Raw genomic sequence first — 60,948 nt, 5'->3', positions numbered from 1 at the left:
TTCTTCTGCAAACTCAGGAAGGTTAACTGGATGCTCAGTGAACACCTCAATTCTCCTCCCATTAGCAATCGCTGCTTCATACATAGCCACCACATCCATGTCACGTCTAAGCAACCTCAACCCACCATCCAACTCCATCCCAGGTTGAAGCCAGTAAAGCTCGCACACATCAGTGTACCCTATATCCTTTACTAAGTCATTCACGAAGAACCTATTTAGGGTATCGACATTCACTCGTTCAATCTCTGTTTTCTCACCCCCAACGTAAGCCAGTCTGCCATCATCACCCTTTTCAAATTTTTCTCTGTGACTAATGACTAACGTAATGTGGACAGTTGCCATCTGCAAACAGACAAACCCTAATTAACAACCAAATCATAGCAACTACAAGCACACCCTAATGAAAACTCAGTTTCCACAACCATGCATCGAAAACAAGAAAACCATGACATAGAGATCAACGGTTACTTCTTACCTATGGATGACACCACGCAATTCCACCCGCTGAAACGAGCCACACCAACAAGCACCCTCTCTTCAATACGGAGATTATCGTCGGCCTTGGAGGTTTTCTATGAGTGGTGAAGATGAACAGTTTCTTCCTAGGTCTCTACCCTTTGTTCTCTGAAACGCGCGAAGATGGAAAACCTTTGCTAACTGTTCATTTCTAATTTCCCTTTCTTTTTCAAAAAAAAAATTCATAATTCAAATATTTTTTTAACTAATTGTAATTATAACATCCACGTGTGCAGCCCCCAAACCATGTCACGCCGTGAAATGCCACATAGGGAGTGTTACTGACGAAATCAACACCGGAATACGGATTGGTTAGTTTCGTCCCACGGAACTCATGATTGATGGATATATTTGGTAGTTTCTGTCTTTTGTGGGTAGATTTGTCAGCGTTTTTAACTTTCGTGGATACAAATGGTAGTTTACTCTTACCTTTTTTTAACAACTTGGAAACTTGTAATAAACATCTTTTTAGATTCATTTTAAAGTAAATATTATATAATTGTGACTTAGACCTTTTTATGTATAATCTTATGTAAATAGTTCTATTTTATATATTACGATAAATTGCAATTGTGATTGATATATTTCCTACATTTTGTTTTAAAAAGGTAAATATAAGTTAAACTAATTTTTTTTCATTCAAACACTTCCAAACTATCCTATAATATTATGTTATCAATAGACAAAGAGATAATTGATTAATTCCAACTTAACTTAGTCTTTTAAATTTTAAAATTTATGGTTTATAGATTATAATATCAAGTAGATAAACTTAAAAGTAGGGGTGTACATGGCTCGATCCGATCCGAAGATTCGATCCGGCCCCGAACACTTTAGAGACTAATTTAGTGTGATTTTATCGGGTCTAGGATCGGGTAAGGGTCTCAAAAATAGATCCGATCATTATTTCGGGTCGGGTCCGGGCCATAACTCGGGTCGCCCGAATTCGACCCAGTGATCCGGTCATCATACACAATTAATATTTTGTGTTATTAGTGATGAATGATGGCTATTCTTATGTGGAATTTAAATATTGTAAACCTTAATATTTTGTGTTATTAGTCATTATAAGATTATAAGTTAATGTTTTATGTTTAAAATGTATAAAACTTTAGACTAATGCATAAATTGTGTTATTTGTATTGATTTAAATATTTGGTGTTATTAGACAATATTAGTATTGATTATGGTTATGCTTTAATTTTAAAGAATGGTTGGTTCTTGTTATATTTTTTTAAGTGAATTTTACTATGTGAATTGTGAAATAATGGTTGGCGATTAGGTAATTTTTACATGCTAAAGACTCGGTTTTCATCTGATTTTCATCCGATTTTTACCCGATTTTTACCCGGCACGAAGGTGCATAGGTTTCATCGGGTCTAGAATCAGATTAGGGTCTAAAAATTAGGTCCGATCTATATTTTAGGTCGGATCTGGATTAAGCCAAACCCGATGTGACCCATCCCATGTACACCCCTACTTAAAAGTGTTATTTAAGTATTCCTTTTATTGTCAAAATCACATACATTTTTTAATTAATAAATATTTTATTTGAATATTAAATAACTAATATAGATTTAAGAGTATAACTAATTTTATTTGAATATTCCTTTTAGTTAAGATTATTATTATTTTATCACATTATGATCTTAACTTTAAAATCACATAAAATAAAGAATAAAGGTATTATTATTATTATTATTATTATTATTATTATTGTTATTAATGGTAGTATTCAAATTTAAAGTCAAATCCATTAAAAAAACACGGACATTTTTATTTATTTAACTTATTTTATTCCAGAGTACATTTTTTATATAAGCCAAGTAACCAACCACATTTAATTTAATTTATTGACCTTGTTCTTTTATGGAGTATTTTTGTTAAGTCTTAAAGTGTGTTGGAAACGTGCCTTGTAAACGTAAAACACTGCACTTCTGAGAATAATCCAAACATTGAAGCTTCTCTAAATCTCATTTATTCATTTTTTTTAAACCTCTGAGACAATGGACGAGGATGAGTTCTGCTTATGATCGTACAATTCGGAGAAAACTAAAAGGATGTCCCAAGCTGACGTCTCTTACAGGTATCTCTCTGTTCCTTTTTTATTTTCTTTTTTCTCTAATTCCGAGTCTTTTCTCAGATTTTAATTCTTTTATTCATATGCTATTTGGTAATTATGGGTTTAAAAATTTGTAATTTTTGTTCTGTTCTCTGTTTTGATTGATGTTGGCTATATTGTTTGTGATACCCTTTGGGTAGATTTTGTATTTGATGTCATCTTTTTATGATTTTTGTGATGTGAGGTGTTTAGAATTTAGATGTTGCCGGCACCCAATTCTTAAAGGTGTCAGCTTGTTGAGAAGCCATGTGCTGGAACATGAATCATGTGACTTGGAAAATAGAAATATAATCACTAATTGCAGATTTTGATATTCCCTTTAGTGCATGTAGATATAATTCTTTATGCCTTTTTGGATGTTGAGTTTATCTTTTTTTTCTCCCAATTATTCCCTCAAAGAGACGGCTTTTACTATGAAAGCATTTAGCATGTTTGGTGTTTTGGATTTGAATTTAATCAGTGAGTGTATATCTTAATTCTTAATTATGCCTTGATTTGATTGTTGATGAAAGTGGTTGTTGGGAATGTTCATGTTGTTAGCATGCATCTAGTCTTGTGTTTTGTATTTGGATTTGATGCTTTTTCTATGAGTGTGTGAGTTGGTTGGTGCTTTATATTGTGTTCTTATCTTTCTTGTTTTTATTTTTATCTTTTTTGTTTTCTTTTGCAATTTGTATGATATACATTTTGAAATTCTGGTGTTCATTGCAGTTGTGGCTCTTGTGGATACCCTTTGAATTTGTCATCATCGAACCGAATCACATCTAACATTGCATCTCAGTATCAAAAGTCTGTTAAGAAAGGATCAATCTCTTTTTCTTCAGTTGATCTTAGCCGATTTACACAGGTTGATGAAATAAATTGTTTTCCTGTCCCTTGGTTTGGTCATCGTTCGAAGACTAAATTGCTCTGCCGCAAGTGTGGGGTTCATATTGGTTATGGTTATGATAGAGAAACACCTGTTCTTTGTGGATTTGAATCTCCTATTTCATCTAGCTCTAGAAAATTTGCCATAAAGATTCGTTCATTACAACCCTCTTCAGAAGAATCTTGAACAGGTCGACATGGGAGATCTTTCTAGAAATAATGCAACCTCAATCATGCACCTTCCAGATGATTGCCTCACTGTTATCTTCCATGGTTTAGATAGTCCCACGGATCGTGAATCATTTGGCTTGACTTGTCGTCGATGGCTAGGCATTCATGATTCCAGTCGCCGGTCATTGCAATTTTCGTGTTCATTCACTTTGTTAACTCCTTCCTCTTTGTCCAAAAAGGTTCTTGACATTCACACACTCCATCTTCATAAGCTGCTAAGGCGCTTTCAGCATTTAGAATCTTTATGCTTATCTGGCTGCAGAGAGCTAAATGATGCAGGATTGACTCGTTTGCTCAACTACGGCTCGGATTTGCAGAAACTTAATTTAGATTTTTGCTTGAAAGTCACTGACTATGGACTGTCCTTGGTTGCTTCTGGTTGTCCCCTATTAACATCGATTAGTCTTTATCGATGCCCGGGTATTACCGACTTGGGATTGGAGACTTTAGCCAATGCTTGCTTCCTTATGGAATATGCAAACCTCTCCTACTGCATACAAATATCTGACAATGGTTTAAAGGCTCTTACGCAGGCTTGTCGCCGCCTTAAAGGGGTTAACATATCACATTGTGAGGGCATAACTGGTGTTGGCTTTAAGGGATGTTCAAACACTCTTGCATACATAGAGGCTGAATCTTGTATGCTTAAGCCGGATGGGGTAACCGGAATTGTTAGTGGTGGCGGATTAGAGTATCTCAATGTTTCTTGTTTGAGTTGGTCTCCACTTGGAGATCCCTTGGCCGGAATAGGATCTTCCTCGAGCATTAAAATCCTAAACTTTCGAATGTGCAGGACTGTTTCCGATGCCTCAATCGCAGCGATTGCCAAGGGATGTCCACTACTTGAAGAGTGGAACTTAGCCTTGTGCCATGAGGTTAGCATATCTGGATGGCAAGCAGTGGGGTTATACTGTAAGAACTTGAAGACATTACATGTTAACCGCTGTCGCAATCTTTGCAACGGTAGCCTAGAGGCGTTGCGAGACGGTTGTAAGAGTCTGTCCACTCTATACTTGAGCGGTTGTATTCGCCTTTCGCCTGTCGCAGTAGAGTTGTTTAAGTCTCAGAGAGCTGAGGTTTGTGTGAAGGAGGAAGAGGTTTTGTCTTTAAACCCACCTTTCTTGGAATTCAGATGATACTTGTTGATAGATTTATTTGTCACTGAAGATGTTAAATTTGTTGTGTTTAGAAGAGAACTATCTTTCTCTACAACTGAGCTTTATAAATCAGTTGTTTGGAAATTTGGATATTTAAAAACAGGTAATGCTAGGGAGACAAAAAAAAAAAAAAAACGGTCAGAACTTGTCTTATTTAGCATTTATTAATTATCGCAACAATTAATGAATGCTAAATAAGGCAAGTTATGACTGTTTTTGGCTGATTTTCTTTGGTTACCAAACATTTCCGTTAAAAACTTGTGGTTGCTTTATGTGAACTGCATTATTTGGATATTATTGATATATATTCATCATAGATTTTATTTTTTTGTTGCTTTAGATATGATCATCATCTATGAATCATTTATATTTCATTAAATTGTTGTGCGTGCGTATTAGACACATATCAGATATGTCACCCATCTTATAATTATTTGATGTACTTATCTTTTGTATTTAGCTGTTTTAATAAAAACTAAAAATATTTATCCAAACATGTTTAGACATACTTAAATATAATTACATATTTAAGAATATGTATTATTAATTATAAAAATAAAAAATTATTTAAAATAATATATAATAAAAAATTAAAAATATTGAGAAAATTAATTTGTACATTAATATTAATATAATATTTTTATATTATATATATATGGTTCAGTGTCCTCAACAAATTTTTAGGATTGGTGTTTAATACTTGCAAAAGAAGAAATGGGTAGGGTTATGCTTTTTGGTTTTGTTGAGTTAAAAAAATAATTAATTTAATAATGATGACAAATATTGATTTATGCTTTTTGGTTTTGTTAAATTAAAAAAATAATTAATTTAATAATGATGACAAATATTAATTTATTGGGTTAAACATTCAATTGGATTTAATAGTCTTATTTAGTGATGCAGTTCCAAAGGAATTATTGTTGCAACCCAATTCTGTTTTGGTTGAAGCCCAAAACGTGGAATCTCATGGGTGCTGAATGTGAATTGATCCAAACCAAGAATCAAATCTAAGTTAAAGCTCACAAGTATACTTTGGTTAAACACACAAGAGAGAGAGTGAGCTTCGGTTTGAGTTCATACACTATAGAAAAAAGAAAGAGAAAGGTTTATCAAGAAAGCAATGTCTAATCACACTAATCAAAGCATGTTAAGCTAAGGCAGAAGTTAAAGGTAAATAATTTTCATTTATATATAAGTTAATTTCTTCACTTCTTCTTCTACTCTTTGCAACGCCATTTCTAAAAAGATGAAGAAATTGGTAGTTGATTATCTTTGCGATAAATCAAAGGCTCAAATTGTTATTTGAAACCAAAGTACATTTTCAAGGATTTAGATTTGAGATTATTACTGAGCAAGATCAATTCTGCTGCTCTATCATCTTCGGTCAAACAAATGAATCAGATTTAAAAACCCTAATTTAGGAGTTGATTGAAGAAAAAGGAGTGATGTCTTATGAAAGTTCAAGGTCCAAAGAGTTGACTTGAGATAAACCCTAACCGTAGCTCTAACTAAAGTACAAAAGGGAAAATTGAATACCATGAGAGGCAATGAGAGTGAACCAAAATATGAGTATGTTTGTGAACTTCTAAGAGAAGAGCTCAACGTTTTGTGGACAGTGTTTCTACATCAAAGAAACATTATGCCTAGATGAAGAGTTTCATCTAAGAAAGTTTAATCCGGTTTAATTTTTAGCACAAAGGATGTGAATCATCGTCTCCTTCATTGTTTTCGTTTGGTATTTCAGTTTCAATGTATATATTTTCTAGTTTTCTTTGAGAGGTAAAAGACAATGAAAGAGAGGCATTGTTTAAAAACCAGTGCAAGAGAAAAGGGTGAGTGATACACTTGAGAGAAAAGTCATAAGTAATTTTAGAATTCTTTTCGTTGTATTTTCTGTCTTGTATCTTGTATCTGGAGGTAATCCTTGTTAAGTTGGATAAACACTAAAAATGTGGTAAGTCTAGGTATTAGTATAGTCATGTCAAGTTAAGTTGATGCTTGTGTGCCCATATAGGATTACTTTGAGTTTTAGGGAATTGGTGTATGTAATACTTGAATTAATAGTTAAAATTCTACCAAAGTTGTGGTGGAGACTGGATATAAGTTGGATTGCACATAACAACTGAACCAGAATATATGCTAGTGTTATTTTTTTCCTCTTTGATCTAGTTCTATTTTCTGGTTTTTATGAGACAAAATAAAATTATCTCGTGAATAATTCACCATGTTGACTTAATGAAGCCAGAGTTGATTATTTGTTTTAAGGCCCAATTAATTAAAGTTAAAGAAGGTTATACATTCAACCTTTTTCTCTAATTCTTTTAGAACCTTCAGGTTTGCTTCTTTTTCATTTTTAATCAGATATAAGAATCCCCCTCATGTAGTTTATATAAGATGGTTTATAATTTAATTTTGGAATTACACATTACTAAGTATAGATACGAAGGAGATGCAAATATATCATGTGTAGAGTTTAGAGTTTAGACATTATACTTATGAAGTACGGACACATTTTAGATAAGATATTCATCGACACTCATTCGATGTCTGCCATATTTAATTGTGTCTTAATAAAAAATAAAAAATAAAAAAATTCTTCTCCAAATACACTTGAACACCTAAATATTATCATGTATCAGCGTGTCCAGTCTTATTCTTAATATATATTCTTGAAATAAGTTAGAAATAATATATATTCTTATTTATTAAAATAAAAAATATTTTAAATACTTTTAATAATTAAAAAAGACATTAAAAATAATTTAAAAAATATTTTATATTTGAATATCAATAAAATAACAAAATGTTATTATAATGTGTCTAAAAATTTTTTATATTTTATATATATGTCGTGTTTCTGTGTCTTATAAAATTTTAAAATTTGTGTATCCATGCATCATAACATTACACAATATGCATTAGTATTAGTATTAGTATAAAGAATAACATGAAAATACTAAAACAAACAAAAGATATAAGTAAAAATTAAAGGGAAAAGGGAGCAAAGGATACCAATATCATGGTAAAGTCCAATTATTTGTACTAGTGTACCAAATGTGTGTAAAAAATGAAAAAAAAAATAGTTGAGATGAAAAATTACTTATAATAACTTAACTAAAAAGTAAAAACTAAAAGTCCAAGTTGAGGTTTTGAAAACAAAAATCCAACATTTTTATTAGACTCTTTAAGCTTTTACAAGTACTTTGTTGTGGTCCATTAAAATGTATTTAGTTGCCATCCGTGTCTAATAGGGACATAAACAAGATTTGTTTAGTGAAATACAAATTTTGAAAGGACATATTTATATTCGATACACAAAATACACGTATTTAGTATATTGTTAAAAAGTTGGATAATATATATTTTATTATAATTTTGTCATTTAAAACTTTTAAAATTTTATTTTTATATATTAACACCAATAATTTCCATCTTATTAAGGTGTAAAATTAATTTTTAATGACAAATATATTTATATTTTTTTTTATTAATGTCTTATGTGCTTTTGTTATTTTAAGGTATAACTCCTAAATCCTAATATTTTAAAGTTATTTGTGAAATAGACGGTTTAAAAGTTTTTTTATTGGTAAATAAAAAAATACTTGGTAATAATATTTTGAAATAGAATTTGACAAAGCATACACAAGAGGTTATGAATTTAAATTGAAGAGTCTTTATTCTTTTAATTTAAAGGAATAAGAATAGTGTTGGATATTCATTCGAATTGAAGTCAACCATTAAATGAATTTCAACATCTAATAAATTTAGATATTAACCTAACCAATTAATTTGGTTTTGCCTTTTTTTTTTTTTCCCTCTTCTGTTTAGTCAAAAAAAAAAAAAAATACTATACTAGCAAGCATGATTTGAGTATTTGGAATAAGCATGTTTTTGTTTCTCTTTTTAAATTTCGCCTGAGGCATAAATAGTAAGAGGAGCAGAAAACCTGGCCCAAAATAGCTAGGGCCCATTTGTTACCCTAAGGAATAACCCGAACAAATTATGATCCGACCCACAGAGAAGCAAATGCCCATAAAAGCCTAAAACCTTGGCTAACCCTAGTTCCATCCCTTCACTCTTTTCCATTACACCTCGTGGGAAGAGATCGAGCTACAAGCGCAGCTCAACAACAATGGTGCGTAAATATTCAACCTTTTCCGTATATTCTATCCTGTTCCTCATACGTTCTAGGTTTTGCGTTTCATTGTGCCGTTTTCTGATCTGAACTTTAATCTGCATGGTTTGTTTAGCAAATGATTTCGATTCCTCTGTTTCCTGAGAATTTGAGCTGTTTCTGTGTGTTGTATAGCGTTGAAAATCATGATTTTATTTATCTGTACTTGATGAGAAATTTCTGGAGTTTTGAGGTTGAGTTTGCCCAAAAAATATGTTAGGGTTTATGCTTTGGATGTGCTTATCACTACTAAAGGAATTCACACTATCATGATATAAAAGTTGAATCTGTTAAACTCACACAAAGTAGCTTTTTTTTAGTCATTTCTAATGTGTATATAGGATTTGCTCTCTCTGTATTTTAATACAACAGAAAATACAAGTCTTCTGTTTTAATTTTTATTTGTTATGTGTTGTAATGGGTGAGTTTTGGAGTAAACAAACCCTACAATTTTATTTTATTACAATCTCTGTAACTATTATTTTTTTATTGCATAATGTAGGTATATGTTAAGGCCCAGAAATCTAAGGCCTACTTCAAGAGGTATCAAGTAAAGTTTAAGAGAAGAAGAGGTATGGTGCTTTTATTTTAATCTTTGTTTCTTTTGTGTTTGTTATTGTTCCTACATGGCTTTAAAATTGTTGGTGACATTATTAAACTGAAAAATGTGCAGAGGGAAAGACCGATTACAGGGCCAGGATTCGGTTGATTAACCAGGACAAGAACAAATACAACACTCCAAAGTATCGCTTTGTTGTGCGATTCGTATCCTAATGATGTGTGGAGATTTACATTTCAATTGCTTGCAACTATGAGAAAAGCATTTAGATTTTGCACCGATTCTCCCTGTTTGCTTGTTTCTTGCTTTTATTGTCTTAAAATTGACTATAGTTTTAGTTATTACAAGTCCATAGCTATTTTGATCAAATCATTTATCTGTTTTTAAGTCAGTTTAGCTGTTATTTCCTTGGGTAGTCCTTAACCTCATTATTAGACAAACAAGGATATTGTTGCACAAATAACATCGGCTAGCATTGCTGGTGATATTGTTCTTGCAGCAGCTTATTCTCATGAATTACCCCGCTATGGTCTTGAAGTAGGCCTTACTAACTATGCTGCAGGTACTTCTATCGATATCCTTTCTCCCCTCCTTCCTCAACGATCATTTGTGTGTGAATTTTCATAGTCGATTGTGTTGTCTGCATTTCTCTCTGTACAGTTTTTTATCCTTGTGACTGAATCTCTTAAGATGTGGCCAGCTTATTGCACTGGACTTCTCCTTGCTCGTCGAGTCCTTAAGATGCTTGAAATGGACGAGGAGTATCAAGGAAATGTCGAGGCTACTGGTGAGGATTTCTCTGTTGAGCCTGCTGATACCAGGAGGCCATTCCGTGCTCTTCTTGATGTTGGTCTTATCAGGACCACAACTGGAAACCGTGTGTTCGGTGCCCTTAAGGTATGTGCTATTATATTGCAATGGTAGCTTCTGTAATCTATTTTTTGCTGTTTGATTGACTAATTGAGATGGTTTACAGGGAGCTTTGGATGGGGGTTTGGATATCCCTCACAGTGAAAAGAGGTTTGCTGGTTTTGACAAAGAGAAGAAGGAGCTTGATCCCGAAGTTCACCGCAAGTATATCTTTGGTGGACATGTTGCTTCTTACATGAGGGTGTGGAAAAAAAAAATCTTACTTAGGCGCTACTTATTGTAAAATTCTAGACAATATTTTTGTTTTTTCATAAATTTGGACGACAATTTAACTTGTTCCATATATTATGCAGACTTTGCAGGAAGATGAACCTGAGAAATACCAGTCACATTTCAGTGAATATATCAAGCGAGGAATAGAGGCTGATGGAATTGAGACTCTGTACAAAAAGGTTCATGCTGCCATTCGTGCTGATCCTACCATCAAGAAGTCAGGGAAACCTGCTCCTAAGGAGCACAAGAGGTATACATCTGATTTATATTCATGAATTCAACTATATTTGACAACTATAATGTAACACATTTCCTGAGGTATTCTTTTTCTTTTTCCTCTTTTACTTTCAGGTACAACCTCAAGAAGCTTACCTATGAGGAGAGGAAGAATAAGTTGATTGCACGCTTGCAGGCTCTCAACTCTGCTGCAGGTGGGGATGAAGATGATGATGAGGATGACGATTGAAACCTTTTCAAGGATGCATCACGAGTGCTACTTGTTTAGAACTTCTCAGAACTCATTTAGATCATTACTTTCTTTAAAATTTTTTATGCTTGTACTTTCGACATTTTAGCCACCAATTTTGGATACTTTTTGGAGACTTGGTCAAATTTTGTGTTAGCCTGGATTAATGTGTTTTACTTGTTGGTATGGTTCGAAAGATAAGTCTTTTACCATAAAATTGCACTTTTATATTATCCTAACTTTCTACAACGTGCCTATTATGAATTTTCTTTTCATGGAGATAACTGGAAGATTGGAAATAAAACAATACTGTCGGCATTTTATATTGTTTCTTTGGTCATTGGTCCAAGTTTTTATTTTCTCCGGTAAAATAGACATCTAAGAACTAAGATTATACAATGCTTTGCGGCATGGTACTTTGTTGAGTTGTTGCATGTCATGAAATTTGTACCAGTTGTTGCATGTCATGAAATTTGTGTCCAACAGTATTTTAATAAAAAAGAAAATGTTTCTCCAAATGAAACAGTATATATTATTTGTTAAAATATTTTATGCCTTTTATATAATTGAAAAAAATGTTAATATAAAAAAATCAATTTATATTTAATATATATGCATGTCTCTCAAAAAATTGGAATTATTGTCTGCGTCCTAGCATGTACATCATAGATATAATCTCCAATGTACAAATATATTAGCTAATGCTTATTAGCGTAAGAGAGTTTATGCTTGTATATAATTTAAAACTAAAACTTAATACTTAACTACTTATAAGACAAATAAAACCATTTGCAACTTGGTTCATAGCATCCAAAACAATGATATCCAGTGTCCACTATGGATGTAAACGTCATAATTTCATGTGTCCGATGTAGGAAAAAGTTTACAATTCATCCAAATATATTATAATTGTAACCTATGCTCAAACAGAAGATTGAAACACTTATTGGCCATATCAATGGCTCAATCAATTTGCAGAGTTAATGTCTCTCAAGATGAATGATCAGGTTTTTTCAAAGTCTCATGGACTGCTGAAAAGTCAAGGTCTCCCAATCCCATGCTTCTGGCTTTCTTGAAAGCCTACAAGACAAATAGGAAGATATACAATTTAAGAAACAAAAAGAGAAGAAACAGGAAGAATCCTTTTCTGTTGTAGTTTGATAATCATCAATTTATATCAGTCACATGCACATAAAGAGCTTAAGATCAGAAACAATAGTAGTCATTTGATCCTTAAACTACACATCAAGTTTGTTCTTCCTTAAACTTATACAACCTTTCTTGACGAATTTTGTATTAGCAATTCATCCTGAGATTTTCATGCAAACAAAAAAGGAATTAGTATTACCTCATTTGCCGCAGCTGCTATAGGCATCGGTACAGCATTTTCGTCTCCGAGGGCGAGGGCTAATCTCATGTCCTTCTGCTGATGTTTTAGTGGAAAAGCTGGGGAGTAATTGTTTTTGAGCATTGAGGGTCCTTTCATTTTAAACATGGGGTTAGCAATGGCACCTAGATCCTGATAGCATCAAAAAGCACAACGATTATGCTTTCAACGACAATAAAAGAGAACAACAAATAGTGTCCCATTCATTGGTCACAAGAAATTACCAGCACGTCAAGAAGAGTCGAAGGGTTCAATCCACTTCTTCCGGCTAGTGTGAGTCCCTCGGAGAAAGCATTCATCATACTGCAACATGCATAACATAAAGAACAAGTATAATAATGCAATTTCGACTTTTTTTGTCTTCAGCTTCCAAAAAAATGTTCTAAGCCGTCTTGGTCGACCCCCTTTCCCCATCTAAATTAGAAAGCATAGAATTTGACAAACAAAAAGATTACCTGCCCATTATCATGTTAACAACAAGTTTCATTTTTGCGCCATTTCCAACCTCACCAAGATGGAAAGATTTCTTTCCTAATACATCAAATGCTGGCACTACTTCATCGTACAATGCCTATGTATCAAAATAGTCAACTTCTAAAGATTAATATACATGAGGTTCCATTGGCTACTTAATAGTTTTTCAATTTCCTGAAAAGTTAGTCCGCAGCAATGAATACACATAAGACTACTTGAGCACATGGATATACCAAAGAATTCCAATTTCTTAAGTATACATCTGATTCCAATGTACAGCAGAAGACCATGATAGCAAAGATAAAATCAGAAATTATGTCTGAATAATTCAATTCCTTCAAGCAGTTAGAAGTTTAGCACAAAAACATGCAGTGATGCAAGCATGGTGATTGAATATCTATTCACAATTTCAGAGTTAAGAATACCTTGTCCCCCGCGGCAAGTATTACTAGTTGCCCATCTTCGGCAGGCTTCTTGCTACCTGAAACAGGAGCTTCAAGGAAGGAACCACCTTTCGATTTGATTGCCTGCAGAAATCAAATTTGTGTGTACTCAAATTAGATGATATCAGAAAGAATACACAACATGTTTATCAAAAAATTATACTAAAACAAAATGAAGAAAATTTATGAACTTGGAATGAAGGGAAATAGACTTTTTCATTAGCAGGATAAACATCAAAAGGCTATGCTAACCTCAGATATCTTCGAAGATGTATCTGCATCAACCGTTGACATGTCAACATAACCTTTTCCATTACCAATTTGCTCAAGAACACCATCTTTATCAAATACAACCTAAAAAATTATCACAAAATGCAAGTTAAGTAAAAGCAACATAAGTTGCATGGAAAATTTTAAATTATATAATATACTATAAAAGAAACTATATATAAATGCGCACCGATAGAGCAGCTGAAGGATCAGACAACATTGCAATTGTATACTTGCATTTCTTGATCACAGCTGCAGGGGTTTCTCCAATTGAAGCACCATGTTCCACAAGTTCATCACACTACAAATTAGATTATTAGAGGTTGCAAAAGCATGGAAAACTTTAGGCCACTAGCAGAATATTCAAAATCAAAGTTCATAGTACTTTTATGGTGAGAACTTAATGCTTAATAATATACAAAGAATAGGACATATAAACACCCATACTACAAATTACATAAACTTTCTCTAATTTGTTCCACTTTTCTTCCCCCCACCCCCCAAACACAATTTTGTTATCTTCACTAATTTGATATCATGTAAACAACGTGTGAAAAATTCAGACTGGTTGCTAAACTGCTCTCCAAAATTCTTGGAATTATGTATCAGCAAATATAACTTTCTGCATAATTTCTTCCTTTTAAGTATGATTATTGCACATGAAATGAAACTATAAATTAAAAAGAAAAAAAAAAGAAAACTGAAAAACCAATAGCGAATGCAAAATAAATAAATCAAAATCCAGAACCATTAATAACCAATATTATGTAGGAAGAAATTATAATAAAAAAAATCAGATTTTTATTTTTTTTCAAAGTGCAAGCCAATTGAGATTTGGAGCTGGAAAAATAAAATTTTGGTAACACCCCATATGATGAATCAGATTGAAAATGGAAGGTTCGAGAGTGAAGTTGCAGGAACAGTAGGAATTGCATTGAATATGAGAAGGGAAGTTAGAGAAAGTTAAGACCTTTGAGAGAGTCCTATTCCAAACAGTGACCTTGAATCCATGGCGTAGAAGGTTCATGGACATGGCCTTGCCCATTATCCCTAGACCCAAGAACCCTACCTCCATTTCTGATTTCTCTCTCTCGTTTCAAATCAGCTAGTGAAGGTTGATCTCTCAGTCTCAGTAGTACACCTTGTACTCTGAAGAAGGAAAGGCCCTTCCTTTATAATAAGTATTTACTATTTAAAATTGTGCATGTTTAATACTTTAATTGGTTAAAAAAAGAGGAATTAATTATTGAAAAAATTATTTTTTATACTAAAATGATTAAAAAATTATAATTTAATTGATATTTAAAAAGGAGGACCTAATTATTTTTATATATAAAGTTAATAATATCCTTAATTCGTTAATTCTCTACTCATATTTTACAAAATAATAGCAATAAGAATTTGAGTTTCATAGTCAATTTGAACAAATAAAAAGTAAAATGACTTAACTCACCTAAGAATATAGTTATCAATTTATAGAAAATTTTGGTCTTTTTCATTAAATATTAACTAATTTAATCATTTTTTAGTAATTTTAGTATAAAAACTCTTTTACCAAGTAATTTGTATGTCTAAGTGACTATACTTTCCTAGAAACAAACAATTTTTTAAATAAAATATAAGACAACAAGTAACATTAGCAATCCTAACTAACTTGGGTTGGTCGAGTGGTCAACTCACTCGTCCGCTTAAGTAAGTGTCGGGAGTTCGAATCTCGCCTTGACCATGCCAATCGGATTAGGGAATACTATTTGGGTAAAAAAAAAAAAAAAACTAACACTAGCAATCCTAATCTTAATAACATATATTTAAGATAAGAATTGTGTTTAGTGGTATATAATTAAACATTAAAGACAAAATTTTAGAAGAACCGGTTGTTAAAAGAACCTAAGAACAACATTAAGAATATAATATAATAGATTTTGTTAAGAATTTATGTCCCTAAAAAGCTAGGACTTGGAAGTGAACATTTTGTTAAAGTCTTTTATACTAAATTAGTTAAAACATAAACAAAATTGCTATCTGAATAACAATACATTTTAAAGAGAGAAAAAAAAGGAGCTTATTTTTCCTTGAACTTGGCAAAAATTATTAATATATCACCGTCCTAAACCCATCATTCTGAATTACTCAAAGGCGATGATAACAATATGGGAAGTAAAATTATTACAAAATCTCCTCTCAATAATATGTTGAGAAGGAACACACAGAGATAGTGGCACCATTATTTGTTATTTTATTCATACTAAAAGGTTTAACACAAATATATATTTTTTGTTTTGTTAATTAAAAAATAATTCAAATACATAATATTTTAATAATAATTGTATTTTCTACAAATATAAAAAAAAAATCTTTGATGTATGAATAATATTATTGAAAATTTATGTGTTAGTATTATCATATGTTTGGCCAATTGTTACGGAAATTGTGATTGGTGGGAGTGTACAAGTAAAGTCCAAGGATGAGTGATGGGTGGATGTATTCCATTCCTGTGTTTTCTATTTTTCTCTCATTCGGTGAAATCAGATTCCAACATACTTTCACTCTGCAAACTCTGTTTCATGTGGATTCTGGTGGACTCAAATTATTTCGCTTAGTTACACTGCTGTCCAAAATGCTGGGAGGTCTTATTCCCTATGATTTTAGACAATAAAAAAAAAAAAGAAAAAAAAAGCATGGTATATTAATATTGCGGAGTCTTTTTCTTATTATTTTGGTAAACAATTTTTCTTTCTTCTTTTCTATTATGGTAATAATTTCTCTCTTTTAATTTAGGTTTCCGTGTTGATTTTTTTTTAAGAGTAAACACTTCATTTAATTTTAAAAAATTTTATATCGCATACTTTAATTTTTTTTTTTTAGAAGTTAGACGAATTGATTGTTGATGTGTTGGAAGAAATTAATTTATTTTATAATAATATTTTAAAGTTTAATTGTCTCATAATAAATTTATTAAAAATTTATTTATCTAGTATATTTTATTAAAATCAACAGAAAGATGACAAAAATAATTATTGAATATTTTAAAATAATAAAAATTTATTAAATACTAAAGTGTTTGATTTGAAATTCGTTGATTATTAATTTGATTTTTTTTTCATTTTTTCATAAGTACTAAGAGTTATGATAAATATTTTACATGTATATAACTGAATAAAAAAAATATTATATGTGTATATTGATACATATTGATTTATATTTTTTTTAATTAAATAAATAATTATTAGAATAATTAAACCTGTCATAAATTTAATAGAATAATCACACTTACAATAGACATATAATCAAACCTACAATAACATAATATTTTTATGAAACACCAAATATATATATATATATATATATATATATATATATATATATATATATATATACTTTTCCATTCTTAAAAATTACATATTTTCTAATAGCGAAACTTATTTTTCCTTGAGCTGGGCAACAATTATTAGCATATCATTGTCCTAAATCATCGTTCAATTAAAAGCAATCATGACAATATGGGAAGTAAAATTATTTTGGAATATTTTATCAATAATGCCTAATGGGGAAGGATGGTACCTCGGGAGCACAGGGAAACGCAGTGAGGGACGTCCCGGAGGTGGCTGCCTGTGGCAATGCCCGGGGGGCAGGAGCAGGGGCTAGGCAGGGCACAGTTAGCCATTTAGAAGGCGAGGGGACACAGAAAGAGCAACGCCAGGAGAATCAAGCAACCTGGGCATTGGCTGTGGAATCAGGAGCGGTTTTATGCGATGAGGAAGAAGATATTATGGCGATTTTGCAAGCACAAAATGAAGAAATAGCAGCTAAGAAAAAACTGGCGAAGCAAAAGGAAAAGGCGAGAAGGAGTCGACCAAAAAATCAAAATAAGGTGAGCAAATCTTTATTTAAATGATTGTGAGCTGTTGGAATATTAGGGGGTGGAGGGGGACGGTAAATTAAGCATGCTGAAATCTTTGAAGAATAAATATAATTTGAACATGTTGGGATTGCTTGAAACAAAAAAAGAAGTGATTACTAAATATGAGGTTGCAAGGCTTTGGGGATCTAGTACTGCTGGTTGGGAGTTTGTGGAATCTGCAGGAATGGCGGGGGGTCTGCTATTAATTTGGGATGAAGGAGTGTTTCAAGTAGATCAAAGGTATAAAGGTGAGAGGTGGCTGTGTGTTGAAGGCGTTTTAACAAAGACCAACTTCCGATGTGCTTTCTGTTTGGTGTACGGGGCGCATGGGAGGGAGGCAAAGAGGGAGGTGTGGGAGGAACTGAGCTATGTGGCGGGGTTGTGTCAGATTCCTTTCTGTTTTCTCGGAGACTTTAATGAAATTCTACAAGTAGAGGATCGTAAAGGAGCTACTAGCTTGATGGCGTCATCGGAGGAATTTAAGGAATGGGTGCGAGACATGCAGTTGATAGATTTGCCTCTTACTGATAGGAAGTATACATGGTTTAGGGGGCGTTCCTGTAGTCGGATTGATAGGGTGATGGTTAATGTTGAATGGACTGAGGTGTTTCCGGATATTAGGATTAAGGGTGTCCCAAGGGGATTGTCTGATCACTGCCCAGTGATCATGGAACTAACAAGAGTAACGGGGCCCCCTAGACCATTCAGAAGTTTAGACGCCTGGTTTACGCATGAGGGATTTCTGAGAATGGTGAAGGATGAGTGGCGAAGCCTCGGAGAAGCGCAGTTCCCGTGCAAGCTGAGGGCTCTAGCAATACAACTGCGGCAATGGCACAAGGATAACTTCCGGGACATGGATAAGAGACTCGTGAGGTTTGAGGAGGAGCTCACCAAGCTGGACAATTCAGTCAGTGATGGAGTTTATGATGGTACAACGGAGGCTAGAAGGAAGGCACTTGTGAGCTTTTGTTCAAAATGGTATATTAGAAAGGAAATGCACTGGAAACAGATGTCTCGGTCTAAGCATGCTGCAAACATGGATAGGAATACCAGATACTTCCATAACATTGCTTTGGCCAGAAGACGGAATAACAGGATTGATGCTCTGATATAGGATACTAATATAGGATACTAATATACTATCTACCAATTTATTATCAATAATAATTAATTATTATATTTTAAACACGTATAAAGAAACATATCTAAAAAATACATCTGCAAAGACACTTCTATTAGACACAGTCATAAAAAAACATTTTTATTAGACACATCACAAAAACACTTTCATTAAACGCAGTCATAAATAAGAGTTGGTAACGTAGCGAAATTGCACCATAAAAAGTACGCTACTTATGAGCAAGAACCCAGTGATGTCCTTGTTGTACATCCCCATCCTTCATTTTGGCTTTCTAGTTTCTACACTGGGTGTTTTCGGCGCAATGTCATATTGTTTGCTCAAACCAAGTTCCGCCATGAGAAGACAAACATGAGTGAGAAATTCTCCTCCTCTTCGGAGTCGCTGACCATGTGCCTCCCATTCACACTGACTTGCAGCATAAGTAAGCATCTCTATCCACACATTACATATCACTTCCCATGAGAAACTCTGATCTTCAATCTGTAAAGCAAGGCGGCACCCTTCATGGAGCAAAGACTTGCTAGCCCTTTCCCTTCGAAGTTGTTGGAGTGGCTGGTGACACTGCCTATGCATTTGAATAAGCGATTTTGAAGCGCTTGCAGCATCTTTCACTGGCTGCTGGTTGCGATGCAATATACTTGTGGCTTCCCTGAAAGTGTTCCGAAGGTGAGTAATCCTGTTGATCCATTTAGGCAGCATGAGTGGACGCATGAGTAAAAGATACAACATATAATCGGATATTCTTTTGCTCGCTTCCCTGTAGTCCTTTTCGGATTCTTCTATTCTAGAATAATAGCATATATCGGTTGCAATATGCCAAATGAGTAAGCTATGACCAAATTCAACGTCAACGCTCCAGCTAATATTTTGGAAGTCAATCAAAGCATTGTCACCTTTATAAGAAAGCAATTTCTTGAGAAAATTATAATCAAATCCTTGTCTGCTGTACGGCTCTCGTTTTTGTGTGAGATGCGGCGGCAGCAGTGGCGGAACTTGAAACAAAATTTTGGGGGGGCCAGATAGAAAATAATTGTCAAAATATTTTTAATATGAACCCCATTTAAGATAAGCTCGTCTAATCTCATCTCTCTGGTTCTCTCTGGTTTGGGTGATATTGCCAAATTTAAAGCCGTTTTTCAAGATCTCGTTCCAAAAAGTTAAGGTTAATGACGCCAGGACGTCGCTTGGATCACCAAAGGTTAACAACCCCACTATGGTGACATAGTTTAGATTCACCAGATGTAATTTTTTGAACTTTTGAAAGTTATATCTCACTTTCTTTGTGATTCATTAAAGTAGAAGAACTATCTACAGGTGTTGATATTGTAAAAGTTATATGTTCTCCTTCTTAAATATTAGTCTTTCTCTTAAAAAATGTATCAATTCTTTGATTTTTCATTATTATTTTATATAAAAATTTGTAAAATATGTAAAGAAGAATTTAGAAGGACAAATATTAAAATTTATAATATTTATTGAATTTTTTTTATCAATTTATACAAATACAATAATATTAATACTTATTGAATATTCTATTATTTTTTATTATATAAAAAATTAAATTAAATAAATAGTAAAATATAAAATAATATTAAATTAAATAAATAAAAATATCTATTTTTTATATTTGAACTTAAAGATAGAGAGAGTGTTGTTTATTGAATTTATTAGATACTTTAAGTCATAGTAAAGTATTTAAGTCAATTGAACTATTTTTTATCTTCTGAAAAAATACTACTAAATTTTTTATAAAAAGTTTGGGGGGGCCATGGCCCCCCCTTGTCTGAACTAAGCTCCGCCACTGGGCGGCAGGACACGGAAACATGGACAACACTTGTTTAAACAGTGTTTTGAAAGCAGAGAGACATGGGCAGTGGACATATTTATCACGAAGGACAATGATGGATACGGAATTTGGAAGAGTGGACATGGACAATTTTATAAATTTTGTTTTCCTTTTTTTTCACTGTTACCCATTTTTATTTTTCCTATTGCGTTGTTCAGAGATACTTTTTTCTTCCTGTTTTTCCTCTATCTCTTTCTTTTTCAGGTACTCTCTCCTTCTTGTATAATTTTTTATTGGGGGTAGATAATTCTTTTCTTTTTATCGTTTTACTTTAATACCATTTTAACCTTATATTATATTATTTGATTTGTAATAAAAATAATAACAAAAATAATTAATCTTAAAACTTTTGAAAGATAAATATTAGCAAAAGTAAAATTAATCTTTTAAAATGCTAAAAAATAATTTATAAATTATAATTGATTTTATATAATTTAAAGAAAAATCAGTTTTTAGATAAAAAAAATAGTTTTTTAAATAAAAATAGATTTTTATATGCAAAAACTAATTGTTTTTCATGTAAAAATTGATTTTTTTTTTAAATTAATTTTTTATTTAAAATTAATTTGGCTTATTAACTTAAACAAAATTTTTTATTAATCAAACTCAAATTTATTTTTTTTGTTAATCTTAACCATATGTATTCCTACATATTAATAATAAATTTTAAAATAAAATAATTATATTTATAAATTTTATTTTAATATAAATACTAATATATTTTTTATTAAAATTTTTTGCCTCTTCAAATATTTTTTTCAAGTTCCGTCTGTACTCCTACGTACTCTCATTTTTTATTAAATTAATTTGTATTGAGGTAGAAAATTTGGAATCACAGGGCTATTTTAGTCATTTCATATAATATTTTAGTCTTGTCCATGTGTATCCAAACATAATACTAAACATTACGTTAGTGTCTTGTCCATCGTATCCAAACATAATACACAAAAAATAATTTTTAGTGTCTCCGTTTCAGTGTCATGTTCTGCCCTGTCTCTAAAAACAAACGCAGCCTTTGAGCATCTGCATCTTCCCATGTCCTTTGCCAGTATAATTCTATCATGAAAAGAAAATTGTTTCCAATGCATCTTGTTACCCTCTTCTTCATGCAAAAATTCAACAAGTTGTGTTGAGCTAACCCCCTGACCACCTTTTCTGACAAGACAAAACCTAGCATATGAAATTCTGCAGTGAACTATGTTTGTTGACTAGCCAATTCAAAGTTCAATCCGAGAAAACAAGGGACACAAATGCATAAAGCTCGAGTAAAATAGCCCCAATAAGTAAACAATATGTTATATAAATGTCAACCCTTGAGTACTCATGCACATGAACATTATGGAAGACAACACATGTAGCTAGAGCAGACACTATGCATAAAACACTAATGAAGCGGAAAATGAGACCTCGTAGACAGTAAATTGTAGCTGATTTTGTGTAAAGCAAGTCATACAAAAAACCCAACTGGACCTCAACCAGTTTAAAAGCATAATTACTCTTGTTCCGTCCGTTGGCTATAATTCGGCTAAGGTAAAACTATAAATCGGAATATAATTAAAACTAAATATACACGTGATATTTCAGGAGTACGTGGAGAGTACGTACTTTGATCTCCTAACAGACTTATCCTATTAAATCAAACAACTGCGTGCCAACCCAAATGGGTACAGGAATCTCTCCGCAAATCTCTCTAAAGAAGAGCACTAAAGAGCAGTTATCACCCACTCAATAACAGCTCCACAATATCAGACTCACTAAGTAACTCTATAAATATATCTACTCCTGACATGAAGGAGGTACGTTATTCACTCTGAATATCATCTCTATTACTCACACTCTTACTAACTTGAGCGTTGGAGTGCCTTTGCAGGTGCCCACCGCTGCCGTTCTTGAAGGAAGGAGAGGCGAGCTTGAACTTGCAACTCAACTAGCTCTACCTCAGAATCGGCTATCCACACAGGAACAACTCTGTTCCTCATAATCCTCAATGTTCTCCACACATTCCTTTTTCATCAATGGGTAGATTCGCAGACCCTCTGCTAAGCTTAGGCTCAGATTGGCATAGAGACGCTTGAGCACAGGAAACAAGTAGTATCCTCTGTGAACATACTCCAGCTGGGGACTGCCATAACGGTCATTGAGACTTGGAAGTTGTATGCACTGAGCGGAGAGCAAAGATTCTTCAAGTTGTTCTGGGCTAGCTGATCTCAGAACCAAGTGCGTTCTGCATACTTAATGATCCCAGAAACAAACACTGGTATAGCTATAAAAGTGAAGGCACTGGTGCTCCAAGATCTTAAGTAGATATAAAAAGCCACGGAAACTTGGACAATTAGACCGAGCAAATGCCGTAGCCATAAAGTGTTGTCTTCTAAGGCGTAAGCAGTGATTGTGTCAGGACCTCCGAGATGGAGGAGAAGGAAGGGAGCCCAAATGGCCTGCAGGGTGTAGTTCCTATCTTGTTTGCCTACATCTCCTTGGTTTCTGGCAAGTGTGCCCAGCGAAACTGTGGCTAACCAATCTGCTGACAGATATGTTTACCCAAACCACGATGCTGATGAAGTTACCACGGGCACGCTTCCTCCATGAGCCACATATGATGAGGATAACCTGCCATGTTAGGCTTAGCAAAACCAGCGTCCTCAGCTCCCATTCGTTTCACAGATGTTGCACGTCTTCTCGGAAGATCTCCATGTTCTTGTGCATTGTGCGCTCTTCTTAATTAAAAATAGACTTGGAAGTGAGAACATGAACCCCTCCAAGCTCCTCTGTGACGGTTTTTTATGATGCAGCAGTGCTGAAAACTCTCAAGAGATGGAGGAGGGAGGAAGAAGGTCAGAGGTCTTGATTATCTTGTTGGAAAAGTCGAGCGGGCCAGTAATTTTATTAAATTCTGGCCAGCATATAACTATCAAAAGAAAAATGAGTCTCACACTATTGAATAAAATTTTATACCATTAAAACATCATTGATGATTACTTGATAGATACAAATCACAAAAGTTATTAGTAGGGGTGTTCAAATTCAAACCGATCCAAATTAAACTGCTCATCCAATCCGATCCAAACCGAAAACCAATTAAAACCGCATTAATTCGGATTTGATTGGATTCTATTTTTTGCAAACCGCTGGATCGGATCGGATTTCGGATCTACTTTTCATAACCGATCCAATCCAATCCAAACCGCACAATGTGCTATAATATTATTATATTTACAATTATACTTATAATATGTTCAATTTGTTATACATTTTTCTATTATTCATGTATTATTATTATTTAATAAATATTTTATGTTCAAAATATTATTTATTTATTTATTTTAATTAACCTATAATTTTATTTCTATTGTTATATTATCGTTAGTTTTTTAAGATATTGTTAAGACTTGTTATGTCATTGTTGATTATTTAAAATTCGATGTTGAGACTTGTTATATGTATTTATTTTTTTTTATTTAAAAAACCGCAAATCCAAACCGATCCAAACCGCTTGTAATCGGATCGAATCGGATCGGATTTCTAAAAAAATTTCATCCAACCGCACCGCACATAAATTAAGCGTTCGAATCGGATGACTTTTTCTCTTAAAACCGAACCAAACCGCACCGCGAACATCCCTAGTTATTAGTCCCTAACACTCTATTTTATTTTGTCACTTTTTAAAACATGGTGATTGAGAACTCTCTCCGGTAATAATTGAGAATTATTTGAGTGTCCTCACTATAGTTATTGTTGTTTCCAATGGTATCCGGGCATTAATAAGCTCGACAAGTTGATCTGCCATTCGTTGATTATCATCAGTCATGCATTGATTAGTCATCATCCGCGTGAGCTCGAAAGACATTGGAGATTTCTGATCATCCGCCATCGTCAAGGTAAAAAACACGGGTAAAAAAAAAATTTCTATTCGCCTCACCGTGTGGTTGGTTGATCTTGTATTGCTCGTCCTCTTCCAGATGATTTTTGTAATTTTCTGGCCGGAAGAGATATAACTCGGTCAAGTAAGAACATGAATTATGGGTTACTTGCACAAAAAGACACACACAATGAAGTCAAGTCAAGGTTTAAAGTTTTTTTTTTTCAATTACTATTTATATATTAAAATTAACTATTAGTGTTTATGTGTATAAACACATGTGTAGTTTAATTTATTTTTAATATATATTTATATTCTAAATTTTTAGCATGTATTTTATACTAGTAACTAACTTTAGTGCATGACTGATTTTGATATACACCTAGCATAACTCTTTTTTTTAGGTTACGTAGTGGATTTCTCTTATGCTAATAAGTAGAATAAATAGTGTCCTCTAAACGGATTATAGCATACCAGTTTTCAGTATCTGAATTATAGCACAGTTTACAGCCGAGTTATAACAGGTAAATCACTAATAATTGAAAAACAATGTGCATTCAAACATTCGTTCAACGATGTTAAAGATTCTAATTAATCTTATTCGTTCTACCATAAAGCTTTTAGGATTATTGTTTCACTTTCTTTTATTTTTTTACCTTTAATCTTTTAGAAAAATACCAATTCAGCCATTTCTTATCTTAAATTATAGTTTTATTCTCAATTTTTTCTAAAATAATTTTATGTTCTTTAACCTTTATAATTACTAGTTTGTCCTCAATTTTTTTTAAAAGACTTTTATATCCTTTAAGCTTTAAAGTCATTCTTCTACCCTCAATCTTTTATAAAATGATTATTATATCATTTTATGGCATATTTATATTTTTATCTTTAAATTTTATTTTATTTACAATCTTATCTCTATATTTTATTATAATTAAAGTTTTATTCTTAAAATTTATCATAATTACAGTTTGTCTCTTAAATTTTATTTTGTTTATATTTTTATTCTTAATCTTTTGAATGTTTATGCTTTTATTTCTAAACCTTTTATATTTAGATTTTTATCTCATAATTTTTCTTAATCACACTTTTATCCGCTTTTTCTACTAATTTTGTCTAAGTTACTTATTTAGTTATTTATATTAATTTCTCACATAAATGATCGAAAATCTTTTCAACTGCTTTAACTTTGGCACAACCACATCAAAATTACATCATAGAACATCATTCAACAAATGGATAGTTGGTTTTAAAAGTCCCAATAATTTATTTATGAAGAACATTCGCATCACCGTCGAAGAACTTATATATTAGTCTAAAAGTATTATATTAGATGATAAAGTACATATAAACAAAATTTACATTTCATTTTTCAAATTAATTACGAAAATAAAACTCTTATCACTGCTAATTTTTTTTATACCTGATATGGTCGTCATAAACGAGCTATAACTCGGCATGGTCCGTTATAGCTCTTCCATTCATAAGCCATAACTCGGTCAGATAAATGCTCCGTCATAACCGACGACAAAACGGTAACGCAATCAAGGGACGTTACCTACCTTTTTGTAACCGACTTTAAACACTAAAGACGTAACAGCCGAGCAGTCTACCATATAAAAGCCAGGTAAAGTATTTTCTTCGGTAAGTGAGATATAGCACAATATACTGACTTAAGCTTCGGAGTGCCTTTGCAGGTATACTCCCCCCTCATTTGTTCGCGTTATTCACGTCACACCAGAAAAGAAAAGCTCGGAATTCAAGGATCGGACGATCAGCCTCAAAGCGCATAAGCTCAGTTGATACCTCTATTTCACAAGCAAGAACAATTGGTGCCCACCGTGGGGCCGAGGAAATCAAATTCTTCTTTTGGTCCCGTTACCCTTGCTTACGCCCATGGCTGACGTACCACCTCCTTCACTGTCCGAACTTATGCGGATGATAGCTGAGCTACAACAAGCCAATCAACGGATGGCGATGAAAATCAAATAATAGCTGCTCAAATCGCCGAGTTGAATCATGTTCGGATAAAACATGACGAGACTCATCATCAGCAACCAGAAGATAATGAACATCATTCTCAACCATTACACGTCTCGGAGACTATCCGATCCAACGAAGTTCAACCCGAAGATCACAAGGGAGAGTCCGACGAACTTGTGGGACCCTTCACAAAAGAAGTGATGAACTTCGAATTGCCAAAGAGATTCACCTTGCCACTAACCCTCACACCTTATGATGGGCTCGGAGACCCAAAGAAGTTTCTCAAAAAGTTCCGATCAATAATGATCGTCAACGGCGCATCAGATATTATTTTATGCCGCTGTTTTCCAAATTATTTAGACGGTCCTGCACTTGATTGGTTGTGTGCTTTGCCTGCAGGTTCTATCTCGCGATTTCAGCAACTGGCCAAGCTATTTGAAGATCACTTCGCTGGATCAGCAATATACCAGCATGATTCTGAATATCTGAATACAATCAAGCAAGGACAAAACGAAAGTTTGAAGGACTATATGACCCGTTTCACAAAAGTCGCCATCAGCATACCCGACCTCCATCCCGAAGTCCATTTGCACGCAATCAAGAGCGGCCTCCGACCTGGGAAGTTCCAGGAAATAATTGCGGTAGCCAAGCCCAAAACTCTTGCCGAGTTCCGGGAGAAAGCCAAAGGCCAAATCGATATCGAGGAGCTCAGACAAGCTCGAAAATCTGACAAACTGAACTACAGAGACGATGACAGAACTCCGAACAGTAAGAAAGGTTTTAAACTAACACCTCGCTTTGATTCTTACATGCAGTTTAACACTAAACGGAAGGACATCATCAAAGAAATTCTAAATTCAAAACTCATCAAGCCACCAAGAAAGGCCGGCACCTACCAAGACACTAAGAATGTAGACAAATCTAAATATTGTGCCTTCCACCAGAAGCAGGGCCACACCACTGATGATTGTGTGGTAGCAAAGGATCTTTTAGAACGTTTAGCTCGGCAAGGCCACCTCGATAAGTACATCGGTGGTCACATTCAAAAATGTTCCACACCTTCAAGGAACGAGGATTCATTAGAACAACAGCACCGAGGAAAAGAAAGGACAACACTAAATCAATATGAAAAGCCCCGAGGTATAATCAATTGTATTTCAGGTGGATACACCGGCGGAGGATCATCAAGCTCGGCAAGAAAACGATCATACCGAGCTAGATGCTCGGTAGATGGGTCCCGTCCTGATGCAACTCTCACAACACAACTCCCCCAAGTGACATTCACACACGCCGACTTTAATTCAAACATAAACAACTTGGATGACCCTGTAGTCATCACCCTTCAATTGGGCGATCTATTGGTAAGGAAAGTACTTCTGGATCCAGGAAGCAGCGCCGACGTTCTATTCTACACAACATTCCAAAAAATGAAGCTCAGCGACAACGCACTCCAGCAAACAGGAGGTCTCCTCGTGGGGTTCTCGGGTGAGCGATGACCAATATTGGGGTCAGTGTGGTTACAAACCACACTGGGTGAGCATCATGTTTCCAAAACATGTGATATTCAATATTTAGTTGTTGATTGCTTTAGCCCATACAACCTCATACTAGGCCGACCTTTCTTGAATAAGTTCAGCGCCATTGTATCTACAGTTCACCTGTGTGTCAAGTTCCCTTTGTAGCATAACCAGGTTGTAACAATCCATGGAGATCATAAAGAGGCGCGCCAATGCTACAACATCAGCATGAAGCTACCAACCCATTTCAAACAACAAGTCAACAACCTACACCACGCAGCAAACAACTCGGCATTAGCCGACCTTGACCCACGAGCCGACTTTCTGGAGCGACCTACACCATCTGGAGACTTACAGAAAGTATATTTTCATAATAATCCTAACAAATTTACTTATGTAGGTATATCCCTAGACGATGCTGAACTAAAAGCCATCACCACCTTTTTACAAACACAAGCCGACCTCTTCGCATGGACACCTTCCGACATGCCCGGCATCGATCCACAGATAATCAGCCACAAATTAGCAATAAACCCGTCTGCACGACCAGTACAACAGAAGAAACGGAACCTCGGCGAAGAAAAGAAAAAAGCATCATTAGAAGAAACTCAAAAGCTGATCAATGCAGAGTTCATCAAGGAAATCAGATTTACTACCTGGCTAGCAAATGTGGTAATGGTAAGGAAACAAAATGGTAAGTGGCGCATGTGCGTCGACTTTACTGATTTAAACAAAGCCTGCCCGAAAGATTCTTACCCTTTACCATCCATAGATTCTTTGGTAGATAACGCTTCCGGTTATGCTACCTTGAGTTTCATGGATGCTTATTCGGGTTATAATCAAATCCTCATGCATCCCTCTGATCAAAATAAAATGGCATTTATTACTGAATTCGGTAACTACTGCTATAAAGTTATGCCCTTTGGACTAAAGAATGCAGGAGCAACCTACCAGGGACTTATGGACAAAGTCTTCGCAAAACAAATCGACAGAAACATCGAAGTGTATGTCGACGACATGGTCGCCAAGACACAGCTCGGAAAAAACCATATTGACGACTTATCAGAGATTTTCGGGCAAATTCGCAACTACAACATGCGTCTAAACCCAGAAAAGTGCGCCTTCGCAGTTCAGGGAGGTAAATTCTTAGGTTTTTCACTGACAAACAAGGGCATTGAGGTGAATCCAGACAAATGCCGAGTAGTTCTGGAAATGACAAGCCCAAAAACCGTAAAGGAAGTCCAACGCCTCACCGGAAGACTGGCTGCACTATCCAGATTTGTTCCATGCTTAGCTTCAAAATCCACTCCTTTTTTCCGAACGATAAAAAAGAAAAACAAATTTCACTGGAACGACGATTGCGAGAGAGCTTTTCAAACACTAAAAACTATTCTCTCCTAACCACCGATCTTACAGAAACTCCATCAAGGGGAAGACTTATTCCTGTATTTATCAGTAACTGATTGGGCTATAAGCTTTGCTCTTGTTACAGAAAGGGACAAAACTCAATATCCAGTATACTTTGTCAGCAAAACTCTTCAACATGCCAAGCTCAATTACCTGAGAATTGAAAAGCTGGCTTTAGCACTAGTTTTCTCAGCAAGAAGACTCTGACCTTACTTCCAAAGTCATGTTGTCCATGTGAAGACTGATCACCCATTACGCCAAGTGTTACATAAACTAGAAATCGCCGGAAGACTTATTAAATGGTCAATAGAATTGTCAGAATTCGACATAAGGTACCAATCAAGAGGGCCGATTAAGTCCCAATTTTTAGCAGACTTCATTGCAGAACTAACTATCCCTTCAGAAGACGATCATACAAAACAATGGAGCTTATACGTCGACGGCTCATCTAACACCGAGGGTTGTGGTGCCGGAATACGTCTACAGTCCGATGATGGCTTTATTCTAGAACACTCATTGCACCTATCCTTCAAAGCTAGCAACAATCAATCCGAATATGAGGCCCTCGTTGCAGGACTCCGCCTTTGCTTAGACCTCCGCATTTCCACTCTAAAGGTATACTTTGACTCCTTATTGGTCCTACAACAGGTAAGCGACCACTTTCAAGTAAGGGATCCTCTCCTTTCTAAATACTTATTATTAGTAAAAGATTTGATCTCAAAGTTTTCAAATTTTGAAATTCAACACATCCCACGAGAACAAAACCAAAGAACCGATATCTTATCTAAACTCGGCAGCACACAATCCGACTTATCCACACTGTACCAATCCACTATTACATCACCAAGTGTAAGTCTAACAGATGTACTAAGTGTCACACAGGAACAGGGTTGGTAGGACGATTACATACAATATCTGAAAACATGTCAAATACCAAATAAGGTCGGCAACACAAAAAGATTCCGAAGACAAGCATCGTTCTTTACATTGATCAACGAAACTTCATACCACCGAGGATATACTCGGCCGCTACTAAAATGTCTCAACAAAGATGAAGCCGACCTAGCCCTGTCAGAAGCACATGAGGGCATTTGCGGAACACACACAGGAGCTCGGAGCCTAGCCTAAAAAATACTCCGCGCAGGTTTCTTTTGGCCAACCTTACAACATGATAGCAAGACTAAAGTTTAGACTTGTGAAAACTGTCAGAAACATACACCACTCATACATCTCCCTGCCGAACAACTACATTATTCCGACGTAAGTTGGCCTTTCTATCAATGGGGACTAGACATCCTTGGTCCATTCCCAACGGCACCGGGGCAGGTAAAATTTTTATTGGTTGCAATTGATTATTTCTCAAAGTGGTTGGAAGCCCAACCTTTAGCCAGAATCACATCACAACAAATAATTTCCCTTACTTGGAAGAATATTATTTGCCGATTCGGCATTCCCTATCATATCATCACTGACAATAGTCGCCAGTTTGCCGACCATAAATTTCAATCCTTTTTGCAGAACCTTAAGGTCAAACAACATTTTTCTTCCGTTGAACATCCTCAGACAAACGGGCTAGCAGAAGCAGCGAACAAGATCATACTACATGCCTTAAAGAAGAAGTTAGATGATGCCAAAGGACTTTGGGCCGAACTTATACCAGAAATCCTTTGGGGTTACAACACAACACCTCAGTCATCAACAAAGGAGACACCATTTCGCCTAGTATATGGCTCTGAAGCTATGATACCCTTAGAAGTCTCACACAGCTCGGTCCGAACTCAACTCAGCAATCAGGATGAAGCCCGGCGAGCCGAGCTGGATCTCATCGAAGAAATAAGGGAAACAGCCACACTGCGACAACGCGTGGCTCAGCAAGCAATCGCCCGACGACATAACAAATCGGTCAGAAACCGATCATTCCAAATTGGCGACTTAGTTCTTCGAAAGACGGAAACAGCTCGCCGACCTCCATCCCATGGAAAGCTCGCAGCAAACTGGGACGACCCCTACCGAGTTATAGAAGTCCTCGGCAACGGAGCATATAGACTAGCATCCATGAATGGTACAATACTACCTAACACCTAGAATATTTCCTCATTAAAGAAATTTTACAGTTAAACATCAGGGACAGGCTTGTACTCTTTTTCCTACTACCAAGATTTTTCCCAATGGGTTTTGCTTGGAGAGGTTTTAACGAGGCTAGCCTACCTGAACCTTTGTAACCAAGGGACTACCAATTCTATTATATGTAATGAACCTATCTCATTTTATACAAACTGTGTCACATTATCACGTTTGCTTTTACAATCAACAATGCTTGGCACGATTTCATCTATGATCAAACCTCAAAATGACAAACATCTTTGTCTAACATTCGAACCAAGCATATTCGGCAAACACTACATGGAATGTTCTTAACTGAATTCCTATCAATCGCACAAACAGCCGATCAAACAACTCAGCACAAATCAAAAACGAATATAGATAAGGTCAAACAAACTCTATTAATGACCTCCAAAATAGTTACTGTCAATAATGTATCATCAATTACATTATCCATCAAAACATAAAAACATTTTACCAAAACAAAACTACATTAAAATACTAAATATTCTCTGCCTCATCTTCGGCAACACCATCATCCTCAACCATCTTCCCATCTCGGACGATCTTACTAGGATCCAACTTAAAAAAATCGACACCTAGAGCAATAAAATTCGCCTGTAAGGCCGCCCTTTCAAAACCCTCTACAAACGAATCCAAAATTTCATCACTCTTCTTCTTCTTCTCCATCTCCTTCAGCCGAGCAGTAACATCAATCAGCCGAGTTTCCATGCTCGCCAAATCAGCTTCTTTTTTCTTCAAGTCCTCAACATCCTTAGCATAGCTATCCTTAGTCTCCTTCAGCGACTTTTCAGTATCAGCCAACTTACTCTGCAGCTCAGAAACAACATTCTTGCTCTTTCTTAATTCTTCTTTCATCACCAGAAATTCATCCTTTTCTCTACCACTTTCTTATGCCTCAGCTTCTGGCTCCGCCCCAAGCTGGCCAACCTCAACCCAACAACCTGCAAAACATAAACAACAAAGAAAGCAAAAATACATAAAACCCCCCTAACTAGGATAAAACCTAAACCAAAGGAAAGACCTTACCTGCATATATTGCCCAATAGCTACTTCACCAACCTCTTTTGCAAGAGAAACATTAGCCTCAGATTGACAATGTTCGTCTACAACAGCCATGTAAGGATACTCTTTTCCCCACACAGAAACACCCTCACTAAGCTTGGACATCTCATGAAGTTTTTTCTGATTCCCAACAAAAGCCCGAATCTTCTCCAGAGACACTTTTTCTTCCTTCCCACTAGACTCATCGGACAAATCCACCACCCCCGACTTCCTTTTTCTCACAATTACCTTCCTACGCCCCTGATGAGGCTGAACAACCTCCCCAGGCGTTGCCACTTTCTCACGGTTCGACGATGAAACCTCCTTTTCCAAATTCTTACTTTTAAAGCGTGACCTCAAAGAAGCAATCGAGACCCCAGGGTACTTCCCACCTGCAATACAAACACAAGAACACATCAGAAACCCATACAAAGTTAATACAAAAACAACAAATATCCCAAACTCACCCAGGTAATTTATCACTGCCTCTTTATCATCTTCCCATTTGAGTAACTCATACATAGATATAAGATCCTTACGGTCAATACCCTCAACCAAAAACTCAATCAAACACACATTCCTTGGCGAAATTACTTCAGGACCGAGTATGTTTTGCGGTTCCGAACACCACCACAAAGGAAACTTCTCGGCCAGATTCTCATCAACATAAAAAGGAAAATCGTTTTCTACACTCCTAACCTTAAGATACATTTATACAACCTAAAAATAGCGAACCCAGGGGTGCTATTGAAATTTATCCAACCCCCTTTCCACACCCCCTTTGCTTGAAATAAAGAAAAGAACAAATCAACCGTAGGCGTCTCCTCAAGATATTCCATCAAAATCTCAAAGGAGCGCAGAAACACCCAGCCATTAGGATGAAGCTAAGACGCAGCACAGTTCAACTGTTTCAGAACTTGGCACTCAAATTTTGTAAATGGCAATTTCACCCTCAACTCCTTAAGCACACAGCTATGCATGTAGAGGAACTCGAAACCCTGCCATCGATGATACACCCTATCATCGTTACTACATGAAAGCAACTCAATCTGAACCCCAGAACCAGCCCTAACGACTCTTGCTAAGTTCACCTCCTTCACCGCAGATTCATCACGAAACAGAGAGATTCGAGATTTCACATCCTCACCAACCCAGTCATAAGACCAATCAATCTCACCTTTTTTATCCTTCTCCAACCCCATTAGAAAACAACAACAAGAACAACAGAAGAGAACAAGAACAGAAGAAGAGAAAAGAGAAAGAGAAAATAATTCAGAAGCGAAGAGACAAAGTGAACATACCTCTTTTGCTCATTCTGTTACCAAAATTGAAAAACCCAAACACCAAAAGAAACTAGAGTTAACTTCTAGCAGTAACCCAACAAACGGTTCGAATACTGAAACTGTTTCCCATTAAAATCTAAAACCACAAACTACATTGGAAAGGCAACAAGCCTTTAATGCTCCCATTAAACTCTCTCTCTCTCCTCCCCAAAACAACGCCACAACTCCCCATGTCATATCAAACAATACTTTTTTAATGAAGTACGTTGAACTGGGGGCTCATTCAATAACCTATCCAACCGAGTTATAACTCCTCAAAGAAGCTCAACTTGCTTCATTAAAAACTCTCCACAGGCCAAGCTTTTGGGCTATGATATGGTCGTCATAAACGAGCTATAACTCGGCATGGTCCGTTATAGCTCCTCCATTCATGAGCCATAACTCGGTCAGATAAATGCTCCGTTATAACCGACGACAAAACGGTAACACAATCAAGGGACGTTACCTACCTTTTTGTAACCGACTTTAAACACTAAAGACGTAACAGCCGAGCAGTCTACCATATAAAAGCCAGGTAAAGTATTTTCTTCGGTAAGTGAGATATAGCACAATATACTGACTTAAGCTTTGGAGTGCCTTTGCAGGTATACTCCCCCCTCATTTGTTCGCGTTATTCACGTCACACTAGAAAAGAAAAGCTCAGAATTCAAGGATCGGACGATCAGCCTCAAAGCACATAAGCTCTGTTGATACCTCTATTTCACAAGCAAGAACAATACCTTTTCCACTAATTATTTCAATTAATTATATTTTAAGGACTTTTAAATAATACTTATTTCATAACCCTTTTTGTAATTGCTTTTTATGAATTTGTTCGATGTTATATCTTATAAGTACAAAATTAATCAACACAACAATATATAAAAAATAGCTAAAAGATATTATATATGACAAATTTTGTTTATTCATTTTAACTATGATTTTATAATAATATAAAGATCAATTCTTCATATGACTATGCAAGAAAAATATGATTTACAAATTTAAACATTTGATAAAATAAATACTCTGATATATATATATATAAAATAAATTGATAGAATTAGTTTTTATTATATTATTATTATAGAATTATAGAATTTATTATGATATAATTTTTTATTTTAAAAATTATATAAGTCATTTTATAATTAATTATACAATAAAAAGTTATCTATATTTTAATATTTAAAAAATATTTATAAAAATTTATAATTTTAATTTATGCATACTCCGTGTGTCTAAATCTAGTTATAACATATAAATAAAAAGTGCATGGGGAAATGTACCAAAATGATATATTACATTACTCAATCAATTTGGTTTTGTTATTGACCGCAAGCACGTATTTTATGGCTCTATGCACTACGGAGTACGGAGTATTATTTCCACTGCGTACCCTGTAAGTATAGAGTTAGCTTAATATATTACACAGTCATGCTAAATGTGTATTCAAGTTATTCAAGTTGGTTTAAACCCAAATTCACTTACCAACATTAATGAAGTGTGATTCTACGCGCCAAAGACATACAAAACTCTTCGTTTTTTATTTGCGTTTCATTATGAAAAAATGTTACTTCTTTTTTAATACGTAACCACTCATTCTCTTCGAATCTCTCTCAAAATCACTCAAACTTCACTCAAGTTTTCTGCAAAAAATACTACTAGAGATGAATTGCGAAAAAATTTTGTAAGGAATAAACAAAAACGAACGAAAACAGCAATAGAGACTAACAAAGGTATGACAAAAACTACTGATCATTTGAAATCATCCAATATAGTGTTTCTCTTAGTTGCATTTTAAGTTTACTGGATTGATTTGCTTCATTTAGTAGATCGACGTATTCTGATTACATTTTTACAGTGTAACTAGGACTTTGAATGAAATTTGTTCTTATTTTCATTCAGTTTAGCGGATGGTGTAAGTGAGTAGATAGTGTATGTAGATTTGAACTTGCTGGTTACTCTGTTCATTTGACTCCTTTTGCATGGAGAAATACTATTTTTGATGATTGAAAGTTTATAACGATTTATTCACCACATGAATGTTGTTCGTTTCGATGGGCTTGGTGATTTTCATGCACTTGATATTTACTGTATTCAGGGTTTAGGGTTCTTCTGATTGCATTTTTACAATGTAACTAGGGCTTTGAATAAAATTTGTTCTTATTTTTATTCAGTTCAGTGGATAGTGTATATGAGTAGATAGTGTATGTAAATTTGAACTTGCTTGTTACTCTATTCAGTTGACTTCTTTTGCATGAAGAAATACTATTCTTGATGATTCAAAGTTTATAACGATTTATTCACCACATGAATATTGTTCGGTTCGGTGGGTTTGAGGATTTTCATTCAGTTGATATTTACTGTATTCAGGGTTTAGGGTTCTTTTGATTGCATTTTTACAATGTAACTAGGGCTTTGAATAAAATTTGTTCTTATTTTTATTCAGTTCAGTGGATAATGTATATGAGTAGATAGTGTATGTAAATTTGAACTTGCTTGTTACTCTATTCAGTTGACTTCTTTTGCAGGGAGAAATGCTATTCTTGATGATTCAAAGTTTATAACGATTTATTCACCACATGAATGTTGTTCGGTTCGGTGGGCTTGAGAATTTTCATTCTCTTGATATTTAGTGTGTTCAGGGTTTAGGGTTCTTCTTATTGTATTTTTACAGTGTAACTAGGGCTTTGAATAAAATTTGTTCTTATTTTCATTCAGTTTAGTCGATAGTGTAAGTGAGTAGATAGTGTATGTAAACTTGAACTTGCTTGTTACTCTGTTTAGTTGACTTCTTTTACATGGAGAAATATTATTCTTGATGATTCAAAGTTTATAACGATTTATTCACCACATGAATGTTGTTCAGTTCGGTGGGCTTAGTGATTTTCATTCACTTGATATTTACTGTGTTCAGGGTTTAGGGTTTTTCTTATTGTATTTTTACAGTGTAACTAGGCTTTGAATGAAATTTGTTTTAATTTTTATTTAGTTCAATGGATAGTGTATGTGAGTGAAACTAGGGCTTTTCTAGCTGTTTCATTATTTATCATGTTTTATTCAGTGCATCAAGGGGTTTGATTTAGTGGGCTAGGACATTTTCATTGACTTGATTAAGATATGCATGCTTGTGCATGTCGGTGTATTGAGTGAAGTATTAACCAAATTTTTTTATTACAGCAAAACTCAAGAAGACAATGGTGACAAAGAAGGAGAAGCCGCGCTATAACGTAAGCACATTAAATATATTTATCCACTTTCATTTGAATAATATCTATTTTGTATTATAAATATATCATCACATTCTGTTTGAAAACTTGCAGAAAACTCATGATTGCAGATGCCAAACAAAGGCAATAGCAATAGTGTTCAAGAATATGAGTCAGGAAAAGAAAGATATAGTTGAAGAAATGGGATTCGGTGTCCTGGCACATATTCCGGAAATGAATGTCTCACGCCCTCTTGAGAGAATTGATTGATTGTTATGATGAGTATGATGGATGCCTGAAAACTCTCCATAGAAAAATATACATAACTCCTGCCAAGGTAGCAGATGCGCTGGGCATAATCAATGGCGGTAATACACTTTCTACTTCCTACTTATTTTCGGTTCATTGGTGAACAGAAAATTAAACGGAGCCTTTTTGGTTGATTTGTTGCTATTAAAATATTGTAGGGAATCGTTTTCTTGAAAAGGTTGATTACGGCAAACTTAATCCAGAAGACAAGGCAATATTTGACAGCCTAAAAAATGTTACGTTGGCGACTTTGACGAAGTCTGTCCTGGATATGAGTATTGAAGGGGAGGAGAACCGGCAAAAATTTTGGAGGACTTTTGTCGTCTTTATATAGAGGTGCTTCTTGCTACCGACTACGATAAGCATGGCCTCTCCGATCCATAAGCCGCCTATGTTTCATGTGGACAACATCCAAGAATGGGATTGGGCAAAACATATGCTCAGCTTCTTGAGGAAGGGAATCAAAAATAAGAGAAAGGGAAAGAAATAGTCCGTTGATGGCTGTGTTTCGTTTTGATGCTGATTTACTTCCATGAGACCAAGTTCCCTCGCTTGTATGGACCTGATGCTCCCCCGCCACCGTGGGTGGCCCATTGGACAAAGAAGATGATGCTTGACCGAATTTCAGAGGAAGCAACGGACACATTGGTAAATTAAACAAAAATTTTCTCCTAAAATTTTGTTTCAGATGCTTCTAAAATACATTGCTAACTAAATAAGCTTGTGTTTTAGGTTATAATTAATTTATTTCTCCTAGTTGCAATTGTTAGTGTGTTCATTTGAATCCTTGTACATGAAGAAATATTTTTCATGCTGATTAAATATTTATCTCGTTTTATTCGCCACATGAATCTTGTTCAGTTCAGTGGGCTTGCTCGTTTTGGTTCACCTAGTTGTTAGTGTATTCAATTGAGTCCTTATGCATGCAGAAACGTTTTTTTGATAACTAAATGTTTATCAGGATTTATTCAACACATGAAAGTTATTCGGTTCATTGGAGTTACTCATTTTAATTCACTTGATTGATAGTATTTTCAGTTAAGTCCTTGTGCATGCAGAAATATTTTTCTTTATTATTAAATGTTTATGGCATTTTATTCAGCACATTAGTGTAGTTCGTTTCAGTGGGGTTGCTGATTTTGATTCAGTTGATTATTAGTGTATTTGCTCATTAAATAAGTTTCTATTTTAGGGACTTCTGTATAGAAAGAAAATGAAGAAGGAAAAAACAAAAAGGAAGGAGTTAGACAAGAAAGGAAAAGGGAAGAAAGACAAAAAGAAAATTGTTCATCTGGATTCTTCTTCGGAAGAAAACACATTTTCCGAATTTGAATCCGAATTTGACAAAACACTGCCAGCAAAGAGAACAAGATAACAGAGGGTGGTTAAAAAACGAAAGCTTGTTGAGTGGATTCAAAAACAACAAGAGAAACTGAAAGCAGTCCCACAAATTTAGAAAGCAAAAGTGAATCCAAAAACCAGTAAGTTTGATCTTCATATTGGTTTCATCTTACTTATATTTGCTTAAAATTGTTCTTATGCGCTTGTTCTTATGTATTGCAGAGAAGAAGAAATTGAAACCCCCCCCCCCACAAAGAAAAGAAAACAACCACAGAAGGTGGTTAAAAAACAAAGGAAAAAAGGAAGCATGTGCTGACAGATTCAGAGAGCACAAGCAAATCTGAAAGCCAATAAGTATTGGGTGATTGTATGATATTCATCTGGTTTAGTTTTGCTGTTCTTTGCTGAAAATTGTTTATGTATGCTTATTAAGTAAATTACAAATGTGATATTGTTCAATGGAGTTGGTCAACTTGATTCATTTGATTGTCAAGTGTTCAATTGAGTCTTTTTTCATGCAAAAATATTTTTCTTGATGATTGAATGTGTATCACTTTTTTTTTCAGCACATGAAATGATTTCGGTTCAGTGGTCTTTGTAATTTTCGTTCACTTGATTGTTAGCATCTTCACTTCTCCATTTGCATGCAAAAATATTTTTCTTGATGATTGAATGTGTATCACATTTTATTCAGCACATTAACTATATTCGGTTCAGTGAAGTTTGTTATTTTTATTCACTTGATTGTTAGTACCTTCAGTTGGGTCCTTTAGCATTAGAAATATTTTTCTTGCTTATATTTGTCTCCGGTATAAATTCGATGTGTTTTTCTGTGTTGCAGAGAAAAAGAAATCGAAAAAACACCCATAGTAAAAAGAAAACGACCGCAAAGGGTGGCAAAAAAGAAACCAAATCTGACAAGGAGTAAGTTTCTCGAATCATATTTTCTTTTATTGATGCTTTCGTTTTAGGTTCATTGATACTTATTTTATGAATTTTCAGAACTGAACAAGTAAAAGACAACGTTGCGGAAAGAAGAAGACAAGCGTTGGAGATGTTAAGAGAAAAGAGATCAAAGAAAAAATGATGGGGCTCAGACAGCAAACATTGATCCGGATTAGTTTGACTCGACGGAGGCGCAAAATGATTTCTCTGAGACGTAAGATTCAGTTTCTTATACTGAGTTCTTTTTCTTTCTTTGCTAACTTTTGCTAGAACCTCTTCTAATTCCTCTGGATTCACTTATTAACATTTATTTATCTTTCTTAGACTACCAACTGTAAATCTGGGTAGCGAACCTCTCTTACAGACTCAGGCGAGCTCTACACCGTCTGTAAATTCCCTGGACAATACTAGGTAAATTGTTTATTGCAGGCTTTACTTTCGATTCAGTGGTTCCCAAAAATGAATTTCATGTGTTTCTAGACCTCTGCTTTTAATATTGGTTTCTAATTTTAATTTGTTATCTTTGTTTTTAAGAAAAATACCCCGAAAACCTCAGTAAAATATTTTAGAAAAAAAATCCATCAAAGAAAGAGTTTTAAAACAACACCAGTGTAAGTTAAAAATATTTATGTTGATCTTTTAGATTTAGGTAATAATTTTTGTTTAATTAAGCACACGGAAATCATGTTTAAATGTCAGTAGCACTACACCTGATTCTGAAATACAAATCATTGAGGTTCGAGAAGAAACTTGTTCTGAACCTTTGGAAATGTGAGATTTTCAATGTGCAGATTTCCATTTCTCAAAACCAATTCTAATTATTCAACATTAACTTCTTCCTTGTTTACATTCCGTAGAGCTCCTATTGCGTTGTCTCTTCCAAGTTCTCTCAAGGAAGAGTTGATGAAAGATGACTTATCTATGTCCCTCCGAAAAGTCAAACACAACCAACTTCTGATAATGAGTAAGTTGCACATAAAATTCTTTTTATTAATTTTAATGGAAAACGATAATAATTTGGGATCATTATTGAACTATCTTCTGTTTAATGCAGCAGCCCTTTGGGACCGCAATAGCAGCCCTGCAAAAAAGCACCAACACAACAATTAGAGCAACAAAAGCAGGCTACTGAGGAATCTTCCCCAAGGAATACAGAGCCAGAACCTCCAATGAATGTGTAAGTTTTAATTAATATCAACTTTTATAATCTTCTGGTCTAGCTGGTAATTATAATTCTTTTTATTAGTTTTAATGGTACAGGATAATAATTCTGCATTGTTACTGAACTCTTTTCTATTTAATGTAACAGCCCTCCCAAAGAACAACAGCAACCATGCCAAGAAGCTACGGTGGCACGACAATTGGAAGAAGAAGCACAGCCTGATTTGTAAGTTTTATACTTGTTCATATCTGCATAATTTCGGTTCACCACATTGTTTCATTTTGGTTCACTCTATTGTCTAATATCAATTTTGTTCAAATCTGGATATTTTTAGTTCACCACATGGTTTAATTTCGGTTCACTACATCGTTTAATATCATTTTTGTTTACTATCATTGTTTCATATCTCTGTCGTCTTGCAGTGTTGATCGTCCTAGGCAATGGAAAAATGATGTGCCTTCCTTCAGCCTTGGGATAAGTCCCCTAACATCTCAACCAACTCCCCCTCTCAAATAATAGTGACTCAACCAACTCACCCCTCTGAGCCTACGGTTTTAGAGCTTGAAATCCTGGAAGAGGCGGTGGTAGATGCTAGGGTGACAGTAGCATTGAAGTTTGCTGAAGCAACAACTGCCGATCCAACCGTCATAGCTGCTGAAGTTTACAAAAATCCGAAAAAAATAAAGAAATCACGGAGGAGTTGATCGAAAAGTGTTATCATTGGATGATACATGTGAAACAGACCAAAGATAGTAGCAACGAATATGACGCCATATTCGTCCTGAAGCATGAGGCAAATTACGAGGGGATTAGACAACATTTCATATCTCTAATGCCCAAAGAACAGGTGGAAAGCACGGTAAATTCTTTGCCAATTCCGTTAACGTTAATGATTTTTCTAAAGACTCTTATATATTATATCTCAAAAATTTTCTTCCTGTAGGTAGTCACTATACATAACATGATTCTTAACCAAATAAAAGGTCGCCGGTTTTAGGAATGAATATACATTGTGCCGCTGGATATTGTGGTAAGCTAAATTTCTTATTCTCTGCTGATTGATGTTTATCACGTTTTATTCAAAACATGAATGGAGTTATGTACAATGGAGTTCTTCATGTTGATTTATTTGACTGTCAAATATTTAGTTGAGTCCTTTTGCATGCAGAAAATATTTTTCTTGATGATTGAATATTTATCACGTTTTATTCAGCACATGATTGGTGTTCAGTTCAGTGGAAATATTCATATTGATTCATCTGATTGATATGTTCTGTTGAGTTCTTTTGCATGAAGAAAAGTTTTCTCTTGATGATTGAATGTTTATCACGTTTTATTCAACATATGAATTGTGTTCGGTTCAATGGTGTTGGCAAATTTAGATTCACTTGTCTGGTAGTTGGTGATTTAACTAATGTTCGTTTTGCAGATGTTTATGTTGGAAAACTACGGCATGGACTACACTAATCCAAATACCAAGAAGGCCTACCGGTTCGATATCGATCAGTATGCCCACCACTGCCGTTTCCTTGACAAAAGAAAATTTGCATTGCATCCATTTGTAAGTTGTCATTTCTAAAAATTCTTCCATAATTCTCTCATTTGCTATTGTTTCAATTGAAATATTCTATTATTTTTTCAAACTTTAGCTGTTTGTGCCGATCTGCAACAGAGGGCATTGGTGGTTGTGGATTGCTTATGTCAAGAAAAAGGCATTTTATGTCCTTGACCCTGTAAATAAGAAGAAAAAAGGTATACCTGAATCGAGAGTGAAACTGAACAAATTTATTGTAAGTTATTTTGTTGTAAATTATTCAAACATGAGTAGAATTCGGTAATTAATTGGTTATCTTGTTTTATTCAAATCATGATTTATTGTCGGTTCAGTGGAGTTGTGATTTTGATTCACCTATTATTATGTGTTCGGTTCATTGTTGTTGCTTCTTTTTATTCACTTTTTCTGTCCCTTTCAGGGATTAATAATTTTTCAGATGAGGGTTTACGCTGGGCCGGAACCCTTAATGGAGGACAGAGAGGGAGAAGAAGCAGAGTATATCGTGCTGAATGGCCAACGAACAGAGTAAAAATCTTTCTCTTCTATAGTGTTATTTTTAATGTGTTTTATTTTGTATACTATTAATCGTATTATACTAAATTCTTGCTTAGCTATGATTGTGGCATATACATCATGAAATGGCTTAAAACAATTGATCCTCGAAATATCAAAAGCGGGAAGAGATATCGATATAAAGCTTGGACACAAGTAAGTACCAAGTATTTTCAAAATTAATGCAATTCTTTCATTTCTTATTTAGGTTGGGTTCATTTCTTATGTAACTAATTCCTTTCGATTGAAATGTAGAAAGAGATTGATGGCTTTAGGCATGAATATGGTCCGAATCTTCTAATGCATGAATGAACAAAATCAGAGACCAAGTGATTCGGGCATCTGAAGCAATAAGACTCCCCAAGCCATCTGCTGCCCTCTCCAGCCCTTTTTGTAAATTCTCATCTGCGGATTTAGATAGTAAATAGGATATACTATGATTGACAGGTTGTAAAAAAGCAAACAATGCTTTTTTCAATGTATATATGTGAATATTAATGTAAATGTTAATGTATATAACTAATCTTAATATCAATGTATATATCTAATGTTAATATTTATATCTGATTCAAGATGCATTACTCCTTGTCCTGTTGGTTTGATATGTTAATTTATATATCTGTTGGAACTGTTTGGCTGCTGTTTTGTTCCAGGTTCACAATGAATAGAATCAGGGTATTTATCAAGACATTAAGAACCCCAAAAATACAATGAACAAAAATTAATATACTGGATGAACCGAAAAATTGCATATATCAATATAGCAGAGAGTTAATTATAAAAAAATGTTTCTATCAGTATCAGAAACACTTGAACTCTCTGACATAGCACAATCAATTGACTATTCAATAAAGAAAAAAGTGACTTTTGAGTAAATAATTTCACAAAAGCTAATATCAAAAACAAAAAAAGTGACTATTCATTAAAGACTAACAAAAGTCAGAAATTAACCCTCTTATAACTTCAGTGAACCAAAATTTGCTCATGGATGAAAAGAAATTTATATTAATAAAACCTAAAACTTGTATAATCCTCTCTGGATCATATCCGGTGCACTGTAAAAGCTGGAACTTGACTGAATCGTTGGTTCGTCGTCTAAAAAATTCAACTGTAAAAAGAGAAAATAAATCATATATTAGCAAAATGCACAAATCAATGTTTGCCTAATCGAAAGCAAATCAATTTTACCTTGCTTGGAGCTGGAATTTTCTTTTTCTTTGTGGTGTTTGAGATATTTTTTTTCAGGTTTGATTCAAGTCTGTTCTTGGGTCGGCCTCTTGTTTTGACACGTGGAGGGCTTTGAAGGTCGTTCACGTCGCTCAATGTCTCTTCTTCGTGGGATAACAAACCTTTTCCTTTGCTTCTTGCTTGATATTCTTGCATCTCGGCCATGACATTGTCAAACGCCCGGTGCAGAATTCTAGTAAACTCCTCAGACTCGAATGCAAATTCATAGATATTGTGCGACCGAAACACCAAATCGTCAAATCTCTTGCTTCTTGGCTCCAGCAGAGGCTCGTCTTAACTGCTCTTTATGTGTGTGTGCCTCCTCTTTATGTTCTTGCTTCAGTGCTCCAGTATGTATTTCGGTGCCACGTTATCTACTTGCTCAAAGCTTAGGACGCTCAGAGAGTGGTGGCACAATATGTCCCTTGACTCAAACAGCAGGCATTGACACTTTACCTCTCATGATACTACATCGTAGGTGACGAAAAACTTGTTGAATGTGGAGTTAGAAACCTACTCCATCACTTCGTATGTTGTGAAACCTAGGGTGGAATGCTTTGATCTTGTGACGCAGTTCACCTTTCCTCTAAATTGAGCTTGAACTTCCCTGAACTTCTCATGGGTATAAACGTGATGAAATTGAGCCTCTATTGCTGATTTTGTTGTGCACGGTATCACGGTGTGAAAATCTACAGCATCGAATTCTCTCTCTCTTTGCTCTCTGCTTGCTAGGCAATTGTCATATTGCTTCATGAATTGACTTAAGGAGCTGTTGCGTGTGATAAACTTGTTGAAAAATGCATGCATTCTTTCGCTCCTTTGTGTGCTTCTCATCCAGGCCCAAAAGTGGTGATCCAGGTAAACTGGAACCCATATATGCCGATCCTCATACAACTCTGCAGAATGAACCGAACTAATTAGTTGTACTAAACCGAAATGTGTGCATGTTTTCACCCAAAAAGGTAAAGGCATGAAAATAATCCAAATTGAAAACTCAGTTACCAGAGAGCCACTTGTTGCCTCCTAAGTCGTACTTTGTGAGGAAATCATTCCAGTTTCTGTCGAATGCATCTTTTGTGAATGAGTTCCAAACGACGTGGCTCATCTCTTGTTCGATTTTTTTGTGTCGCTTGTAGTCGTTTAGTTTATTTGGGATCTTCTTCATAATGTGCCATATGCACCAGTGGTGAATTATTGTTGGCATGGACAACTCGATGGCCCTTTGCATCGATGCGCATTGGTCGGTGAGAATGCCTTTTGGTGGCTTCCCTCCCATGCAACGGAACCAACACTCGAATAACCATTTGAATGATTGATGTCCTTGTTTTTCATCAGTGCGCATCCAAGAAGTGTTGACTGACTGTGGTGATTCACCCCCACAAATGAACCAAAAACCAGATTGTACCTGCATACATGGACAATCTCACGGTTAAATGAACCAAAACTTGTGCATATAGTGAATGTAAGTACTGAAGTTGGGTGAACCGAATACCTGTTTATGTTGTAGGTGGTATTGAATGAAACCACGTCTCCAAAATACTCGCATGCAGCCGTGCTTCTTGCGTCGGCCCAGAATGCATGTTTGATGGAGTGATCGCCTTCGAGGTTGAGCTCGAAAAAGAAATTTTGATTCTTCTCTTTCATTCTTAGTAGGTACTTCCCAAATTCTTTGGCATCATCTTGTTCGGAAACATTCCGTACTTTTCTTATGGTGTAATTTCTCACGTCTTTTTCTATAAAACTGAGTTCCTGGTGACTTTCGGCTGCTGCTATGAACGATTGGTAAGTTTTGCTCGGTCTAATTCCGGCTTCCTCGTTGGTTTCGATGGTTCGACGCACAAACATGCTTAGCTCATTGTGTTGTTTGAGCATCTCTACACGGTCTGGATAGCAAGGGTGTGAGTGATTCAGAACAACTTTGGAAATTGTCCAAAGACCAACGTCCTTCATTATATGTACGTAGATTCTGGCTGGACAGTTTAACCCGGCTGAGGAGTTTGTCTTCAGAGTTGGAGATATCTTGGATTTTCACCTCACCTCTCTACTACATACGATTAGTTGATTCTTAACCTCGTCTCCTTTCCGAGTCGTGTTCTTTATTTTCGTAGAAAAACCAGCATGTTTGGAATAATGTTTGTAGAACTTTCCGACTTCTTCTAATGTCTTGAAAATCATCCCCACCTTTGGGACAAATTTTTCATCCACAACACACCTGGTCTGCATAATGAACCGAAAACATCACTATGGTGAAACAATTTTATAGTTCTCAGTGAACGAAACATAATCCAAAAACGTCATTATAGTGAAACAATTCTATATAGTATTGAGTGAACAAAACATAATCCAGTATATAAAATTAAAATCAAATTCAAAAAGCTTTTTGCATAACGAACCGAAACAAGTACTTATGGTGAAACAATTGTATACTACTGATTGAACGAAACATAATCCATTATATAAGATCAAATTCGAAATACCTCTTTCTACAATTTAGATTTTGTCAATTCAATTCAATTCAGATTCAGAACACATGCGTCCATTCAATACAATTCAAAATAGAATTAGGAATTGCATTCCATTCAATTCGATTCAAAATTGAATAATCCAAATCTCATCAGCTTGATTTGTTTCAGAAGAATAATCTAAATCGCGCTCATTCAACTTATTTAAAGTTAAATCATTCATTGTTTCGATTCAGAAGTCCAGATCGAAGAAGAAAACGAAGCTTATTACGTTGAAGTCAATGCAGGTCAATAACGAAGAACGCTACCAGAAAAGAAGAAGAACAACAACAAGAACGAAAATGCGAGCAGAGGACAATGACGAAGCCTATTACGTTGAAGTCAATGCAGATCAATAAGGAAGAACGCAAGCAGAGAAGAAGAAGAAGAAGAAAGCAAACACAAGCAGAAACGAAGGTTTAGTTTGCAGTTTTGTTTACGTTAAGCAAAGTAAGGTTGATGTTATATGTAGCCCATAAATCACAAACGATTTGGAAGTTGGAGGAGGTGCATGAATCAAAAAGGACTTGGATAACTTGGATGTATTTTTTGCTTGGATGTGTAGTATTATTGAATATATTATGCATGAGGCGCGTGCGAATAGACTTGTCCTAAGCTTAAACCAAACCAACCAACTAACAGAAACCAGATACATAAATTACGGGGGCTCAAACACTCAAATAATCCGCAAAAAAAGTGATGTACAATGGGCAATAATGGCGATACAGTGATCATGGCGGGAGTAAAGGTTTTGAAGAACGCGAATTCTCATAAGGTGGTTAAGAGAAAAATGCGGCCGAGGGCATCAAAGATATCCGTTGCTCTCCTGAATGTCATCGAAGACGCAGAGAAGAACCTGAAGGTTCCACGAGTGAAGTCATGGTTTCAAGGCATTAAAGATCTATGCTATGAGTTAATTGGTGTTTCAGAAGAATTTGAGCTACTGCAACAGGCGAAGAAGTTACACTTTCTAGGCCTCTCACTCCCCCCACGCCCCAAGAAGGGAAACCCTGAGGCGAGCAGCATCATTTGTGATTTTGAGGCCTTAATTGAAGAAGTCAGCGAGTTGCAACTTAGTTCGAGTCCGAATTCAGTACCCAAGGAGGCTGAGCAACTTGGTTCGCGTTCGGATCCAGCACCCGACGAGGCTGAGCCGGAGCCATTAGATCTGCATTGGCCCGCAGTTCCCTCAAATGACGAAGAACCCATGATTGGTCGAGATGCTGAAATTCAAGACTTAATTAGAAAGTTGACTAAGGAATCTCATAGATGCATATGTCTTGTTAGAGAAGAGGTTGGAATGGGAACGACCGCGCTGGCCCGACATGTCTACAACAGTACTCAAGTGAAAAGTAAATTTCATTTCATGGCATGGGTAACTGTCTCTCAACAATTCAATGTGAAGCGAATTGTTAAGTCTATGCTGGAATTCGCTCCTGAAACACCAGAGAAATACGCCGGCAATGAATTTGAATTATTGAAACTTGAGCTTCATAAGTTCATAGAGGACAGGGAACTCCTTCTTGTTCTGGAAGACGTCAGCCACCTAGATTCGAACCACTTGTCAGATCTAATGAACGTGCTTCGTAGTTCCTTTCGCAGAATTTTGATTATCTAGAGATTCTGGACGGGAAGGCGAGGGCGCCTTGAGATGCAAATTGAAGAAAGAAATGCATGAATTTATCCAAGATCTTGCGCGTAACGAATGCCGCATAATGCTTCCTGGTGAAGAGTCCGGAGACAACGACGCTGTAACAGAGCCTGCTCGTTATCGTCATTTTACCCGTCATTGTACCCTGTATCTTGAAGATAAAACCTCTTTCCTAGATTCAATTGACAATGGAGGTAAACTCAAGGCAGATAAGCTACACACTCTAATGGTTTTGTCCAAGTTTTCCGACATGGATCCAACAAATCTTGCCAACAGTCTACCTCGTATGAAGAGGATCAGGGCGTTGGATTTGAGCGATTGCCCAATAGAAAAGCTTCCATCGAAGGCAACTGAACTGCTACATCTAAGGTACCTTAACCTGTCTTTCAATCATAAGCTAAAGGAGTTGCCTTCTGAAATAAGTAATTTGCTTAATTTGCAAACTTTAAATCTCAACGGATGTAAAACTGAAATTTCTGAAGCTACAAGAGCTGATCTAAAGAACAAGGAAAATCTGCTTGGCTTGGAACTGTGGTTTTCTATCGTAGGATCGAAGGCCAACGATCAAGTCCTACTTGATAGCTTAGAAGCACCTCCTCAATTGCAATCCCTTGGAATATTTGACTACGGAGGAAGTTCATTCCCCAACTGGATGATGGAATTGAACAAACTAACACACCTAAAGCTTCATAGATGTAGTAAATGCAATGTTTTGCCCCCTTTAGGGAAACTCCCATTCCTTGAATCACTTGAGATCACGAATATGCCTAATGTGGAGACGGTAGGTGTTGAATTTCTGGGAATAGAATTAAACCATGAGGATGCTGTCAACGAAGGCTCCTCACCTGATGCAGTTGCATTTCCCAGATTGAGAAAGCTTCACTTCATAAAGTTGGATGAGTGGAAAGGATGGATTGGAATCAATGTTAATGGTGGAGACAAGAAGATTATGCCTCAACTGTCTTCTTTGTCAGTTGTAAACTGTGAAAAGTTAGAATCACTTCCTGACTACATAAAGAAGAAGGAAAATCTGAAACCAGTTATTGAAAGATGTCCTTTGCTACCAGAAAACTAAAAGGCGCAAGAATAGATGAGGAGCTTGGATTTCAAGAAACAAAGCAGATTAAGGTAAGCTATTCTTCAAACTGTCCTATGGTAAACATTGTTGGAGCTAATATCTTCTATTAGCTAGCTATATTTCTTTGTCAAATATGTGGACTCTGCATGGCATGTAACTCTGATTTCATAGTTTCAGTTTGCTTGTTATGCAACTCTAATCTCAAAATTGAACATTTTTTTAATTGATTAATTTTGTTTTCCGCATCACCTTTAATCAGGTCCAGTTTAGTGTGCTTTGCAGCCATCCATGGCATTTTTAAAGGTGTTCAAAATCTGCAACCACTGTGGAGTCTCCAAATAATGTTGCACAGATGTGGGTTTTCAACTTTTCTGTGCTCTATATTAAAAAGGCTCTTAAGAAGTTGAAGATGGAAGGTCTCTGGTGCTGGTGCCGAAATTAAACTCCAGTTTTTCAATAAATTGTTTCCAGAGAATATTGCACAGCAGCACAGATGTGTGATTTCAACTCAGTTTGGCAAACATCTAATTTTGATACTATGATCATGATGTAATAAGTTATGGCAATGTGCTTGCATGACTATTAAGTTTGCTATGACTATTAAGTTTGCTATCTATATTCTGTGAGATTTCACTGTAATTTTCCTCTTTCCATGTTTGTGTTCCTCAGAGAACTTGTAAGTTGTAACACCATGTGTGTATAATTTCGTAGCATTTTCAGTTTGAAGTAAAATTGGTGGCTGTTCTCTTTTCTTTTCTTTTTTTTTTTTTTTTTTATAAAAAAGGTAGTAAAATTGGTGTATAGTCGTGTAAAATTTTACATTATTAACTAGATTAGCTAGTAATCAAGTATATTACTAATTTACTATGAGTTTAAATATATAACTTGGTGTGTAGTAAGTTCTATGCATTTCTTTTTCTTCAAGAAGATAGTCAAGATATTCTATTTCATCAGTTTTGGAGTATGCTTAAAAAGCTTTTCTCGAGTTCATATTGATATGTGTTTTATAGATGATAGAGGTAATGTGTATTTTGATCTTTAAAATTAGTTTAATGAGTTAATTTTGTTTTTATTTCTTTCTAAATAACCAATCACATTTCTTATTTAAAAAATATGATTAAATTAAACTTTCGTCATCACATGTAGTTATTTTTATATAAAGTTTATGATTAAAAATTGTTAGATAAAAATTTACTAAACATATTAAATTATCTAACTATTCTCACCTATCAATAATACATAAAAATAAATGCACGTGAATTTTCATTTTTTGTTAATGCAATGCTTATGTAAACACTTAAATGCTACTTTAGTATTCTTAACGATTACTTGATGTAGATACCTTTCATTTTTTGTGTGTTTTTTAATAATGTGTTATATAATTTCTTTTGTATGAATACCATAAATTTAAGAGTTAGATTTGTAGTTTTTATTTAAAAAAAAAAACATACAAATCTAAGGGTTAATTTATTTTTTTTTATTTTAAAACTGTTTTAAATATATAAATTTGCTGATCAAATTTGTGTTTTAGCTTTGAAAAGTTTTTTAAACATGTAAATCAGATTTTTTTAATTTGCTTTACAGCAAAAATTTTTATTTCATCACAAATCAGACCATTTAATTTATGTATTATGAAAATTTAATCTTTAAATTTTTTAAATATGAGGATTAGATTTATTATTTAAAATTAAAAAAAATCTATATAAAAAAAAACACACTAATTAATTATAATACTGAATTACACACAATTTTTTCTTACTGTTAAAAAAATTAGCCTCCAAAGATAATTTAGAGGACTTTTCTAAATCTAGTGGACACTTATTAAGAAACATAAAATTGATAAGTAACAAATGTCCGACACCACTTTGGTCTATCTATCATTAACAATAAATTGTTTAATATGTGTTGATAAAATATAATTTCAAAAAATTTATTATGGGATAATTAGATTTTTAACAAATATTATTGTAAAATAACTTAGTCTTTTTTAAAATCAATCTATTTTGTAAACCTCTAAAATAATAAAAATTTGTTGAGAATCAAAATATTTGACTTAAAATTTCTTAAACTCATATTCGATCCGCACATTAGCAAAATTTGATCTAAAAAGTGCAAATATTATGGACTTTCTAAAATTTATATATATATATATATATATATATATACTTTTCCATTCTTAACAATTACATATTTTCTAATAGCGAAACTTATTTTTCCTTGAGCTGGGCAACAATTATTAGCATATCATTGTCCTAAATCATCGTTCAATTAAAAGCAATCATGGCAATATGGGAAGTAAAATTATTTTGGAATATCTTATCAATAATGCTGAGAAGGAACAGAGGGGTTTTTTTGTATGATTTTAAAATGATGGGTTTAAATTGTAGAAATTAGAAACTACATATAATCCTTACACTCTGCACTCGATTCCCTTCAACTTAGAAACTACATTATCTATATAACAATTATCATTAAACTAGTTAACAAAACTCAAATGAAAGTTACAAACTGATAGTTCACAAATTTGAAAGATAATAGAATATGAGATATATTCAAAGTTAAGAACATCACTGGGAAAAAGATCACCTTTTGCTTCATATTCTTCAGCCATCTTCACATTGGACAAATTCTTTATCTTAAGTGATTGAAGGGCTAAAAATTTTTCCAAGAGGAGGCAGAAGCAACAAATGCTATACATTAACCATTGAACAGAAAAGCATGCATGACCTCTGCTTCTGATTAGAGAAATTATTAGTAAATAAAATAACTGCATATGTACCATCTGGATTGTGATTCAGGACTTTTTTTTTTGGGTTAAAATGTTATTTGTAAATTGGTATCCCATCTTTACTTTAACTTACAATTTACAAATAGTGACTAGAATCTTAGTCACACCTATTACAAACCCCTTTAGCTCTTTTCCTCCACCTCAAGTAATTCTAGATGGCTAATACACTCATAAAAATTCAATTTTACGACTGTATAAAACTTTTTACACTTAACTAGAAACATTCTTTCCTCCATGAAGAAGAATGTCTTTAATGCACTGAAAATCTATGCAGATATTCTCAGCACATGTAAGAAATCTATGCAAAACTAAGTCTCCGGTTCGCAGAAGGACAGCGAAATTACTCCTTGATGGTAAAGAAGAACGAAAAGGACGGAATTATCAGTGCATGACAACAGAGTTATTTGATTTTAAGTTGGTTGAGGTCCAACTTTCATTTCTTTATGAGGTTTTGTAACCAAGTATCTTGTAATTTATTCTCTACCTGGCCTTGTCTTTCTATTAATCAGCATCTTCTCAAAAACATTAAACTGAGTGAACTTTCCAAAGAAAGGCATCATAATAAAAATATAAGACATAAGACAATATGATAGTGCAAGACTGATGAAGACAATAATCAATTTTCTTTTCAGCTTCTTTTTTTCCCCACACAACTGAATTGGTTGTGTTGTCATTTGTCATGAGTTCTGCATTGTTATATATTTTCGAGTTCAGATTCATTAACTTTTTCTGTTTTTAATTACTTATGTTGCTATCTACTAAGGATGTCTGGCCTTGTGTATGTCTTTCTCTTACAACAAGATAGCTTTGTTGAAACAATGATAGTTGACAAGTTTCAATGGAACAATTAGAAGCTGTTTTTTGAGACACAATGTTTCTTTTTCTCTTGCTGCTTTATTCAACATATAGTTAGTTAGTTATGACTTGATGTTTAAAGTTTAAACCACTCTCTTTAGGCTTATATATCTTGTTTTTCACCCTGACATTGTTTGTGCTGCATTGCATCTGTATATTTCTATGCAAATTGGTGCCTGATGTTGATCAATTGGAAATAGTAATAACAAAATAGAGATTGTTCCTGCAACCAAGAATAAGTCTTTTTCTTTTCTTTTCTTTTTGTCTATAAATATTTCTCATTTGAGAATTGGCAGCTAATATTGATTTTTTTTCCAATTATTTTATCAACTTATAATAATAATAATTTCTTCAATACACTGATAGAGTACCATCACAGCGAGAAAACACTTCTATAGTAGTATAATTTTAATAATTTTATAATAGAATGTTAAAATTGCTGTCCATTTTGTTACATATCAAGCATAAATAACAAAATTGATCCTAATAAGCTCTTCATGGATCAATAAATAGACAGTCAGACCTCACAAGTGCACAAATTACAAATTCAACTTGTTTCAATTAACTTCTTTCCTAACTAGCTTGCTTCTTTTTACTGTCTCTGAATTTCTTTGCTAATTTGGGATGTTTAGTTTCACTCTGGGCATTTTAGTAATTATACACATTATTATAGACCTGGAATACACAGTGTCAAAGTTTTCAAATTTATTTGGTAGGCAGCTAGCTCATACCAATAAATTTGATTAACAAATAAATAACATACACTTGGATTCAATCATGCACTTTAGCACAAAGTTGAACTTACATACATAACACTACATATATACCAGCTTAATTACTCACTTTAATTTTTGACTTAATATAATTTTCTTAACCTTCTAATCTTGAGAATCCTATATATTTATGGTTCATAGGCAATATACTTAATTACATTTGACTTCACTCTAAGAATAGTGAGAAGGAATAGACCTGACAAAGGCATAATATAGAAGCACCCAAACATAATATAGTCACACCAAAGTTTAATGTGGGAAAAAACCTCTCAAGGTGAGAGATAAAAAAAACCCACAGGAAGGTAACTATTATCCAAATCAAAGCTACAAAGATGTCTCAAAACTTAGAAGTACTAATAAGCATACATACACAACTCTTATGCAAGGACAGACACACATCAACAAAATGAAAGAAATGACAGTTTTTCCAGCAGTTCTACTTGAAGCATTAGGAGTGAAGAATCTCCATTTGAACAAAAGAATATTTGACCATCCGATCATTCACTTGATGATAATGGGAATGTAGAGAGGAACTCCAAAAAGCGCTTGCTCCAAAAAGTGTTTGCTGCACTTGGGAATGTAGAGAAGATGGTCACAACATTAAATCTGATTCATTCATACATCTTAAAAAAAAATTCTTAAATGATGGATGCTCAAGAAAAGATATTCCCTCTCTTTGAAATTTTAATTCATGGCAATTAATTCTTATGTTCCTATTTAAATGCAATTTTATAGAAAAATATGATATGATGGTTAATAAGTATCACTTATGCATGTATGAATTTAATTATGGTATGAGAAACATGAAAGATTAGAGAAATACCTGATCAGTGTTCTCTACTCAGAAAATTTGTTGGCCATTGACTTGAATGGTGGGGATGTGGGCAATTTTGGGCCAAATTAGTTGATGCTTGTTCTTGCAGTGTTCTCCCAGCAAACCACAGTCTTCAATTGTGAGTAGCAAGAGAGAGGGAGGCAACTCTTCTCCTTCCATGTTCTCCAGCTTTGGACAGTATGAAATGTGTAATTGTTGGAGCGAAGTGAGGCAAAAAAGCTTGTTGCACTCCAAAGTCTCCAGATTTTGAAAGTAACAGAGGTGCAAACTGGTAAGGGAGGGAAGCTGAGGCAGCAACCCAACCTGTGTGCATGACCTCACGCAACAAAAATCCAAAGTAAGCTCAGTGAGGGCGACCAAGTTGGCCATCCATGATAGATCTTTCATTAATTCGTCGCTACCTTCCACAACAAGTTCTTTCAAGTTAGGCGGCAAACCACCCTCTGGCACCTTACACATTTTCTGGCAAGCTTGTATGCAGAGAGAATGTAAACTTGGAAAAGCATTCTTGTGACTCGGAAATGCCTCCAACTTGTCGCAATATGTGACGCTGAGATGAGTCAAGTTGGGTGCAGCCAGTCCTTCTCCTGCAAATGACACTAATTTGTGGCATCCATTGATGGTGAGACGTTGAAGAGAAGCGTGTGGTGTATCTGACATTGAAACTGATTCCAGATTCCGACACAAGGATATCTCAAGATTCTTGAGTTTGGGAAAGGAATCCAATGATAGCGAGGTGAGTGAATCGCAGCTGTCTTGTATTTGTAGCTTTACCAAATCATGCTTGATCTGTGGCTGTTGCTGCGGAAATTCCAGCATTCTAGAATCCATGATTGTCAGCTTTTGCAAAGATTTGGGCAAACAATTGTCCGGAAAGGATAAAGGAGACCGACACCTTGAGATGTGTATTTCTTGGAGGTAACTTAGATTGTTGATGCTCATTGCCTTAATTGAAAAAGTATCGCTGTTAAGTATCATCTCTCTCCGTCCTTCTGGAACTTTCAAAACGATTCCCCAGAATACCGCATTAAGCATATTTCCCTTTAACATTGGACAATCTCTTAATTGAAGCTTCCGGAGTCGAGGAAAAGTTTCTGAGCCAGGAAAGTGCCACTCCTCCCACCATGGCATGTTATATAACTCCAAAGTCTCCAGTGAGGGAAACGGTGCCATAGGCAAAGAATCATGAGCTCCTTCATTCTTGTAAAACTCCTCGCCAATACTCCTCAGCTGATCAAAACCTTGAATGCGGAGGGACTTTAGAGAAGGCAGGTGTCCAAGTGAAGGCAGCATGAAGCAATTCTTGCAATCTAACAGAGATACACTTGTCATGTTTTCGTAGTAACAGTGCCCCAACCAATCTGGAAATATTGGACCCTTGTATCCCCATATTCTCAACTCTTTCAAGCCGTTATGAGGTTTTAAGCTGTCAAGTATTTGTATTTCAGTTTGTGCATTTATTAAAACCATATCATCGTCTGAAGACCATTTCAACAATAACTCGTCAATATGCTTCTTATCTATCCCTGCACTCCTTGCCTGATTGGCATCAACCACATTCTCCAATTTCTGAATCCCAAGTGATCCGTGAAGATTTGAAAGCCCTCCTAATTCTCGGATTCCATTCTCTTCTTGTCTGCCCACAACAAAATCACTTAAGAATTGCAACTCTTTCAATTTGCTTATTCCTCCCGGCATTTCTTTCAAAGGAGTTTTTCTAACATCAAGATGCCTTAAATTCACAAGCTTATGCATGCCCCTAGGCAACATGGTCAACTTAATACATTCACGCAACTTTAATGTTTGTAGACTGTACAAGTTACATAAGGACTCGGGCAATGTCTTAATATTGGTCCAAGAGAGATTCAAATAGTGTAGATGAATCAATGAACCTATTAAATCAGGCAATACATCAAGTTCATAAAAGGATAAAACTCTCAAGCAATTCAACTTTGATGCTATGCTTTTCATGCTAAACAAATCGACGACATACAAGGATGTTCTCAAAGATTTCAACGAAGCAACCGAATTAAGTATTTTTGAGTTTGGACTATTCAATCTTCCAAATGACAAATGTTGAGTCAGAATCCCTATGTCCGCTTCTTCGCCAAGTTCTTTCAAGTTGCAATAGTAATCTCCAGCAAGGGATATTGCTAAGTCATGCAAGATATTGTGCATCACAAAATAATTGTCTTGACCCTGAACCCTTTTGAAAAATAATCTAGAAATTAGTTCATCAAAATACTTGCAACCAATTTCTTCTAAAGTATATCCTCTCGGTGGTTGTAAAATATCTTCAGCCATCCACAACAAGATTAATTCATCTTTATGAAAAAAATAGCCTTTTCGAAACAACGAACAATAAAGGAAACAAGGCTTTAAATGTGCAGGAAGATGGAAGTAACTTATCAGTAATGCTGGAATAATCTTACTCTTCGCCACCGGAAATTCCCAAATAGCACTCCTTAATATCTTGTTCCATTCATCAACATCATGCCTTGTACGAAACAAGCCTCCAAGTATTCCTGCAACTAATGGCACGCCATCACACTTCTTGACAATCTCTCGACCTATGCTTTCAAGCTCCTTGTTCCCATTTGATTCTGGGAAAGATGCATTTTCTGCAAACACTGACCAACAATAGTTCTCCGACAACTTCCTGAGAAAATAAGGGTGACAATTTTGAACTGCAGAAGCAACATTTTCCTCCCGAGTAGTCAGAAGAACAATACTTCCCTTATTCCGATTTTGTTGGAAAGGGGTCATAAAATTACTCCATTTGTCACCATCATCACTCCAAACATCATCCAGAACAATTAAGAACTTGTTATTCGACAATTTTTCTTTCAAAGCATTTTGAAGTGATTTGAAATCATCAACCCTAAAAGTATCTCCAAGGATCTCCTTTGAGATATTCTTTGTAGTCTCGATGATATCAAAATTCTCCGAAACACAAACCCATGCTTTAAGATCAAACCCCTTCATGAACTCCTCCTGATTGTTGTACAGCCATTGGGCTAAAGTTGTTTTACCAACCCCACCTATGCCAACAATAGCTATCACAGACAGGTGATGCTCATTGCTGTCCTTCAGCATCTTGACTATGGCCTTCTGGTCATCCTCCCTGCCATACACATTCCCTCTCACAAGAGTCGGAATCTTTTCAAGACCAAGCAAATCTTTATGTTTTCCAAGATCCTCTATTCTTCCAACTACCCCTTCCATCTTCTCTACCTCCTTTTGTGTGGCAGCTTTGGCGAGGACAGTGTCCAGCAAGTCCTCAGCACAGTAAACAGCATCCCTGAGATTATCGAGCCACTTCCTCACCGATTTATTGCCAAACTGCTTCATCTCAGCATCAGCAACAAGAGCTTCAGCACCCAAGAGAGCAGTCTTCACCCAAAAATTTTACTCTACCGACGACACTGAAACCTTATGAGGGAATCGGTGATCCCAACATCCACGTCACTAAATTCAACTCAATAATGTTCATGAACGATGCATCTGACCCAATACTTTGTCATACATTTCTGACTTTCTTAGATGGTGCTGCCTTGATTTGGTTTTCTATATCAAGCTTTATTGAGCTGGCCAACCTCTTTGTCAACAACTTCGCAGCTTCGAAGATCTGTGCATAACTCGGACTATCTTAGTACCATACAACAAGGACAACATGAGAGTTTTAAGGATTATATGACGAGATTTGCCAAAGTGGCCATAGAGATCCCATACCTCAACTTAGATGTCCACCTACATGTGCTAAAGAGTAGACTTTGTCCTGGAAAATTTCAAGAGATAATAACAGTGATAAAATCAAAGACACTAGTCAAGTTCTGAGAGAAGGCAACATGCCAAATAGAGATAGAAGAGATCCGACAAGTTTAAAGAGCAGAAAACCAACTTTTAGCCAAGAAGTTGACAAACAAAACAAACATCATAACAACAGAGAAGACCATTCAAAATAGCTAAGGTCATTACACGAGGCACACCCCTGCACCTTCAACTATGGAGGTTTCACATTCATATATCACATCATTTTTTTCATCTCTTTATTATTTTTATCATTATTATTTTGTTCTCCTTCACAACAAATCAAAACTCATACCAACTTATAAGTCGGTTTATCTACTATCACATATCAAACAATGCACCAAACCGAATGCCTATTTAACCAATCTATACCTCTAATATAAAAAATTGTATTCTGAGATATCTTCAACATACCTATTTTATTCTAATGTATATCCAAAGTTGAAATTTCAAATTTTTTTCGCAACTTATTTCAGAAGGAATTAACCGATTATTCAATATGAAAAGAACACTCAAACATACCAATCTAAACAAGTTGACACCTATAAGTCAGAATCATTTCAAACAAACCGACAACTATAAGTCGGAGTCATTTCAAACAAACAGGCAACTATAAGTCGGAGTTAATCCAAATAAGCTGACACCTATAGGTTGGAATCACTCCAAACAAATCGGCGACTATAAGTCGGAGTCAATCCAAACAAACCGACATTTATAAGTTGGAATCACTTCAAACAAACCGATAATTATAAGTCAAAATCAGTCAAAGCATACCGACACCTATAAGTCGGTGTCAGTCCAACAATCAACTATAAGTTCGTTAAAAAATATACTAATATAAGCAACACCTTTCTCAATGATAAGCTTGTCCAATTTTATTTTTAAGATTATCAAGTTGATATTGGGGGGCTAATCCTCATGTCTCTAAATTATAACACAACTGCATCTCTTCTATATCCTGTCGAGTTAGAACTCGATTTTTATAAAGGCTCAACCCGTTTCTCTTAAAAATAAACAGGTAAAGCTTGGGGGTTATAATCTGGTCACTATAACTCGCCAACTATAAGCTATAATTTGAAGATTAGGTCAAAAGAACGTTAGGATTTTCATAACTCATAAATTACCAACACATAACTCGATCATTACATCTATAACTCGGCCGTTATAATTTGGTCCATTCCATATTACTCGATAATTGTTACCTATTACTTGGAAAACAAGTGTTGATCCATTACCTATATCTCGGCCAATGAAACGTATAGTTCGGCCTAAATTTTTCTGTTAATCCATTAGCTATAACTTGGCCTAAAATTTACCTATAAATTGGAATTTGAATAAAATAAATCAAACATGCCTATTTCAGTTAGAGAGAATCTTGACTCTAACGTAACCATCTGAACACGTGCAGAAGTGGTTACTAAAATAGTAGGTCTACGGGATAACCACCTATAACATAACAACACTATAAATACAAAACTTTAAGCACGTAAAAGGTACGCTATTCACTTTGAATAACTTATACCTTATCTTATACGATTTTTTACTTGAGCGTTGGAGTTTCTTTGCAGATTTCAACTTCTTTCGATATTTCTTGGCGATTGAAGTATAGTTCGGTGTCTGTGTTATTATGACAGAAAATTCTATATAAACGAAAGAAGGAGTTATATCTCGACACTAAAAAAAATTATACTTCGACTCAGATTACTATGCAAGAACAGAAACAAAGTCTTATTTCTACACATAGAAAAAAAAAATACAAAAACGAAATAAACATAAACTAAAGCATTCTAGAATAATTATTTCTAATAAAAGCTAACAATGCATGCAGTGAAATTAATTTGTAGTGAAGGTATTTAGATTAAAATTTCACATAAAAAATTGAAGGAAAAAAAAGTTGAAACGTGTAAATTATAAGACCATAACTTATTTAGATCCTAAAATTATTTGATCTAATAGAAATTTTCAAATTTTATTGGCTTATAGCAAAATTATAACATCGAAAGATTTAAAGAGTTTTCGATCAAAATTTTGTGATAATTAGAATAAGGCTTGCGTTATGTGCAGAGTTAAATTAATTGTATTATATAGTATAGATTTAAAATGCTATATTGTTTAAGAATACATTAGATAATACGAAGTTAAATGTTAAACTTAAAAGCTAATTCATAAAAAATAATATACAATGCATTCATTTGATCATTTATATATGATTCAATATTATTATTCAATAAAAAATATATATAATTTTAATATAGATAATAATTATATTTAATCATTATTTTGTAATTTAATTGAATAATAATATGTATTATATTTTACAAATTAAAAAGTTTAAAATTTTGTTTAATGGTATATCAAATTGTTTAAATTTTATAACGGTTGATGATAAATGAAAATTTAA

General features: G+C 34.7%; 8 protein-coding genes across 9 annotated transcripts; 5 read left to right on the top strand and 3 right to left on the bottom strand.

Moving 5' to 3' along the window:
- Positions 1 to 423: 423 nt before the first annotated feature.
- LOC112729517 (uncharacterized protein At4g08330, chloroplastic-like) lies at positions 424 to 3,692 on the top strand. The gene is made up of 2 exons (XM_025779691.1): positions 424 to 581; positions 3,350 to 3,692. The coding sequence occupies exons 1-2, from the start codon at positions 424 to 426 to the stop codon at positions 3,690 to 3,692; spliced, it is 501 nt and encodes a 166-aa protein (XP_025635476.1).
- Positions 2,291 to 5,232, top strand: LOC112726411 (F-box/LRR-repeat protein 12-like). The gene is made up of 2 exons (XM_029290493.2): positions 2,291 to 2,602; positions 3,350 to 5,232. Exon 2 carries the CDS (start codon positions 3,703 to 3,705, stop codon positions 4,870 to 4,872), a length of 1,170 nt encoding a protein of 389 aa, XP_029146326.1. The 5' UTR covers positions 2,291 to 2,602; positions 3,350 to 3,702; the 3' UTR covers positions 4,873 to 5,232.
- Positions 5,233 to 8,890: 3,658 nt separating this feature from the next.
- Positions 8,891 to 11,452, top strand: LOC112726409 (large ribosomal subunit protein uL18). Its single transcript, XM_025775787.3, has 8 exons — positions 8,891 to 9,028; positions 9,570 to 9,639; positions 9,741 to 9,832; positions 10,062 to 10,188; positions 10,327 to 10,523; positions 10,603 to 10,737; positions 10,850 to 11,019; positions 11,121 to 11,452. Exons 1-8 carry the CDS (start codon positions 9,026 to 9,028, stop codon positions 11,233 to 11,235), a joined length of 909 nt encoding a protein of 302 aa, XP_025631572.1. The 5' UTR covers positions 8,891 to 9,025; the 3' UTR covers positions 11,236 to 11,452.
- Positions 11,453 to 12,039: 587 nt separating this feature from the next.
- LOC112726410 (glyoxylate/succinic semialdehyde reductase 1) lies at positions 12,040 to 15,011 on the bottom strand. The gene is made up of 8 exons (XM_025775788.2): positions 14,780 to 15,011; positions 14,000 to 14,110; positions 13,792 to 13,893; positions 13,522 to 13,623; positions 13,078 to 13,193; positions 12,847 to 12,925; positions 12,584 to 12,754; positions 12,040 to 12,315 (listed from the first exon to the last, which is right to left on the bottom strand). Exons 1-8 carry the CDS (start codon positions 14,882 to 14,884, stop codon positions 12,226 to 12,228), a joined length of 876 nt encoding a protein of 291 aa, XP_025631573.1. The 5' UTR covers positions 14,885 to 15,011; the 3' UTR covers positions 12,040 to 12,225.
- Positions 15,012 to 26,739: 11,728 nt separating this feature from the next.
- LOC140176571 (uncharacterized) lies at positions 26,740 to 31,548 on the top strand. The gene is made up of 5 exons (XM_072208096.1): positions 26,740 to 28,024; positions 28,457 to 28,734; positions 28,990 to 29,194; positions 29,741 to 30,111; positions 31,027 to 31,548. The coding sequence occupies exons 1-5, from the start codon at positions 26,740 to 26,742 to the stop codon at positions 31,546 to 31,548; spliced, it is 2,661 nt and encodes an 886-aa protein (XP_072064197.1).
- A 12,496-nt stretch (positions 31,549 to 44,044) lies between these two features.
- On the bottom strand, positions 44,045 to 46,206 carry LOC112729515 (protein FAR1-RELATED SEQUENCE 5-like). Its single transcript, XM_025779689.2, has 4 exons — positions 45,982 to 46,206; positions 45,259 to 45,661; positions 44,836 to 45,152; positions 44,045 to 44,137 (listed from the first exon to the last, which is right to left on the bottom strand). The coding sequence occupies exons 1-4, from the start codon at positions 46,204 to 46,206 to the stop codon at positions 44,045 to 44,047; spliced, it is 1,038 nt and encodes a 345-aa protein (XP_025635474.2).
- Positions 46,207 to 47,368: 1,162 nt separating this feature from the next.
- On the top strand, positions 47,369 to 50,367 carry LOC112726407 (disease resistance protein RGA2-like). 2 transcript variants are annotated; one of them, XM_072208530.1, is made up of 2 exons: positions 47,369 to 49,536; positions 49,746 to 50,367. In XM_072208530.1, exon 1 carries the CDS (start codon positions 47,464 to 47,466, stop codon positions 48,373 to 48,375), a length of 912 nt encoding a protein of 303 aa, XP_072064631.1. In that variant the 5' UTR covers positions 47,369 to 47,463; the 3' UTR covers positions 48,376 to 49,536; positions 49,746 to 50,367. The 2 variants fall into 2 exon arrangements, with proteins under 2 accessions (XP_072064631.1, XP_025631569.1); XM_025775784.3 differs by having other exon boundaries at positions 47,472 to 49,536.
- A 4,376-nt stretch (positions 50,368 to 54,743) lies between these two features.
- On the bottom strand, positions 54,744 to 58,121 carry LOC112729514 (putative disease resistance RPP13-like protein 1). The gene has a single exon (XM_025779688.2). It carries the CDS (start codon positions 58,086 to 58,088, stop codon positions 54,744 to 54,746), a length of 3,345 nt encoding a protein of 1,114 aa, XP_025635473.1. The 5' UTR covers positions 58,089 to 58,121.
- Positions 58,122 to 60,948: the final 2,827 nt, after the last annotated feature.

The sequence above is a fragment of the Arachis hypogaea genome, chromosome 12 (genome assembly GCF_003086295.3).
Source record: "Arachis hypogaea cultivar Tifrunner chromosome 12, arahy.Tifrunner.gnm2.J5K5, whole genome shotgun sequence".
NCBI lineage: Eukaryota > Viridiplantae > Streptophyta > Magnoliopsida > Fabales > Fabaceae > Arachis > Arachis hypogaea.
The sequence above is the reverse complement of the archived record's forward strand: the minus strand, read 5'-3'. Positions and strand labels throughout refer to the sequence as shown.

What these genes read in the sequence shown, in the direction of transcription:
- LOC112729517 (XM_025779691.1), top strand. Translation starts at nt 424, where the DNA reads ATGCATCGAAAACAAGAAAACCATGACATAGAGATCAACGGTTACTTC. An exon ending in TTGGAGGTTTTCTATGAGTG is followed by an intron (nt 582 to 3,349) that starts GTGAAGATGAAC and finishes TGTTCATTGCAG; the next exon opens with TTGTGGCTCTTGTGGATACC.
- LOC112726411 (XM_029290493.2), top strand. Translation starts at nt 3,703, where the DNA reads ATGGGAGATCTTTCTAGAAATAATGCAACCTCAATCATGCACCTTCCA.
- LOC112726409 (XM_025775787.3), top strand. An exon ending in ATCGCTTTGTTGTGCGATTC is followed by an intron (nt 9,833 to 10,061) that starts GTATCCTAATGA and finishes CCTCATTATTAG; the next exon opens with ACAAACAAGGATATTGTTGC. An exon ending in GTGTGTTCGGTGCCCTTAAG is followed by an intron (nt 10,524 to 10,602) that starts GTATGTGCTATT and finishes GATGGTTTACAG; the next exon opens with GGAGCTTTGGATGGGGGTTT.
- LOC112726410 (XM_025775788.2), bottom strand. Translation starts at nt 14,884, where the DNA reads ATGGAGGTAGGGTTCTTGGGTCTAGGGATAATGGGCAAGGCCATGTCC. An exon ending in TACTTGCCGCGGGGGACAAG is followed by an intron (nt 13,194 to 13,521) that starts GTATTCTTAACT and finishes TTTGATACATAG; the next exon opens with GCATTGTACGATGAAGTAGT. An exon ending in GTTAACATGATAATGGGCAG is followed by an intron (nt 12,926 to 13,077) that starts GTAATCTTTTTG and finishes TGCATGTTGCAG; the next exon opens with TATGATGAATGCTTTCTCCG.
- LOC140176571 (XM_072208096.1), top strand. Translation starts at nt 26,740, where the DNA reads ATGAACTTCGAATTGCCAAAGAGATTCACCTTGCCACTAACCCTCACA. An exon ending in TCTCCTCGTGGGGTTCTCGG is followed by an intron (nt 28,025 to 28,456) that starts GTGAGCGATGAC and finishes TTACTTATGTAG; the next exon opens with GTATATCCCTAGACGATGCT. An exon ending in GGCTAGCAAATGTGGTAATG is followed by an intron (nt 28,735 to 28,989) that starts GTAAGGAAACAA and finishes TTTGGACTAAAG; the next exon opens with AATGCAGGAGCAACCTACCA.
- LOC112729515 (XM_025779689.2), bottom strand. Translation starts at nt 46,206, where the DNA reads ATGAAGGACGTTGGTCTTTGGACAATTTCCAAAGTTGTTCTGAATCAC. An exon ending in AGGCAACAAGTGGCTCTCTG is followed by an intron (nt 45,153 to 45,258) that starts GTAACTGAGTTT and finishes TTCATTCTGCAG; the next exon opens with AGTTGTATGAGGATCGGCAT. An exon ending in AAGCTCAATTTAGAGGAAAG is followed by an intron (nt 44,138 to 44,835) that starts GTGAACTGCGTC and finishes CTCTTTTTACAG; the next exon opens with TTGAATTTTTTAGACGACGA.
- LOC112726407 (XM_025775784.3), top strand. Translation starts at nt 48,428, where the DNA reads ATGCATGAATTTATCCAAGATCTTGCGCGTAACGAATGCCGCATAATG.
- LOC112729514 (XM_025779688.2), bottom strand. Translation starts at nt 58,088, where the DNA reads ATGAAGCAGTTTGGCAATAAATCGGTGAGGAAGTGGCTCGATAATCTC.